At 42.8% G+C, this 72089-nt stretch overlaps 2 protein-coding genes, 2 non-coding genes and 1 pseudogene across 4 annotated transcripts; 3 read left to right on the plus strand and 2 right to left on the minus strand.

Annotated features, from left to right (window-relative positions):
- Positions 1-5092: 5092 nt before the first annotated feature.
- LOC123500937 (histone H2A) lies at positions 5093-10622 on the plus strand. The gene is made up of 2 exons (XM_045249491.1): positions 5093-5236; positions 10087-10622. The coding sequence occupies exon 2, from the start codon at positions 10187-10189 to the stop codon at positions 10556-10558; it is 372 nt and encodes a 123-aa protein (XP_045105426.1). The 5' UTR covers positions 5093-5236; positions 10087-10186; the 3' UTR covers positions 10559-10622.
- A 4564-nt stretch (positions 10623-15186) lies between these two features.
- On the plus strand, positions 15187-15305 carry LOC123500940. Its single transcript, XR_006673506.1, has one exon. It is a non-coding gene; the product is annotated as a 5S ribosomal RNA (ribosomal RNA).
- A 4725-nt stretch (positions 15306-20030) lies between these two features.
- LOC123500936 lies at positions 20031-21132 on the minus strand. Its single transcript, XM_045249490.1, has 2 exons — positions 20646-21132; positions 20031-20523 (listed from the first exon to the last, which is right to left on the minus strand). The coding sequence occupies exons 1-2, from the start codon at positions 21104-21106 to the stop codon at positions 20355-20357; spliced, it is 630 nt and encodes a 209-aa protein (XP_045105425.1). The 5' UTR covers positions 21107-21132; the 3' UTR covers positions 20031-20354.
- Positions 21133-36212: 15080 nt separating this feature from the next.
- Positions 36213-36611, minus strand: LOC123500938 (annotated as a pseudogene).
- A 1576-nt stretch (positions 36612-38187) lies between these two features.
- LOC123500941 lies at positions 38188-38306 on the plus strand. The gene has a single exon (XR_006673507.1). It is a non-coding gene; the product is annotated as a 5S ribosomal RNA (ribosomal RNA).
- The last annotated feature ends 33783 nt before the right edge of the window (positions 38307-72089 follow it).

A 72089-nucleotide genomic window follows, 5' to 3' on the forward strand; every position in this document is an offset into this window, starting at 1 on the left:
CTCCATAAACACAGCGAACGGAGTAGATCGCGGTGCCTCTGTTCGCCCACGAACCTCTCCTCAGACCACTTCAGGAGATTGGAGAAAAAAGAAATCTAAGAGGGAAGTGCAGCAGGACGCGAGGAGGGTGTCCAGCGAAGGACTGAGGACTCACCAGGCCACCAAGCAGACACAAAAGCGAGCCAAGGCAAAAGTGTGTGAGTACTGCTCACGGAAAGGACACACTTCTGCTACTTGCCACGCCAGAACTGACGATTTACGTCAGGAGCGTCTCCTACAGCGGCTTCTTACGGTGGAAAGATACACAGCCACACCCTTCCCACCTGCAGCGCCTCAGCCCGCCCACCCCCTCACTTCATTTCAGTCCTTGCCACAACCTCGCCCACTCCTTCCTCAGCCTGGTATCTGGAATCAGAACCAGGGCGGCAGTGGACCACTCCTCTTCACCAGTACCAGCAGTCGGCCGCGGACCCTAACCACCACCTCGGACTAGCAGGCCTCGCTCACTACCATCCCTCACCATGGTACAGCCAGCTTGCCCCCGCCGCCAACTAAAGGTCGTCTCTAGCAACGTCCGTGGTCTCCGGACTAACCTTGCAGACTTATACCACAACTGTGTGCAACGACACAATGCAGACGTTGTTGTGGTGACTGAGACATGGCTGAACAGTGAGGTGGAGCCCACGTATGGCAGGATGCAGGGCTTCACCCACTGGGTGAGGAGGGACCGACAGGAGCGAACAGGAGGTGGAGTGGCTGTCTGCTTCAAGGAAGGAATGCAGGCCCAGCTACTCGACATAGACACGCCTCCAATGATGGAGATGATGTACTTCCGAGTAATGCTGGCAGACCGCTCAGCCCTCCTGCTGTGTGCCCTGTATCGCCCCCCGCGACAAGGGCCTGACTCACTCTTGTACCTGACTGAGACCTTAGACAACCTGATGATGGCACACAGCTGCAGCCACGTGCTGATTGTGGGGGATCTCAATCACCACCTGGAAAGAGACGCCTACGAGAATCTCCTGAGGTGCAGGGTCTGACAGATCATGTCACCTTCCCCACACATGAACGAGGAGGGACATTAGACCCTGTCATCTCAGACTACCAGGAAGACAAGCTTCAGTGTCATCAGCTGGGGCTCGTGGGCAGCTCTGACCATCACGCTGTACTGACACAGCTGGAAGTGGGCGTGGCTCAGGACGAGGCCACCACCCGCACCATCTGGCTGTGGAACAAAGCAGACTGGGCTTCCCTGCGCCGCGACCTGACCCACACCCCATGGGCCACTTTGCTACAGGGAGGAGCAGAGAGTGAAGCACTTGCACTCACCTCTCACCTTCTCGCCCTCCAGAGACGCCACGTCCCACACAGGGAATACACCACCAGATCGACGGATCAGCCATGGTTTGGCTACCGTTGCCGTGTTGCTGCCGAGGCAAAGTATGCTGCCTGGCTCCGCTACAAGAGGAACCCGACTCGGCGCAACAAGGACCTGCACAGGGCTGCATGCAGGAGGATGGTGGTAACCAGCAAGTGGGCCTTAAAAAAGTGGGAGGAAAGCCTGCGCCGGAAACTGTGTGGCACTGGCGTAGGAAACAAAACTTGGTGGTCTCTTGTTAAGGACAAACAAGGAACTGGCCACCAAGAATCCATCCTCCCTCAGCAAGCAGGACGGTACTGTCGCCACCAGCAGTAAGGAGAGGGCACAGTTGCTGGCTTCCTTGTTTGCTGGAAAAATGAAGGTCGGGAATCCACAGCAGCCACCGCCTCAGCTGGTCCAGCAATGTGAGAAGACTGTCACCATGGTGGAGGTGACGCATCAGCAGGTGAAGCGATTATTGCGGGGCTGGACACACAGAAAGCCACCGGCCCTGATGACATCAGCCCGCACCTGCTGAAGCGATGCTCCCAGGAACTGGCTGCCCCTCTCACCCAAGTCTTCACAACTTGTGTACGGGAAAACGTCTGGCCTTCAGTGTGGAAGGAGGCTCGAGTAGTTCCTGTACACAAAAAGCTCCAGGACGGACCCAAAAACTACAGACCCATATCCCTGTTGTCAGTGGTGGGTAAAGTGTTTGAGAGGGTCGTGGCAGAGGTGGTGTGTAGCCATCTCAAGGACAATGCCCTCCTCTCAGACCAACAGTTTGGGTTCAGACCTGGAAGGTCAACCTCCGACCTAATGATGCTTCTCACCAGGCATTGGCAGGACGCCCTCGACGACGGCAAGGACACTATAGTGGTTGCTTTGGACATAGCAGGAGCTTTTGATAAAGTATGGCACAACGGATTACTAGAAAAGCTTCGTGCTAAAGGCATCCAGGGTGGCTTGCTACGACTCTTGGGAAATTACCTGCAGGACAGAAGCCTCAAGGTGGTTGTCAATGGGCAAACATCTGAGTCCCTGCCTGTGGAGGCATCAGTGCCACAGGGTTCAATTCTTGGCCCACTCCTGTGGAATATCTACGTGGATGATCTTCTCCAGCTACTGCCAGGAGTCATGGCCTATGCTGATGACTGCACCCTCTCCTATACCTATCCACGCCAGGACAGTGGGCGGGCTGCTGAGGCCATCAATCAGCAGCTACGAGTGATAGAGGAGTGGGGTGCTCGCTGGCAAGTGACATTCGCGCCGGAGAAGACACAAGCAATGGTTGTCTCTCGGTCCCCAGCCGCCATGGCAGCAATGGCAGGAAAGTTGTCTTTGGCGCTGCTGCTCTCCCACTCCAAGATGACGTCAAGATACTTGGAGTGATCGAGGGCTGAGGTTTGACAGGCATGTCAAAACCATTGCCAAGAAAGCCTCTCACAGGATCTCCGCTCTCAGAAGGATCGCCAGTTTCCTCGACAGGAAGGGAGACTGCTGCTGTACAAGGCACAGGTGCGGCCCCACCTTGAGTACGCAGCTCTCTCCTGGATGTCCTGTGCCGCCACACACAGAAGGAGACTGGACAGCATCCAACGCCGCGCCATACGGCTAGTAGATGCTGCAATACCACCTCACCCAGAGCCTGAGCGTCCCCTTGATTCACTGGAACACCGCAGAGACGTGGCGGCGATCGTAGTGTTCCATAAGGCACAGGTGCAAAGAGTGCCACATCTGGCAGGGCTGCGTCATCCTCTAAGAGTCACCGCACGGAGCACGAGAACGGTGCTCAATGGTGGTGACGCCGTAGAGAGGAGAGAGAGAGATTACATTCTCATATAAGGAAAGGATATAATGTAAATTTATCATAGATATATGTATGTACAGTACGTGGTTTATGAAGAATTGTTACGCGAAAAGTTTTTTTTTATTTTCAATATTCATTTAGTTAGGAAAAAGGAGTGGTGAGTGACCTGACACGGCGAAATCCCCTGAGACATCTTGGCTACAACAATGCTCTCTCTCTCTCTCTCTCTCTCTCTCTCTCTCTCTCTCTCTCTCTCTCTCTCTCTCTCTCTCTCTTTTCTCTCCTCTCGCCTGCCTCAATTTCTTTGAGTTACCCATGACATGTTGTTATGGTAGGAGGAGGGGGAGTTTTCTGTGGTTGTCGAACACTCTTACGTCATTCCCGTCCAATCGTAAGGCAAGGTTGGGCCCCGGCAAACCGTATTTAAAGAAGTGCCAGCCTAAGCGCTCAACTCGCCCAACTGTTCGTTCCGAGCGGCAGTAAAACTTACTTACTTACTCACCATGGCACGTACTAAGCAAACGGCCCGCAAGTCCACCGGTGGCAAGGCGCCCCGCAAGCAGCTTGCCACGAAGGCAGCTCGCAAATCTGCTCCTGCCACTGGAGGTGTCAAGAAGCCCCACCGTTACAGGCCAGGAACCGTGGCCCTCCGTGAGATCCGCCGTTATCAGAAGAGCACCGAACTGCTTATCAGGAAGCTGCCTTTCCAGCGCTTGGTGCGTGAAATTGCCCAGGATTTCAAGACTGACCTCCGCTTCCAGTCCTCCGCTGTCATGGCCCTCCAGGAAGCTTCCGAGGCTTATCTCGTGGGTTAGGCCCTCTTCAGGGCCAAAGGTGCTTTATCTAAAGAGAATAATATTACATAGACCATGAATGGGTTGGCTTTGATCCGTATGGTCGAGCGATTTCCCTGATTAGAAGACTTTTTTTTTTTTCTCTCTCTCTCTCTCTCTCTCTCTCTCTCTCTCTCTCTCTCTCTCTCTCTCTCTCTCTCTCTCTCTCTCTCTCTCTCTCTTTTTTTTTTTTTTTTTTTTTTCAACCTTCCTCTCTGTGTCTAGGATCCGATATTCCATGTGCATGTTTCTGATCAGTAGTATGTCGGTGGCCGATGGAGAATGACTGCTTTCCTCCAATCTGATTTGTAGATAGATTGATTGATTGATTCACTGCAATTCAGTCAAGAAAACAAAGAAAGAAAGAAAGAAAGAAAGAAAAAAAAAAAAAAAAAAAAAAAAAAAGGAGCGAAGATTCATGTTACAAGCTATAAGCTTTGTGTGATGAAAAACGTTATGTTACTGAAATAGGAGGCATCATCATTAATCAAGAAGAAGAAGAAGAGCATGAATGCACCCACCCTCCAAAGCCTGCCTGCCGTGATTAGTATCGTACGTACGCTTAATCATCACCATCATCATACTACTACTACTACTACTACGGGGTGCTGCTGTTGTGCAGTGGATGATGGATCTCTTTGCTCTGACCCGGTTGCGAGCCTCATTAATGACGAGCCAGCCATCTAGCTCATCCATATCCATCCATCCGGCTCTGGTGCACCAGCGGCGACCACCATCCACACTTGTCTATATTGTGTCTCCTTTTTTTTTGGATTCAGGTGTGGCTCCTATGGAGCCGGGTAGGGTTTGAATACTGTCTGAGACAGCAGTTGCTCTTTTTTCTTCTTTCCCCCCTTCTAGCTGACTGACAGTCAGTTTACTTGGAGGAGGTGTACTTGGTGACAGCCTTGGTGCCCTCAGAGACGGCGTGCTTTGCCAGTTCGCCGGGCAGAAGGAGACGGACGGCAGTCTGGATCTCCCGGCTGGCTGAGCCTTGCCAGCCTTCTTGGCAGCCTTTCCTGATGCTTTGGGAGGCATGGTAGTAACGGCGTCGTTCAACTTGCGAAGAGTTGTGTGTTGTGTTGCACCCGACTTGAAGAGTGCCATTTATGTAAGCAATCCTGCTCAGGATCGCGAGTCGCCGCGAGAGCCAGCCTCCCGGTTGGGCGTTACGTGTTACGCGCTGATCCGATCTTCCTTTTATATAGAGGAAACGAGCCCGCCGAAGAACAGATCACCTGCTCTCCAAAGAAGTAACCACACAACTGAAAACCAAAGGATTCACCCCTGTCACCCCACCCGAACTCAAGGCCAAACGCACTACTATCGTAACAAGGCTGGATAACCATATTTACCAAAACACACCAGAAGATATAAAGGATGAAATTGTGGAACAAAACCCCTGGCTTTCAGAAGATGATATCGAAGACGTATGTAAATTCCCGAACTCTAACACAATGAAAATCACTTTTCAACAAACAACAGCTGCCAAGAAAGCCCAAACCAACGGACTGCTCCTCTTTTCAATGTCTATCCCTCCAAGTCAAGTCCAACAAGAAACCTACATACACATAACCACATGTATGCGTTGCTATGCCTTAGAAGACCACCACACTAGCCAATGTCAGAAACCCAAGGATTACAAGATATGTTCAGAGTGCGGGGAACTCGGCCACACCTGGTTCACCTGCCTGAATGAGGACAAGAAATGCATAAACTGTGGCAATAATCATAGAACACTGGCAATGAGATGTCCTGAAAGGAAAAAAATTATTACAGAAAAAAGACAAACAAACACTAACACAAATTTGAGCACAGCTAAATCATACAGCAGCGCAGCCATAAGCGCTCCAGCCACAGTACCACTAAACATCAACATTGAAAAAGACACTCCATGCAAAATTCTCACCTGCCTATTACATGCACACCTCAGCAACATCGGGGAGCCTGGCTCATTTGAGACCGTACTTCAGGACATGCTCAAACACAACAACCTGCCATCAGTTAAAGTCCCTAAAACCCCAAACAGTAGAAAGATAATGGAAATGGCCCACCTAAATGAATCTGAAGAAAGAGAGGTAACTACAGAAGAAGAAGAAACAGTACACACATCACCAATACAGACACGTACACACACTACAGAATCCACTGAAGGGCACACAACACAGCAAAACACACAAGAAGCACAAAATAACATGGAATACGAGTCACACCCAATCAAAGGCACTGATATCGGACTTGCCATTATCACTTCAAAAGCAACAGGATGGCCTGAACAACCCCTAAACTTAAAAAGACTCAAACTAGGACTTGAAACACAAAAATACAAATGGGCTTACACTGACAACAGTTACGATGAAGACACAGTATACCAATACATAATTACAGACAAAATAGACCTCCAGAGTTGCTGGAAAGTAACTGAGGATGCTAACTTTAGAAAACTTCGATCAGGCCTCCACATAGACAAGACTCCACCACCACCCAAACTCAGAAGACACAGACAAAATAGCAACTAAAACACCATGAACACCATCAAAATACTTCAACATAATACACAACACTGGAGAACTAACAAAACCAATCTAATGATAACATACAAATCAATAGATCCTGACATCATCTTACTCAACAGTCACGGTACAAAAGAAGACGAAACACTTAAACTATATGGTTATACAACATATAAAGTAAACACAAGCAATGAAATCAATGATGGAAGCGCCATTTTAATAAAAAGCAATATCAAACACAAAATTAATGACGATTTCATAACAGACGTACTACAAGTAACAATAGATACAAATTTGGGCCCTGTCAACATTGCTACAACCTACCTACCCCCCAGACGGCCCTACATCCCATTCCCTGACTTTCACAAGTTATGCTCCAACCACACACCGACCTACATACTCGGTGATTTAAACGCAAAACACCCTGCGCTAGGTGATTCATACAGTAACACAGTAGGCAAAGGTCTCAAAACTATGTTAGACACCAACATAATAAAACACCTCGGACCCCACTTCGCTACATACACTACAGGCAGACATAACACTACACCAGACTTAGTACTTTGCAACAATAAAACATACCACAACCACATCATAGAAGAAGGCCCAACCACAACATCAGACCACATACCAATAACACTCACCATCACAGCTTCAGCAATAAAAACAAAACACAGCCAAAATATAACATGAAGGAAGCGAACTGGGACAACTTCAACAATAACATAGAAAATAACATTATGCAAGCACAACCCCCAGAGATGGCAACAACCACACAAATAGATCAATCTCTTAAAACATGGATCACAACCATCACTCAAGAAATGGAGAACAACATACCTAAAACATGCAGCAAAACTATAAATAAACCCATATTAAACAAAACCATAAAAAGCATACAGACCTACCTACACAACATCAAAACCACAGCAAACACACAAGGATGGACAACAGCAAGGTACCAAGCATACAAACACTTAAAACACGCACTTGCAAATGAATGCAAAAAACACAACAACATAAACTGGGAAAATAAAATAAACAAATTAGCAGACATATATAAAACACCACAACACTTCTGGAAAGAAGTAAGTAAACTAAAAGGCAACAAATCCAGAAACACAACACACATCATACACAACAACACAAAACTCTACACAGAGCAAGAAAAAGAACCTGTATTCAGAAACATCTGGGAAGACATCTTTCACATTAGCCAAACAGAAAACAGACAATTTGATCTACACAACGAAACAAGAGTCAATAATCACCTAAACATACACAGACACCTCCTCACCCCGCACACTCATGCAGATACACACAGACTCGAGCCACACAACCACATCACACGTCCCATCACTATGCAAGATGTTAAAAACATTATAAAAACCTTCAAGAACAACACCCCAGGCACAACTAAAATAAACAAAACCATTTTACAAAAACTTCCAGAAAATGCACTAAAAATATTAACACAAATCTATAACTATTCACTCTCCCTGGGTTACTTTCCCTCCACATTCAAACAAGCAAAAATCATCCTAATACCTAAACCTAACAAAACAGGCATCAACCCAATAGATTACAGACCGATATCACTGCTAGAAGTTCCTGGTAAGATATATGAAAAAATACTCAACCAAAGATTAAGAAATTATCTAGAAGACCACAGCAAGCTTCCTAATTCACAACATGGCTTCAGAAGGGTAGAGGCACTGACACCGCCCTTGCACTTACATCAGAAAAATAGCAGACGCGTTAGCAAGCAAACACCGAGTCAACATAGTTCTCAGAGACGTGTCGAAGGCCTTTGACAAAGTCTGGCACAATGGGATCAAATATAAAATAATTCAATTAGGCCTCCCAGATATTTTTACTAAAACCATCTGCACCTTCCTTGACAACAGAAAAGCTTACATTAACATCAACCATCACAACGGCCCATCATTTGACATAAGAAGTGGAGTGCCACAAGGCAGCTCACTTTCACCTACACTGTACACTATTTACACTGCAGACATACCAGCCCCGGCATACGGTTCTCTAAACATCATGTACGCAGATGACATCACACAAATAATAGTTCACCCCAGTAAATCACGCAAGATAATGGCCAAAAGAGTTGAGTCGGAAATTAAAAAGATAAATGAATTTGAAGTTAAATGGAAGATTAAAACCAACCAAACAAAATTTAAAATAATACCACTTGCAACCAGAATAAATGAGCCAATCAGTATCAACAACGAAATTATACCTTACTCTGCAGAAGGTAACATACTTGGACTCCACTTCAACACTAGAGGCATCATCCCACAGATAAAAAAACAATAAACTCAAGGCAATAGCAGCACTAACAACAATCAGAAGATTCTCCTCTCTGCCACAAAACATAAAACTACACCTTGTAAAAGCCTGCATCATCCCCATCCTACAGTACCCCTCATATCCCCTAAACACCCTAACTAAAAACTCTCTCCTAACACTACAGCAAGTACAGAACCAAGCACTACGCTTTGCATTTAATGAAAAGTATCCCTACACTTACAACACTGAACAACTACACCAACAAGCAAACATCAAACCAATAAACACATTCATACACAGCAGTGGTAATAATGTTTCAAAAAAGACTCACCACAGAGCTACGAGATACTACATACATAAGCTTAATAAACTCACACAGCACGAGAGAACACAGCTGGTTCAAGAAACCTATCACAGTACTAAACAGAAATGAACCAGCACCACTATACACCAGCAATTAACATGCAAACATCTACCTCACGTGCACCACCACGCTAACACAACACTTATCTCCACTTACCCTGTACGGGAACCCTCTTACCTGGAGACACCGGAAGTCTGTCCGACGTTCTATCGCGCCCTGAGTCGGGGGGAGGAGGGTATGTTCACTTGGGTGATGTTCTGCCACCAGAACTTACCTATAACCCTCCCTTCGTTGGGTGTTGCCACTGGCACGGCTTGCTCGCCACCAGCAGCGAGGGACGGAGGAAGGTCATGCCGCACCCTGAGTCGGGGACCACGGTGATCAGGGGCCACTCCCGGGCCCCCGAGGGGAATAGGGGATGAGACAGTGCTGTTCTCACTCCGCGGCGCGACAGGAAATCCGGTCTTAGTCTCCAGTCCAACCTGAAACAAAGAATGCTGTGAAACCAAGGCAAACATGAAAAAATAAATAACGGCTATGATGACATGTTGACCCTAAGTAACTAACTTAATTATTTAACATTTCCTCTTCTAGTACCCTTCCTTTCACACCACTATCCTGCACTGCACTTAAGCTACTAAAAAAAAAAAAAAAAAAAAAAAAAAAAAATCTATATAACAATTTCAACAACTATAACAAATATAACAAGTACGTGATCAGCGGCTTACCGAGCAATGCGAGCGACAACAATAATAAATAGTGATAAACAGCAAGGCGGATAGCCCGCCACCTGTTACTCTAATACTTTCTCTCATTTTTCCCCCTGTTACATCTTGTTCTAGCTAGCTCTTCTCCTTTCATCCCCTGTCTATCCCCCCGTTCCGTTCCGTTCCGAAGAACAGATAACGCACAACACAGCGACTCGCTCCCGCAGCTGACGGAGTGTTACTTGCTAATAATACCACTACTACTTGTTAATCCCACCTACTACCACTACTCGCCATGTCCGGACGCGGCAAAGGAGGAAAGGTGAAGGGAAAGTCAAAGTCCCGTTCCAGCCGTGCTGGACTCCAGTTCCCGGTCGGCAGGATTCATCGCCTCCTGAGGAAGGGCAACTACGCCGAGCGAGTGGGGGCTGGCGCCCCCGTGTACCTTGCAGCGGTCATGGAGTACCTGGCCGCCGAAGTCCTCGAGCTTGCCGGCAACGCCGCCCGCGACAACAAGAAGACTCGCATCATCCCACGTCACCTGCAGCTGGCCATCCGGAACGACGAGGAACTTAACAAGCTCCTCTCCGGGGTCACCATTGCACAGGGTGGCGTGCTGCCAAACATTCAGGCTGTGCTCCTTCCCAAGAAGACCGAGAAGAAGTAAATCCCTCTCCTCCTCAATATCATCACCAACAAGTATATATATCCGGCTCCTCTTCGGAGCCACACATTGACACATCTAGAGAATTGAATAGACTATAGTGTTAACAATGATATTAATAATAATGATGGTATATATTTTTTTTGATAATGAATGATAGAAATGCTAATGGTAGATTTTTTTTCTCTTTATATTTTTGTTCCGGCCTGCAGCGCTGCAAAAAAAAAAAAAAAAAAAAAAAAAAACACCTTGCGCTGAGCAAATTATGGGATTAGAGCCCGTGTGTCAATGAGGACCTTGCTTCCCGCACACGCCCCTCTGTCTTGCTCTCTTGCTTCCCTCCTGGCTGGTAGGTAACTAGCGGGACAGGGATCAATTAACGCGGTCGGTCACTATGACCTGTGATCTCACTCGGCAGTCATCCAAGAGATGCGGATTAAACGTTGTCAAGTATTGCTGTGTTTGCAAAAAAAAAAAAAAAAAAAAACAAACAAACAATGCGAAATATGTTCAAAGATAAACAAGAAGCTTACTCCAACTTGCCTTTTCTTTTTCTTTTTTTCTTTTCTTTTTCATTTTCTTTTTCTTTTAGAGCATCACAATGTATATAATACAACACCGTTCAATTACCAAGTGTTAAGTACCTACCTGACATAAGGTGCGTATTGGTGCGTGCAAGTGTCCCCCCTCTCTTGCTTCCCTCCTGGTTGGTAGGTGGTAGGTAGGGACAGGGAGGGAGTGAGTGGCCCATGGATTAACGCTTTCACTTTGACCTGTGATCTCACTCGGCGGTCATCCCCGAGAGGGGAGGGCGCGCGGATCAAACGATGTCAAGTATTGCTGTGTTTGTTTGCAAAAACAATGCAAAATATATTTAAAGATAAACAGAAACTCTCCAACTTTTTTTTTTTTTTTTTTTTTTTTGTTCTTTAAGGTGCGTATTGGTACGTACAAGTGTGACAGCGCTGCAGGCCGGAAAATTCCCGGCAGGAAAAAAAAAAAAAAAAAAAAACCTAAAAGATCTCCATACAAGTAAGCGGTCAGACCATAGTGGATAAGGTGGTGGACGTGGGATCGGGCAGACAGACAGACGTTCACGCGTCGGCTCGAAAGAATCACACCACACACCGTTTTGAAGGTATGTCAGTCGGCGAGGGGGATTTAATGAAAGGTACCTACCTACCTACATGTCACCGCGGTACCCAGGTTCTATCTAGGTGGCTACACCAAAGATGATGATGATGATGATGATGATGCGCTTCGGTGTTGATATGGACCCTCCCTCCTTGTATGGGTACCACTATAAAGAAATAAAATTGCCTGCGCCACTAATGGGCGGAAGCTTAACAAACAAACAAACAAACAGCACCTGTAGCAGCGGTTGGTGTCTGACCTCACATCACTTAGTTGATAATTCTTTCTCTTTCATCTGATTTACCTTTGAGTGATAAAACAAAGAGGAAAACAAATAGAAAGAAGGGAAAAGAAAAAAAAAGAAAGAAAAAAAAAAAAAAAAAAAACACACACACAAATTGTAATAATGACGTAAAGAGTAGGGACAACACTTTTACTTGGAACAACCATACTCCTAGTAGTGTTAGTCTATAACTTTTTCCTTCTCTTCATTTGTGTGGACCTATAAAAGGTCCGGGATATGTTGACTCTTTTCTTATGGTGTTTTGCAGTTGCTGTTGTTGACACCAAATTCGAGACACCAGATTTAACCGCCAAATCCGTAGAGGGTACGTCCCTGACGCTTGAGGGCGTAGACGACGTCCATGGCAGTGACGGTCTTGCGCTTGGCGTGCTCGGTGTAGGTGACGGCATCCCTGATGACGTTCTCGAGGAACACCTTTAGCACCCACGAGTCTCCTCGTAGATGAGACCGGAGATGCGCTTGACGCCGCCTCGGCGAGCCAACCGACGGATAGCGGGCTTGGTGATGCCCTGGATGTTGTCACGCAAAACCTTACGGTGACGCTTGGCTCCTCCTTTCCAAGTCCCTTGCCTCCTTGCCGCGGCCAGTCATGGTGACAGATGATGAGGCGCTGCTGCGTAGTAGTAGTAGTAGTAGTGATACGACGTCTCGCTCACGAGTGTGACTCACATTTTTATTCATTGATTGTGGGCATAAAATACCCACACGGGCTATGGTGGCCCGTTCTGTTCTTAGCGGCGCTGGTGCCGCTTCTTCATTGCGTTCTGACTGTGGTCGTTGTCGGAAGAGTCGCTGGTCTTGTTGGAGCTCTTCAGCATGTCGGCAATGAGTTTCTCGCAGCTTGGGAAGTAGTTCTTGGTGGGCGGTGCATCGTCCTGGCTGAACCAATCGTCAAACTGGCACTGGCTCATGTCCTTGGTGTGTTTGGCAGCGTCTGGGATGGTCTTCTTTTTTCCCTTTATTTGCCAGCCTTCTTCTTTAGGTGAGGGGGAAGCAGTGGTGTGGCCAGGCAGGTCCGTGGTGTGACTGTGTTGGCTTGTATCTGTGCCCACTACGTACACGACCTCATTCTCCTCCTCTTCCTCCTCCTCCACACGGTCTTCGTGATGCGGATCTTCTTTCGGTGTTTCCTTGGGCGGCTGGCGTTTTTTCCACGTCTGGGTGCGGTGTCGTGTGATGGCGATGGCTTTTTCCGGGATGCTTATGGCAGGTAGCCCGTTGTGCTTCAGCAGAAGCGGTATCAAGGTCTGCAGGCGGAGGGTGTCGTTGCCTGCGAGTACCTGCGCCGTACAGATGCAGGCTTTGATCTTGAGATCCGCTTCTGCTGTTTTCACGGCCCTGGGAGACGATTTAGGGCGGGGAGGAGGGCGTTCCAGTTTGCCTTCCCGAGTCACCTCTCTGGCCTCAGGTCCCTTCTTTCCCTTGAAGGTGGCGAAGGTGGCGTGGTCTCCTTCTCGGGGTAACACTTTCCTGAAGGGTTTCTTCAGCCCAGTGTAGTGTACAAAGAAGTCTTTGTTGGCTACGGAATCACGGATGAAGCCGTAGCCAGACTTTCTGTTGTACCACTTAAAGGTACCCTGGTGCTGTTGCGCTGCCATCGCGGATGTGTTGTCTCTCTCGCTCGCCTGAGAGGAATGTGACTCACATTTTTATTTTTATTCATTGATTGTGGGCATAAAATACCCACACGGGCTATGGTGGCCCGTTCTGCTGTTTTTCTCTTCTTAGCGGCGCTGGTGCCGCTTCTTCTTCGTTCTGCTGGCGTTGTGAAGAGTTGTTGTCAGTCTTGAAGTCTTCTATCATGTCGGCAATGATCTTCTCGTAGTCTGGGGAGCAATCCTTGGTCGGTGGTGCCTCGTCTCTGCTGCTGGTGTCCCACTGCCACAGGCTCATGCCCTTGGTGGTTGTAGCAGCGTCTGGGGTGGTCTTTTTATTCCTTTTTTTTGGCCTTCTTTAGGAGAAGAAGATTTAGTGGTGTGGTGAGGCGGGTCTGTGGTGTGGCTGCGTAGGCTTGTGTCGCTGCCAACTACGTCCACGACCTCATTTTCTTCCTCTTCCTCCTCCATGCCCGTTCTTTCCTCCACATGATCTTCGTGGCGAGGTTCTTCTTTGGGCGGCTGGCGTTTTCCCTGTGTCTTCTTGGGGTGATGGCGAGTGGTGGTGAAGGCTTCCTCAGGGATGCTTATGGCAGGCAGCCCGTTGTGCTTCAGCAGAAGCGGTATCAAGGTCTGCAGGCGGCGGGTGTTGTTGCCTGCGAGCTTGTGCCGTACAGATGCAGGCTTTGATCTTGAGATCCGCTTCTGCTGTTTCCAGCCCTGGGAGACGATTTAGGGCGGGAGGAGGGCGTTCTTGTTTCCTTCCTGGCGACCTCTCTGGCCTCTGGTCCCTTCTTCCCTTGAAGGTGGTGAAGGTGGCGTGGTCTCCTTCTCGGGGTAACACTTTCCTGAAGGGTCTCTTCAGTCCAGAGTAGTGTACAAAGAAGTCTTTGTTGGCTACGGAATCACGGATGAAGCCGTAGCCAGACTTTCTGTTGTACCACTTAAAGGTACCCTGGTGCTGTTGCGCTGCCATCGCGGATGTGTTGTCTCTCTCGCTCGCCTGAGAGGAATGTGTGTGTGTCACATTTTTAGGATCGCGGTAATATATATGTAACTGGTGCCTTCCCGGTTGTAGTAGGGTAACAATATTTCCTGTTTTTCCCACTTGATCCAACATCGCTGGGTCATACGAACACGGTCTCCGTCTCGTCGTTGACCCTCGGACCACGCATCCGAGACGTACAACCGAGAGGCAAGCAAGAAAACGGCGTAAAACTAAATAATATCGAGTCGGAGGAGGTGCCAGATTTTCCAGCCAGCGGCATGCATGCAGCGAGCAACAAGCCAACCAGCCAGCCAGCCACAGAGGGAGGCAGACTGAGTCTGTGTCAGAATAATAATAATAATAATAATAAGAAGAAGAAGAAGAAGAAGAAGAATGAGAGAGAGAGAGAGAGACAGACAGACAGACAGACAGACAGACAGACAGACAGACAGACAGACAGACAGAGAGAGAGAGAGAGAGAGAGATTAATCCAATAGGGAAACGATATTAAACCAAGAAACACCTAGAAAGGACTTGATTCACAGGGTATACGGAGTATAGTAGGGCAAGCCAGGAAGAATTTAAATCGGCCTAAAATCTCACATCGAGTGCCAACGACCACACCACGTTGAACACACCGCTTCTCGTCCGATCAGCGAAGTTAAGCAACGTTGGGTCCGGTTAGTACTTGGATGGGTGACCGCCTGGGAACACCAGATGTTGTTGGCATTCCATTATTTTTTATTTATCTATTTATTTATTTATTATTTAATTATTATTATTATTATTAATAATAATAATAATAATAATAATAATAATAATAATAATAATAATAATAATAATAATAATAATAAGAAGAAGAAGAAGAAGGTTTGATTTGTCTATTCTTATATTGTTTTACCTGCTTATTTTATTCTTTGTTAATTCATCCATTTATTCTTGTACTACCTCGTGCCTGAATTACCAGACAAAACTGTGTATTCTAAACACACATGAGTAGGAGAGGACTCGAACTGACAATTTTTTTTTCTCTCCTATAGAGAAATTGCATCGAACCGCTAGCCTAGCTTGGTGCCGGGGGAAGGGGATAAGAATGACCACCTGCACGGACGTGTGCTGTGCTCTGTCGAGCTTGGACATTAACCATTGAAGTCTGAAGAAGAAAAAAAAAAAAAAAAAACTAGAAAGTCACTGCAGCGGCTGTGGGAGGAGGAAAGACGCAAGCCGTCAGACTAACCGTGACACACGACACGCTAATAAATACGCACACTATAGTCTGACCATTTTTATGAAGATCACTTAGGCGTTGGCGTTTTGGGATTTTCCTGCCTGCGGCGCTGTCACACGTGTACCAATACGCGCCCCAAGTCAGGTACTTAATACTTTTTAACTGAATGGTGTTGTAGTACATATACATTGTGATGCTCTAAAGAGGCAAGTTAGAGGAATTTGTGTTTATTTTAAATAAATTTTGCATTGGTTTTGCAAACGCAACAACAATGCTTGACAACGTTTCCTCCGAGCGTTGTCACATCCTTCTGGGTGACCGAGTGAGGTCACAGGTCAAAGTGACCGTGTTAATCCATGGTGTGTGTGGGGAGCAAGGTTCTCATTGACACATAGGCTCTAATCCCTTAATTTGCCCAGCAACGCCGCAGGCCGGGAAATTCCCAAAAATGGCAACGTCTAAGTGATCTTCAGACTATAATAATCTGATTAACAATTTGTCTTGGCGATGTTGCAGTGGGTATTTGGTGAATGAAATGATCGATTGCTATCTTTACATCATCCATCCATCCTAATTTGACCTTAGAATCTAAAATGGTTGCTTTGCTGATGTCAGGTATGTTTGAGAAATCATATTCTTTGTATGTAAAATATAATGTTTTTTTCTTGTGGATCGTAGTTGCTAAAGTGTGTCTGTGTATATATTAGGATTTTTATGCTATATGTTGGTGGCCCTTGCATTTGAAATAATTATATTGTGAAATTGTCAACTTTTTTTTTTTTTCGGTAGGGGCTAATGTATGCAATGTTTCTGCTAATTTATGGAAATTTTATGCAAATTTATGCAAATTAGCCAAATCAAATTGGGGGCGGGTCGAGCCCGCCCCGCTCGATAATGGGGGGGGGGGACGCGCGCGAAAATCACTCCATTTTCTAATTTTGCGATTTATGCACATACCCGGTAAAATCATGTAAACGGAAAAAAAAAAAAAAAAAAAAAAAAAAAAAAAATCGTCTAGAATTGTCGGTGGGATCCTTCTGTCCTCTCTCTCTCTCTCTCTCTCTCTCTCTCTCTCTCTCTCTCTGTGTGTGTGTGTGTGTGTGTGTGTGTAATTCACTGTTTGATCTGCTGCAGTCTCTGACGAGACAGCCAGACGTTACCCTACGGAACGAGCTCAGAACTCATTATTTCCGATCTTCGGATAGGTCTGAGACCAGGCACACACCACACACCGGGACAACAAGGTCACAACTCCTCGATTTACATCCCGTACCTACTCACTGCTAGGTGAACAGGGGCTACACGTGAAAGGAGACACACCCAAATATCTCCACCCGGCCGGGGAATCGAACCCCGGTCCTCTGGCTTGTGAAGCCAGCGCTCTAACCACTGAGCTACCGGGCCGTGTGTGTGTTTCACTGTTTGATCTGCTGCAGTCTCTGACGAGACAGCCAGACGTTACCCTACGGAACGAGCTCAGAGCTCATTATTTCCGATCTTCGGATAGGCCTGAGACCAGGCACACACCACACACCGGGACAACAAGGTCACAACTCCTCGATTTACATCCCGTACCTACTCACTGCTAGGTGAACAGGGGCTACACGTGAAAGGAGACACACCCAAATATCTCCACCCGGCCAGTGTGTGTGTGTGTGTGTGTGTGTGTGTGTGTGTGTGTGTGTGTGTGTGTGTGTGTGTGTGTGTGTGTGTGTGTGTGTGTGTAAGAGAGAGAGAGAGAGAGAGAGAGAGAGAGAGAGAGAGAGAGAGAGAGAGAGAGAGAGAGAGAGAGAGAGAGAGAGAGATTACATTCTCATATAAGGAAAGGATATAATGTAAATTTATCATAGATATATGTATGTACAGTACGTGGTTTATGAAGAATTGTTACGCGAAAAGTTTTTTTTTTTATTTTCAATATTCATTTAGTTAGGAAAAAGGAGTGGTGAGTGACCTGACACGGCGAAATCCCCTGAGACATCTTGGCTACAACAATCTCTCTCTCTCTCTCTCTCTCTCTCTCTCTCTCTCTCTCTCTCTCTCTCTCTCTGTGTGTGTGTGTGTGTGTGTGTGTGTGTGTGTGTGTGTGTGTGTGTGTGTGTGTGTGTGTGTGTGCGTGCGTGCGTTTTTTTTTTTTTTTTTTTTTTTTTGTTGTGTTTTTCTTTTCTCTCTTTCCTTCCTCTTTTCTCTCCCTCTCGCCTGCCTCAATTTCTTTGAGTTACCCATGACATGTTGTTATGGTTAGGAGGAGGGGAGTTTTCTGTGGTTGTCGAACACTCTTACGTCATTCCCGTCCAATCGTAAGGCAAGGTTGGGCCCCGGCAAACCGTATTTAAAGAAGTGCCAGCCTAAGCGCTCAACTCGCCCAACTGTTCGTTCCGAGCGGCAGTAACTTACTTACTCACCATGGCACGTACTAAGCAAACGGCCCGCAAGTCCACCGGTGGCAAGGCGCCCCGCAAGCAGCTTGCCACGAAGGCAGCTCGCAAATCTGCTCCTGCCACTGGAGGTGTCAAGAAGCCCCACCGTTACAGGCCAGGAACCGTGGCCCTCCGTGAGATCCGCCGTTATCAGAAGAGCACCGAACTGCTTATCAGGAAGCTGCCTTTCCAGCGCTTGGTGCGTGAAATTGCCCAGGATTTCAAGACTGACCTCCGCTTCCAGTCCTCCGCTGTCATGGCCCTCCAGGAAGCTTCCGAGGCTTATCTCGTGGGTCTCTTTGAAGACACTAACCTGTGCGCCATCCACGCCAAGCGTGTCACTATCATGCCCAAGGACATCCAGCTGGCTCGTCGAATCCGTGGCGAGCGTGCCTAATAAGTGTGTCATCCAAGGCAAGCAAGCAACAACAAACAATATCTAGGCCCTCTTCAGGGCCAAAGGTGCTTTATCTAAAGAGAATAATATTACATAGACCATGAATGGGTTGGCTTTGATCCGTATGGTCGAGCGATTTCCCTGATTAAAAAGACTTTTTTTTTTTTTTCTCTCTCTCTCTCTCTCTCTCTCTCTCTCTCTCTCTCTCTCTCTCTCTCTCTCTCTCTCTCTCTCTCTCTCTCTCTCTCTCTCTCTTTTTTTTTTTTTTTTTTTTTTTTTTTTTTCTTCAACCTTCCTCTCTGTGTCTAGGATCCGATATTCCATGTGCATGTTTCTGATCAGTAGTATGTCGGTGGCCGATGGAGAATGACTGCTTTCCCCTCCAATCTGATTTGTAGATATATTGATTGATTGATTCACTGCAATTCAGTCAAGAAAACAAAGAAAGAAAGAAAGAAAGAAAAAAAAAAAAAAAAAAAAAAAAGGAGCGAAGATTCATGTTACAAGCTATAATAACTGTGTGCTTCCTGAGCTTTGTGTGATGAAAAACGTTATGTTACTGAAATAGGAGGCATCATCACTAATCAAGAAGAAGAAGAAGAGCATGAATGCACCCACCCTCCAAAGCCTGCCTGCCGTGATTAGTATCGTACGTACGCTTAATCATCACCATCATCATACTACTACTACGGGCTGCTGCTGTTGTGCAGTGGATGATGGATCTCTTTGCTCTGACCCGGTTGCGAGCCTCATTAATGACGAGCCAGCCATCTAGCTCATCCATATCCATCCATCCGGCTCTGGTGCACCAGCGGCGACCACCATCCACACTTGTCTATATTGTGTCTCCTTTTTTTTTGGATTCAGGTGTGGCTCCTATGGAGCCGGGTAGGGTTTGAATACTGTCTGAGACAGCAGTTGCTCTTTTTTCTTCTTTCCCCCCTTCTAGCTGACTGACAGTCAGTTTACTTGGAGGAGGTGTACTTGGTGACAGCCTTGGTGCCCTCAGAGACGGCGTGCTTTGCCAGTTCGCCGGGCAGAAGGAGACGGACGGCAGTCTGGATCTCCCGGCTGGTGATGGTGGAGCGCTTGTTGTAGTGTGCCAGGCGGGATGCCTCGGCAGCGATGCGCTCGAAAATGTCGTTCACGAAAGAGTTCATGATTGACATAGCCTTGGAGGACACGCCAGTGTCGGGGTGGACCTGCTTGAGCACCTTGTAGATGTAGATGGAGTAGCTTTCCTTCCTCCTCCGCTTCTTCTTCTTGTCCCCTTTGGCTATGGCCTTCTGAGCCTTGCCAGCCTTCTTGGCAGCCTTTCCTGATGCTTTGGGAGGCATGGTAGTAACGGCGTCGTTCAACTTGCGAAGAGTTGTGTTGTGTTGCACCCAGTGTCACACAAGGAATGTCTTTATCTGTTAGTGGTCGCAATCGGTAAACCCTGCAGCCATGCGGCTGGCAAGGTATGGTCACAGTCGGCGGCCGATGGCGAAGACGTGGTTCGTAGGGCAGCCGTGGGTGACGTCGGCACGACGTCCGTCCCGGCACTATCCCTCATCTGTGCGTCCCTGGATCTCAGCCCCACTGCCGGGAGTTTTGCAAGCATCCCGGAGGTCAGGTACCCCTTGCTGGAACGTAGGCCAGTGTCCCAGCAACTCAGGGCGTAGGGCGTGAGGGGGGAGCTACACCGAAGGAACCGGCACTGGGGCTGCCGTCGGTGTCATCTGGAGATGTCATCAGTCCTGGCAGGTCCCCGAGGTGCCTTGTCTTCGCTGATCCGCTGCACCGTCATCTCCCTGGTCTTCGTCTCTCGTCTCTCGATAGGTTGCAGGCCCTCTCCCAGTCAGCATCGCATTTCGCAGTTCGCAGGTCGAATGGTGGCAGGAAGAAGCCGGGATGAAGTTTCTGTTTGGGATGTAATATTTACAAGTACAAAATCAAAGTAATGGGAGTGAAGCGTGAATTGACACAGGTGATGTAATTTAGATATGGAGGTGGACTAATGTAAACGGAATTTTAACTTTCACCTGTATCTTGGCTCTGGTTGTCCTTCTTGCAACTGTAGGAGACTTCTCGGGAACCAAGCGTGCTGCCTGTCTGGAGTCTCCTCGTGCAGGGCCTGTAGTTCACGGTACTGGTCCCAACCCTCGTCCTCCATTCGTTCCCAAACCTTGGTGGCCATCTCATGGAGTCTGACGTTGAGGGCTGGGAGGGACGCGGCCTCGTGAAGCGATGCCGAGGTGGTGAAGTCGTCCCATCTGGTACCGAAGGCGAACCTCAGGGCGCTGTTCTGCACTTTCTGCAATCTGCTGATAGCTGTTCTGGAGAGTGCATGCAGAGGAACAGGAGGATAAGAGAGAATAGGTAGAACTAGAGCTTTTACTAGATGGAGTTTAAGACCAGTGGCCAAGTCCCTAAAGCGGTACAACCTGGCGAGGGCTGACTTTGCTCTTGCTACCCTTTGGGACACGTGAGAGGTGTATCCCATAGAGGCCACAGACAGTCCCAGGAGTGAGCCCCCTGGGACTGAACTCAATGTCATCCCCATCCACAAACAGTGGTGCGGGGGTGTTTTTGTAGCAAGGGGAATCACAGTGAACTTGGCCATGTTGGTCCTGATCCTCCACTCCTTCTCGAAGGCGTTGACGCGGGTGATCTCTCTGCTGGTACGGGCGTTCGTCATTCTACTGGAGCGGCCTGGATGGTGAACAACCTGTGAAACATCATCGGCATACAGTATGTTAATACCAGCGCCTGCGAGAGGGCAGTCGCTGGTGTAGATGTTATAGAGAGTGGGTGACAGCACACTTCCTGTGGGACTCCTGTGGCCAGGGGAAAGGTGGGCCGATGTGGCCCCACTCTCACCCTGGCTGTCCTATCCTCGAGGAAATCACAAAGCAGGCGCTCAACCGGGCCAGGCAGACCCAGGCGAAGTATCTTGTACTTCAATCCTAGATGCCAGACCCGGTCAAACGCCTTACTTACGTCCTCAGAACCAAGTTACAGCGGAAGCTGTTGGCCTGGTGCAGGGCCATAGTCTCCGTGGCCAGTGCAATGGCGTGCACGGTGCCCCTCCCACTTCTGAAGCCATACTGCGCCGGATGAAGGTAGTTACCCATCTCCAGATAGATGCGTAGCCGCGAGGTGACAATCCTTTCCAGCAACTTCCCCGGTACCTCAAGCAGGAGATGGGCCGGTAGTTCTCCGGTCTTGTGGGAGGCTTGCCGGCCTTCGGAATCATCCTCATCTCGGCCTGCTTGAACCCGTCGGGGAAGTAACCAGCGGACAGTGCAGCATTGAAGATATCCCGCAGTCTGGAAAAGGCAGAATCTGAAAGATGAGAGTATACTACTGTTAATCTTACTCGCCCCAGGACACGTCGGCCTGCCGCGTTTGATAGCTGAGGCCAGTTCCTGAGTCGAGATAAGACAGTCTAAGGAGGAAGTACCAGTAAGACGGGCAGGGTCGGCGTTTTCATAGGGGTAGGTTCTTTGCACGGAGGCTGCCATGTAATCCAGCACCTGGTCGTTGTCATCAAAGTCGTCGTCATAGTCTTCTCTGTAGATGCGGTCCCATATGGACGTGAATAGTTGTTCTTTGTCGGCGTTCGTAAACTTCTTGTCTCCAGCGTGGTCTAATAGGTAGCTGTCTTGTCCTGAAGTCTTCCCGGAGAGACGCTTTAGCTCCCGCCAAAACTTCCTCGGGTCTCGGTAGTTGGCAGCTAGGCCAGCCAACTTCCTTCCCAGTGCTCTCTAGCCTCAGTCTGTCGTACGTCCTGCAGTGCAACCTTTAGCTGGTTGTACCGCCTGAAATCGTCACGGTTCCATCCTCTCAGCATTGCTCTGTCTCGCAGTGCTCGAAACTGAATTCTGAGCAGCTGCGTAGCCCGAGAAGGGAAGGAAGGGGCCCCCGGGGGAAAACCCCCCCCCCCCGTTGGGCCCCCCCCCCCAAAAAAGGTTTGTCCCCAATTTGGGGTGGGGCGGGGGGCCAAGGGGCCGGGGGGCCCAAGAGGGTTTTGGAGGGGGGGCGTTGGGGGCCTTCCCTAAACCCCAAAACCCCTTAAGGATTAATTTGGGGAACCGGGGGGGGGTGGGAGGTTTTTGGGGGGGGGGCCGGGTTTGGGGGGCCCCCCCCGGGAATTTTGGGGGGGCGGGGAAAAAAACCCCCAACCCATTGGGGTTTTTTAAAAATTTTTGGGAGGTTTTTTCCCCTTGGCCCAAAAGGGCCGGAAGGGGCCCCGGGGGGGGCCCCCTTCCCGGCCCCCGGGGCGGGGACCCGGGGGGAACCTTGGGCCCCCCGGGTTGGCCACTTTTTGGAAGGGTTTAAGCCCTTTTGGGCCCTTTGGCCAAAAGGGCCCCAAATTCCTTTTAGGGGGTTTTTTCCCCCCGGGCCCGGGGGCCCCCGGGGAATGGCCCCGGGCCCCGGGCCCTTGGGGTTGGAAATTGGCCCTTGGGGGCCCCCCCCCCCCCGGGGTGGGGGCCGGGGAAAAAACCCCCCTTTCCCCCGGGGTGGGTTTTGGGGGGGTTTTTTGGGGGTGGAAAATTTTCCCCTTTCCCCACCCCTTTGGGCCGGGGGGGAAACCCGGGGTTTCCCCCGGGGGGGGGAAAAAAAAACCCCCTTCCCCCCCGGGGAAACAAAAAAAACCCCGGGGTTTCAAAAAAAAAAACCCCCTTTTACCCCCCCGGGGCCCCGGGGGGTTTTTTTCCCGGTTTTAACCCCCAAAAGGGGGGGAAAACCCCAAAAAAAACCCCCCACCAAAAAAAACCCCCAAAAAAAAAACCAACAAAAAAACCCCAACCAAACCCCTTTCCCCCCCAACCCCCCCCCGGCGGTAACCCCAGGGTTTGGTGGGAAAAAAACCCCCAAAAAAATTTCGGGTCAACAGGCCCCAAAACAGAACAGAACAGAATCAGAAAAGGAAAGATGGGGAGGGGGAAGTGGGGACAGAAGAAGAATAGATGGGTGATAAGAAGGGAGCTTCAGTAAGAGGGTAAAGTCACTGGGGCTTGACCCAGGCGCAAGATGGACTTTTGTGGTTACTGAGCGCTACGTCTATTATAGAAGTTCTTTATAGAAGAGATGGACGCGGCAAGGGAGGCCGGCACCAGACCAGGGGGAGCCAAGCAGAGCGCATTACTACCGAGCACGCAAGAGCAGAGGACCGCCAATGCCATGGACGAGGGCGACGCACCCACACGGAAGTGGCGGCCAAATCTTTTCGTCTTCAGTGCAAACAACAAACACCGTGAAGCAGGAAGAGTGAAGTACGTGATAGTAGGAGGGGAAAGGATGACACATAGAGAGGATGGGGTGAGAAGTACTTCCGTATAGCGGAGGGACCTACAGTTTTACGTGGGTTCCGAACCACGGATAGTAGTAGAATTGGTGATTTGGGGTTGTAGGATATGTTTTAACTTTATTAGCGAGGTTGGTGAGGGGGGTTATGAATATTTTATTTGTGATTAAATGCATGTGATGAGTGGATATTGGTGTTTGGTGGTGTCCGCCGGGAGTGGTCCGGTCCTGGAGTATCACCCTGTTCTGGGGATATCAACCTGCTATGGATATAAGTAAAGGATTAAAAATGTCAATTGGATGGAGATGGTTTGTTTTGTGAGGGTGGATGACGTGACGGCGAGATGACCGAACAGTTCCGCGTCCTCTGTGGAGGTGATGAAAATGTTCCCGCGTTTTGTGCGTTCACAGTACCTTCCATCAGTACTGGCCCCTCCATAACAGACGCGGGGGGGTGCCGCTGCCGGAACGTCATGTAGACGGCCGGGGGGCCCCATTGCCGCGCCGTCAGAGGGAGGGGTGCGGTTGTTCTCGTCATTCGCCCAGCATTGGCCGCTCCCAACTACCTCTGTGGAGGTGATGAAAATGTTCCCGCATTTTGTGCGTTCACAGTACCTTCCATCAGTACTGGCCGCTCCGCAGTAACAGACACAGGGGGTGCCACTACCGGAACGTCATGCAGACGGCCGGGGCCCCATGCCGTGCCGTCACTGGGAGGAGCGGTAATGCTGTCCCCGACCCTTGGAGGTGGTCCGGTGCCCCTTAAAGCCTAGGCTGCGAGACGGAAAAATAATGCATAAAACAAAAAGATGAATACAAAGCCATAAGACAAAAATATGAAAACACCACTAGGCGTTGGCACGCGGGCCCACTCCGTAGGAAGGGGCATGTGATGGGGTGTGGGTGATGCCACTCTGACACCTGGAGTGGTACTGTTAGTAGTAAAGATAAGTGAGAGGAGAGTGTGAAAGGAAGTGAAAGGAGGATGGATGGAGAGAAAATAAAATAAGGTTTGTTAGTGAAGAAGTGATAGGGAGGATGGATAGGAGTAGGAGTTAGTTAATAAGAGGGAGTGAAAGAAAGGTGAGATGAGAGATGATGAAAGAGGGGAAGAGGAGTCCGTTATCTGTAGATAGGATCAGGAGGTTCATCTGTGGGGTCAAGGAGGGTGGTGTGGGGTAGACGTCTGTGTGGTCGTGGAAGGTTTTTCAGGAAGTTGTATGTGTCTGTGTGTCTGTCTGGAAACGTGTTTAGTTGTTTGTTTATTCTGTTGTAGAGTGTGATGTTTAGTGGTAGGATGTTGGACTCCTCATGAAGAGATGAAGAGGTCCGGAAGTCGAACCACTTCGTTCCAAGTGCGAAACGAACTGCTCGGTTCTGGACCTTTTGTAGTTTTTGAAGATTGGAAGGGGCTGAGAGAGACAAGGCAAGAGGGCAGTATGTTATTAGAGGAAGAATAAAAGCTTTATAAAGGTGAAGTTTCAGCTTAGAAGTACTGTCGCGAAAACGTTCCAAGTTGCTCAGGGCCCCTGAGGCAGTGGCGACTTTTTTACTTATATGGGTATGAAATCTAAGGTGATTGTCGATGGTGAGGCCAAGGACAATGTTGACTTTGCTTATTGGGATGGGTACAGGGTTTGGAAAGTTTTATAAAGTGAAATTTGGCGGGGCTGTTTGGATTTGGTGTTAAAGTAGGTAACCTTAGATTTTTCTGGATGGGAGTGAATGCGCCATTCTAGCTCCCATAAGCTTGTGGTTGTTAACTCTTCTTGAATTTTGTCAGTAAGGCGATCTAACGTTCTGGCGCGCGCCAATTGTGTTACATCGTCTGCATATTGAATTGTTAAGGAATCATTGTGGGTGGGACGGGGTAGGTCGGCGGTATACATGTTGTAGAGGGTGGAGAGAGGACGGAGCCTTGTGGGACTCCGGCCTGGGGGGAGAAATAAGCGGAGAAGACGCCCTGGTGTCTGATTCTAGTTTCTCGCTCGTCCAAGAAACTGCACAGGATTTTTGGGTTAGGGGGTAGATCAAAGTTATTGCAAATTTTGTATTTTAATCCTGTGAGCCAGACTGTATCGAAAGCTTTTTTCACGTCTTTTGTCACTAGTGCAGATTTATAATAGGGCGAGTTTCCATCTAAATACGTGATAATACTGTTAAGGGCGTCTTCGGTTGAAGCATTACTACGAAAGCCGAATTGCTGGGGACCCAGCAATTCGTTGCTTTCGAGGTATGATCTTAACCTTTGATTAATTAACCGCTCGAAAGATTTACCGAGTATTTCCAGCAAGCTTATGGGGCGATAATTTTCAGGAGATGTAAATTTTGCCGGGCTTCGGGATGAGTGTTATGTTAGAAATTTTGAATGGTTTTGGGAAGTACCCGGAGGAAAGGGAGGCGTTGAAAATTTTTGTGAGACTGGTTATAATTTCTGGGGGAAGATTTTTTACCATTGGCCAGGTTATACCTGTTGGCCCGGGTGCCCGTTTTGGGGTGTGCCTGAGCATCTTGGAGACATCCTCCTCCTCAAAGGGTGTTGTGAGATAGTGGTTTGGATCTAAGCGTGTTAGCTGTGGTGTGTTGTGAGGCAGCGTATTTTCTAAGTGTTGTTGTACGTGTGTTGTGATGTTGTTGATGTGTTCGACACTGGGCCCGTAGGCAGGGAGAGGGTGAGGATGGAAGATGTTTTGCCAGTGTGTTTTGAATGTGTCGGCTACCTGGGCTGGGTCAGAGATGCGCACGCCGTCCACTAGGAGATACTCGAATCTCTCCGCTGGCATCCCTCAGCCTGTGCACCATGTGCCAGAACTGAATGGGGTTTTGGCAGCGGGCTCCGTCCAAACGGGAGACCATAGTTCTCCAGTGGGCGCTGTGGTCATCTAGCAAGCTGTTTATGATGTGTCTGCGGAGGATGTGTGTGTCTCTGTGGTTTTGAAAAAAGCGTGTTTTGTAACAGATTTGTAGTCTCTGTGTTCTGATAGAGGGTCTGAAGTCAATGTGGATTTTGTGGTGTTTTTTTGGGATGTGTCTGTCGGCTGATGTTATGATGTCGTTGTGAAGTCGCTCAAGGGCCCTGTCTATCTGTGTGTGTGGTAGGCCCTCGAGATGTGGTGTTTGATGTATGTCTGCAAGTGTTTCCTTGAAATGTTCCCAGTTAGTGGATCGGTAATCAGGGATGGGGTGGGAAGGAATAGAGATGGGGTTGGAGGATATTTTAAGGATGAGGGAACGTGGTCTGAGCCACAGGGTGGTCCGTGGGAGATGTGGTGATGGAAGGGTAAGGACTGGCGGTTGGAGAGGATGAGGTCGGGTCTGCCAGATCCATGATTGGTGAAGCAGGTAGGAAAATCTGGGCCAAGGAACCGGAGGCGTTTGAGTTGTGTGAGCATGAGGAGTTCTTGTCCGTGTCTGTTGTTGCTGTTGTGACGAAAGGCTGTGTGTGTGGCGTTGAGGTCAGCTAAAACGTAGACTGGTATGTTTGTGTTGTTGAAAAGGTTAGTTAAACTGTTCAGAGGAAGTCCAGTGTTTGGTCTTGCATATGTTGTGGCAACTAGGAATTGCCCGTGCTGAGTGTGAATTTTGGTTGCAAGGAAGTGTTCTGATGGCCAGTCGGTTATGTGTACGTGTTTTATGTTGTTTTTAACCATGACGGCTACGCCGTCATAAGGCGTTCCTATCGTGTATCGTGTATTGTAGCCGTAATGTTTGAGGGGTTTAGGAGGAAGACCAGTGTGGTTGAGGAGAACAATGTCTGGATCGGTAGATAGGATGGCTTCTGAGATAAGGTGTCTGTTATTCCAGAAGACGCGACAGTTTAATTGCATAATTGTTATCATATTTCTTTATATGTTTTTCCTTCCTCTTAACGCGGTACGTGTAGAGGAGGGAGGGTTGGGGTGGAACAAGGAGGTGTCGCTTTGTATCAAGGGTTGTTTTTTTTGTGGTGTTGGTGTTGTTAGTGGTGGTGTTGTTAGTGGCGGTGGCGTTGTTGTTGGTGGTGGTGTTTGTGGAGTTGCTGTTAGTGTCGGTGTTTGGAGCAGGTTCCGGTGGAGAGGGCTTCTGGGGCTGCGGTTCCCCAGATGTCTCTTCGGCAATAAGGAGGGCCGGTGGTGAGCTCGGACTGGTGTCACCAGAGGAGGAAGAATCCTGTGGTAGGAATGATGTGGTTGGAGGAGTTTTTTCCATTTGTTCTGTGTATTTTTGTTGGTAATGTTGTTTGTTGTTTTCTATGTACTGTTGTGGGAAAGATATTGTGGGGCAGCCGTTATGTTTTAAGAGAGAGTTCATTAGGTCTGTTTGTTTTTGTAGGTCCCCAAGAGAGAGGTGAATAGAGTATTTAATGATTGTTTCTGCTAGTAAGAGTTTTTCCGTGTTGGGTTGTGTTTGTGTAGGTGCTGTAGTGGCTGGTGCGGCAGAGGTGGTTGGTGTGGTAATTTGGGCGTAAGATACTGTGTTTGTGGCTGGTGTAGAGGAGTTTTGTTGTTTTTGCTGTTCCCGTTTAATCTGGCATTTAAATGAAACGGCTGTGTGATCACCGTCGCAGTTAATACATTTTAGTGTAGGTGCTTGGCAGTTCTTATAATCGTGGCCCTTAGCTGCGCACTTAGAGCACGATTGTTCCTGTTCCTTGCACTGGTTTGTCCGGTGAGTGTATTGGTAGCATTTGTAGCATTGTGTAACAGGTAGGTATTCCTCTATGTTTATGTTGTAGTGTGGGATGATCTGGGAGAAGGCTTTGATACCCTTGTTTTTTGTGTTTTCTGCTTCTTGTTTGTTGTTGAGTCTGAGTTTGATCATGTGTGCCTTGGGGATTATTTTTATGTCTGCGATTTTTATGTTGTTTTGTCTTCGATTTCATCTCTTAGAGTTTCGACACTCATTTGGAGGATGTAATCGTCGACACGGCGGGCAAGGATGGTTTTGGCAGATATTTGGTCTTGAGACTCAACGAGCTCAAAACCAAGGGCTTGAAGTTTTCCGGTGGCAGCGCTGGTGGTGTGTTTGTCCCGGTCTGCTTCGCTGGCAACACCTACGATGATATAGGGTCCAGACTTGAAGCATTTCGTATGAGGTACCTGTGTTTGAGAGAAGAAGACATTACTAAGTTCGGCAGGAAGGTTGTTAGTCTTTATACGATACCGTATGGTGCGATCCGGGGGGGCGTTCGTTCCTCATCCTTCGGTCATGGGTGAGGAATCTGTTGGTGAAAAAAGGGGATGGATTATCCTAGGGAGACCTATAACAGTCTAAGACTGTTACCTATCGCCCTAATGTCCTGTATCCCAAGGGGGATCCTGAGCTCTTTGAAGTGTCCCTAACTGTCTAACCCGAAGGGAGGGCTGGCACGCTACCAAGGAATCTCTAGGCCGCTCTGGCCAACCTAGAAACCCCTGGCTGGCTAGGAGTGCGGAAAGCGGGCTTGCCTAAGGCCCGATCCTGGCTCCGGTCGCCGGTGCGAAAAGAGGAAAGGTATGAGGGGAAGAGGGACAGTGGTGGCAAAATTGTCTCCTGGGTAGGGCGAGTTACCACAGCCTTCCAGCGTTACCCTTAGGTGAGGCTCTCTCCACCGGGTACGTAGGGAAGGAAGTGGCTCCTCTAGGAGTCTGCCGTCTATATTCTTTTTTTTGTATAGTGAGGACTAAGCCTCTGTGTTTTGTTGTGCTGGAGCGGAGGTGATGATGTCGCGGCTGCTGTGGGTCCAATGGTGTGTAGAGTAGTGTGTTGTGTTATAATGTAGATTACCCTTAATTATAAAGTGGTTGTGGTGCTTGTTGTTCCAGTAGGTTTGCTGTTTTCCTGAACCATGCATGATCTTGGGTGTTATTCTGGTTGTCTGTTATTATGTCTGTGTATATAGTGTCTTGTAACTTGTCCTGTAGTGTGAGTTTTGTTTTGTTGGCTTGCTCGTATAGTGTAATGTTGATTGGTTTGAGGTTGCTTAATTGGTGTAATTGTATTGTGTTCTTGGTGTATGGGTATCTTTCATTATATGCAAATCGTAGGGCTTTGTTTTGGAGTCTTTGTAGTTTCCTGATTGATTGTTTAGTCAGTGATGCTAGTGGGTAGGCCGGGTAGGTAAGAGTTGGGATGACGCAAGCCTTTATGAGGTGTAATTTAATGTTGGTGTTAAGATGGTGAAATCTTTTTAATGTGTACAGTGCATGTTTAGCCTTTGCTACATTGTTTGTAATTTGCTGTGTATATCCTCTGTTGGTGATTGTTAAGCCTAAGATGTTTGCTTTTTTTGAGTATGGGATTATTTGGTTGCTTACATTTATTGGTTCTGTTTTTGTAATAGAGATGGGGAGGATTGTAAATTTGTTTATGTTTGTCTTTATTTTCCATTGGTGTTCAAACTCATTGATTTTCAAGATTTCTCTACCCACTTTTCGTGCCAGATACTTTCTGTTATTTCCCGGTTGACATATTATTTGGGTTATATCATCTGCGTATGCGATGTTAGTGCATTGTGGATCTGATATTGGGGTGTCTGACGTATATATGGTGAAGAGGGTTGGCGATAGGTTGCTTCCTTGTGGCACTCCGCTCTTTAGGGTTATTGGTGGGCCTGTGTGTGTGTTTATAGTTATGCTTGCAGTTCTGTTATGCAAAAAGTTACTTAAAAGTTTAATATATATGGGGTGTAAATTTAGTTTGGTTAGTTTGTAGCTGAGCCCTTCTTGCCATACTTTATCAAACGCTTTTGAGATGTCACGAGTGACAATGGTGGTGACTTTATTAGTTGTGAGTGCATTGCTTAATGATTCTGTAAGTGTTGCTATGGCTGTATTTGTTGATCTGTATTGTCGGAAGCCGTGTTGTGAAGCTGGTATAAGGTTGTGTGTTTCCAGGTGTGATATTAGCCTTTGGTTTATAATTTTTCGTATATCTTTCCATGTACCTCCAGTAATGAGATTGGTCTGTAGTTTTGTGGATCCGTTGGTTGTTTGTTAGCCTTCGGTATTAGTTTTAGGTTTGCATGTTTAAAATTGTCTGGAAAGTAGCCCATGGACATGGAAATGTTGAGTAGTTTCGCTAGTATTTCTATAGATGTTATTGAAAGTTTTTGTAGTATTGTTTTGTTAATTTTTGTTTTACCTGGTGTGTTGTTTTAAGACTTTTTATCTTAAATGAAACAGATTCAGAGGTTATTTTATATAAAAGCGGGTGATTGTCATCTAATCTGTTTGGATCTCCATGTGGAAATGGTCTGAGAAGTTGTTTATTATTAGTAATGAATTGGGTTACCATGTTATCTGTGGTTTGGTCAAAGTTTGTATTTTCTTCTGGTGTTATTTGGAAAGTTTTGCTCCATATGTCCCTGAAGATTTCTTCTTGTTTGTCTGTGTTGTGTATTTTCTCATTGTTGTGTATAATGTAATTGTTTGGAGGGTTTGGGTTCCTTTCAGCCTTTTGATCTGGGACCAAAATTTTTAGCGTCTTTGTGTATGTTGTTCAGTGATTTTATTTTATTTTCCCATTGTTTGTTTTGTATTTTTTGACATTCTTTTATGATTGCTTGCTGGATCCTTTTTAGGGTTGCATATTTTAGTCTTGTCCAAAATGTGTTGTTGCTTTTGTCTGTTATGTTTTTAGCACAATATGTGAGATATTTTATTGTGTTATTTGTAAGTGGTTTGTGTTGTGTGGCTGATTTTTTAAGTGGTATGTGTTTCTTCATTGCATTTGTTATAGTGTTTGTCCATTGCTGTATAGATGTTTGTAGTTGTTGTATGGTCATGTATGGGTTTGTGTCTATATTTGTTTGGTGTTCTTCAATTTCCGTGGTGAATTTTTCCCAGTTTGCTAATTTGTAGTTCGGCATTGGAATAATTGGTGTTTTAATTGCTTGTGTGGTAATTGTTATCAACATTGGGATGTGATCAGATGATGTTGTAGGCCCTGGTTTGATTTCCATGTTATGGTATGTGTTACTGTTAGTGAGGACAATGTCTGGAGATGATGTGTGGTTGCTGCTGAAAAATGTATTGAAATGAGGACCTTGAAAATAAATTTTACCATAGTCTATTAGTTTCTTTAATGCTTTCCCTACATTGTTACAGTCGTTATTGTTGAGTATTGTATGTCTGGCATTGAGATCACCTATTATGTATGTAGGTGTGTTCTGAGATGATAATCGATGGAAGTCAGGGAAGGGAAGGTATGGTCTGCGTGGTGGCAAATAGGTAGTGGCTATGTTTATTGGTCCGGTTCTTGTGTTTACACGTACTTGCAGTATATCTGTGTAGAAGTCGTCAGTAATTTGGTGTTTTATGTTGTTTTTAATTAGCATTGCTGAGCCGTCATGGAGTGTATTTTCACTGTTTATTTTATATGTGTTATAACCAGTTATTTTTATTGTTTCTGTGTCCTTTACCCCTGTGCTATTCAGCAGTATGATGTCTGGATTGTGTTGCAGGTAGGTATTTGTTAGTAGGAATTTGTTTGTCTTCCAGGTGTGCACGTTGTGTTGTAAAATTGTTATTGTGTCCATATTTTGTTTTGTTTAAGTGAGAGAGTGTCTATGCCTGTGTTTGGGTGGTTTGGTGTTTGGTGGTGGGGTAAGTTCTTGAAGGAGCCCATTACGTGTTTTGTTAAATTGTGTGTCGTCAGAGATATGCCAGCAGTTTGTAAAATCAATATCGTTATTTAATATGTAAAATAATATTTCTTCATCTGTATATGTTGGATTTGTGTATCTGTATTTGTAAAGACCTTCATCAATTCCTCTCTTTAAGTCAATTAGATTAATTGTTTTATGTTTAGGCCAACCATTGTTTTTTTTGTAATGAGTTGTAGTCCTATATCTTGACCAGAAATTTGTTCTAAGAGTGGCATGCTGAGATCATGAGAAATGTTGCTTTCCGTTGTGAGTGAAATATGTTGCTTGTGTTTGTGTCATAAGAGACTTGTGAAAGTAGTGTTTGAGGTGAGCTTATCGAGGTTATATGTTGTGTGTTTTGTGTTTGCTGTTGCAACAAGCGCAGCTGATTTTGCTGTTGCTGCTGTTTGGGTTGTTGTTGTTGCTGTTGAAATTGCTGCTGCTGCTGTTGTTCCTGTTGTTGTGTTTCATGTAAGGGTGTTAGTATTTTATGTTGTATAATTGGTGGTTTGTTAACACTGAGGATTAGTTTTGAGGGTGGATCATTCGGAAGGTTTACTTTGGGAAGGTTATTGAGTGATAGTGCTTTATTAAATTCATCATTGTATGTGCCAGGTGTAGCAGAATTCACCATATGTGCGTGTAGCATGCAGGACATTATTGTTGTTGCAACCTGTGGGTCAATTATGGGGTTAGAGCTTAATGCGTGCTTGTTTGCTGTTGTTTGTGCGTATGTTTTGGTTGTGTTGTTTTGTTGTGATCTTTTGTTTTCTACTGCCTTTTTCCTTTGGGGACATTTGTTTGCCAGTGTTCTGTGTTTATCATTACAATTGATGCATTTTTTATTTGTGTTTGTGCATTCGCGATATGTGTGCCCTTGTTCTGCACATTCTGAACATATTTTAAATTCCTTAGTTTTTGGGCATTGGTTGGTTGGATGATCCTCAATACTGTAGCATCGCATACATGTCATTATTGGTGTGAATTCATCTTGTTTTATATTGTGTGGTGGAATCCTAAGGTGGAAAGCCAGTATTCCATTTTCTGTTGCTTTCTTTGACACTGCAGTTTCTGTAAAGGTGATCTTTATGATTCTTGATTTTGGTATTTTATATATGTTGTCTATGTAGGTGATCCAGGTGTTATTGGCAAGAATTTCTTCAATTATATCTTTATCTTGATGGCTGTAGATGTATTCGTCAACATTGAAGAGCAGTATTGTTCTTTTGGCTCTGAGTTCCGGGGGAATGATTGGAGTGAATTGGGCTGCATTGAGTTTTTCGGTGACCTTCTTGGAAAAGATGGTGTCAATGTCCTCATCATCCTTGGTTAGAACCACGAAGCCATCAGTTGTTGTAATTATTCTTGTTGCGTATATGAGTTCTTCAGATAGGGTCTTCAACAGTTTTATTTTGGAGTCTCCGTCTGGTCTGGGGTGTTTTATTTTTACCCTTGGCATCTTCGTTTTACAAAATTAATACATTTACCTACAAGGGGCAGTCGCCCGACACACGACCCAGCTAAGTATATAGAAGTATATAGAAGTAGCCTGCCTATGCACAACGGTTTGATAACCCAGCTGCTAATAGCCGTCGTAGTTACCCTATTGCGCGCCCTGATCCTAATAAAAGTGTTTGCCCGACCGGGCCTGGTGGCTTAAGGCACCCCTTCTAAGGGGCCCCCTCGTGCATATAGCCTAAGGGTTCACCTTGACCACCAGGTGGACGCTAAGGGCGAAAAAAAGAAATAAAGTAGGAGTAAAAGATGCCTGGGTGGGACTCACCCGGAGGGAGTCCCCAGTACACAGGGCTTTTCCAGGATCCACCAAGCGGGGATCCTCGTAAATAAGGCTGGAGTTGACTTGCCACTCGCTAATGATCACAGCCTTGCCAGTCGGCACAGTCGCGAGGGTACCGGTGCTTCCTAGCTCGGCGGTGAGAGTTGCCTGCCTGCGAGTTCAATCCTTGAGTTCGTCTCTCCGAATGCAGAATCTGTCGACTGCACCCGACTTGCAGAGTGCCATTTATGTAAGCAATCCTGCTCAGGATCGCGAGTCGCCGCGAGAGCCAGCCTCCCGGTTGGGCGTTACGTGTTACGCGCTGATCCGATCTTCCTTTTATATAGAGGAAACTACTATAGTGTTAACAATGATATTAATAATAATGATGGTATATATTTTTTTGATAATGAATGATAGAAATGCTAATGGTAGAATTTTTTTTCTCTTTATTTTTTTGTTCCGGCCTGCAGCGCTGCAAAAAAAAAAAAAAAAAAAACACCTTGCGCTGAGCAAATTATGGGATTAGAGCCCGTGTGTCAATGAGGACCTTGCTTCCCGCACACGCCCCTCTGTCTTGCTCTCTTGCTTCCCTCCTGGCTGGTAGGTAGCTAGCGGGACAGGGATCAATTAACGCGGTCGGTCACTTTGACCTGTGATCTCACTCGGCAGTCATCCAAGAGATGCGGATTAAACGTTGTCAAGTATTGCTGTGTTTGCAAAACAAACAAACAAACAATGCGAAATATGTTCAAAGATAAACAAGAAGCTTACTCCAACTTGCCTTTTCTTTTTTTTTTTTTTCTTTTCATTTTCTTTTCTTTTAGAGCATCACAATGTATATAATACAACACCGTTCAATTACCAAGTGTTAAGTACCTACCTGACATAAGGTGCGTATTGGTGCGTGCAAGTGTCCCCCCTCTCTTGCTTCCCTCCTGGCTGGTAGGTGGTAGGTAGGGACAGGGAGGGAGTGAGTGGCCCATGGATTAACGCTTTCACTTTGACCTGTGATCTCACTCGGCGGTCATCCCCGAGAGGGGAGGGCGCGCGGATCAAACGATGTCAAGTATTGCTGTGTTTGTTTGCAAAAACAATGCAAAATATATTTAAAGATAAACAGAAACTCTCCAACTTTTTTTTTTTTTTTTTTTTTGTTCTTTAAGGTGCGTATTGGTACGTACAAGTGTGACAGCGCTGCAGGCCGGAAAATTCCCGGCAGGAACAAAAAAAAAAAAAAAAAAAAAACCTAAAAGATCTCCATACAAGTAAGCGGTCAGACCATAGTGGATAAGGTGGTGGACGTGGGATCGGGCAGACAGACAGACGTTCACGCGTCGGCTCGAAAGAATCACACCACACACCGTTTTGAAGGTATGTCAGTCGGCGAGGGGGATTTAATGAAAGGTACCTACCTACCTACATGTCACCGCGGTACCCAGGTTCTATCTAGGTGGCTACACCAAAGATGATGATGATGATGATGATGATGATGATGCGCTTCGGTGTTGATATGGACCCTCCCTCCTTGTATGGGTACCACTATAAAGAAATAAAATTGCCTGCGCCACTAATGGGCGGAAGCTTAACAAACAAACAAACAAACAGCACCTGTAGCAGCGGTTGGTGTCTGACCTCACATCACTTAGTTGATAATTCTTTCTCTTTCATTTGATTTACCTTTGAGTGATAAAACAAAGATAAAACAAATAGAAAGAAGGAAAAGAAAAAAAAAAAAAAAAAAAAAAAAAAAAAAAAAACACACACACAAATTGTAATAATGACGTAAAGAGTAGGGACAACACTTTTACTTGGAACAACCATAGTCCTAGTAGTGTTAGTCTATAACTTTTTCCTTCTCTTCATTTGTGTGGACCTATAAAAGGTCCGGGATATGTTGACTCTTTTCTTATGGTGTTTTGCAGTTGCTGTTGTTGACACCAAATTCGAGACACCAGATTTAACCGCCAAATCCGTAGAGGGTACGTCCCTGACGCTTGAGGGCGTAGACGACGTCCATGGCAGTGACGGTCTTGCGCTTGGCGTGCTCGGTGTAGGTGACGGCATCCCTGATGACGTTCTCGAGGAACACCTTTAGCACCCACGAGTCTCCTCGTAGATGAGACCGGAGATGCGCTTGACGCCGCCTCGGCGAGCCAACCGACGGATAGCGGGCTTGGTGATGCCCTGGATGTTGTCACGCAAAACCTTACGGTGACGCTTGGCTCCTCCCTTTCCAAGTCCCTTGCCTCCCTTGCCGCGGCCAGTCATGGTGACAGATGATGAGGCGCTGCTGCGTAGTAGTAGTAGTAGTAGTAGTGATACGACGTCTCGCTCACGAGTGTGACTCACATTTTTATTTTTTTTATTCATTGATTGTGGGCATAAAATACCCACACGGGCTATGGTGGCCCGTTCTGTTCTTAGCGGCGCTGGTGCCGCTTCTTCATTGCTTTCTGACTGTGGTCGTTGTCGGAAGAGTCGCTGGTCTTGGTGGAGCTCTTCAGCATGTCGGCAATGAGTTTTTCGCAGCTTGGGAAGTAGTTCTTGGTGGGCGGTGCTTCGTCGTGTGAGATGTCCCAGTCCCACAGGCTTGTGTTCTTGGTGGTTGTGGCAGCGTCGGGGGTGGCCTTCTTTTTGCCTTTTGTTTGCCAGCCTTCTACAGGTGTAGGGGAAGCAGTGGCCTGGTTGAGCAGGTCCGTGGTGTGGCTGTGCAGGCTTGTATCTGTCCCTACAACGTCCACGACCTCGTCCTCTGCCTCTTCTTCCTCGTTGCCCGTTTCCTCTTCCACGCGGTCTTCGTGGTGAGGTTCTTCTTTGGGCAGCTGACGTGATTTCTTCGTTTTCTGGGTGCGGTGGCGTGTTCTGGTGAAGGCTTCCTCTGGGATGGTGATGGCAGGCAGCCCGTTGTGCTTCAGCAGAAGCGGTATCAAGGTCTGCAAGCGGCGGGTGTTGTTGCCTGCGAGCACTTGCGCAGTACAAATGCAGGCTTTGATCTTAAGATCCGCTTCTGCTGGTTTTCCAGCCCCTGGAGATGACTTAGGGCGGGTAGGAGGGCGCTCTAGTCTCCCTTCCCGAGTGACCTCTCTGGCCTCTGGTCCCTTCTTCCCCTTGAAGGTGGTGAAGGTGGCGTTGTCTCCTTCTCGGGGGAGCACCTTGCGGAAGGATCTCATGAGGCCAGAATAGTGGACAAAGAAGTCTTGGTTGACTTCGGAATCACGGATGAAACCGAAGCCAGACTTCCTATTGTACCACTTGAAGGTACCTCGGTGTTGCTGAGCTGCCATCGCGTACGTCTTGTCGCTCTCGCTTGCCTGAGAGGAATGTCGTCGTCGTCACATTTTTAGGATCGCGGTAATATATATGTAACTGGTGCCTTCCCGGTTGTAGTAGGGTAACAATATTTCCTGTTTTTCCCACTTGATCCAACATCGCTGGGTCATACGAACACGGTCTCCGTCTCGTCGTTGACCCTCGGACCACGCATCCGAGACGTACAACCGAGAGGCAAGCAAGAAAACGGCGTAAAACTAAATAATATCGAGTCGGAGGAGGTGCCAGATTTTCCAGCCAGCGGCATGCATGCAGCGAGCAACAAGCCAACCAGCCAGCCAGCCACAGAGGGAGGCAGACTGAGTCTGTGTCAGAATAAATAATAATAATAATAATAAGAAGAAGAAGAAGAAGAAGAAGAAGAGAGACAGAGACAGACAGACAGACAGACAGACAGACAGACAGACAGACAGACAGACAGAGAGAGAGAGAGATTAATCCAATAGGGAAACGATATTAAACCAAGAAACACCTAGAAAGGACTTGATTCACAGGGTATACGGAGTATAGTAGGGCAAGCCAGGAAGAATTTAAATGGGCCTAAAATCTCACATCGAGTGCCAACGACCACACCACGTTGAACACACCGCTTCTCGTCCGATCAGCGAAGTTAAGCAACGTTGGGTCCGGTTAGTACTTGGATGGGTGACCGCCTGGGAACACCAGATGTTGTTGGCATTCCATTATTTTTTTTATATTATTTATTTATTTATAATTATTATTATTATTATTATTATTATTATAATAATAATAATAATAATAATAATAATAATAATAATAATAATAATAAGAAGAAGAAGAAGAAGAAGGTTTGATTTGTCTATTCTTATATTGTTTTACCTGCTTATTTTATTCTTTGTTAATTCATCCATTTATTCTTGTACTACCTCGTGCCTGGATTACCAGACAAAACTGTGTATTCTAAACACACATGAATAGGAGAGGACTCGAACTGACAATTTTTTTCTCTCCTATAGAGAAATTGCATCGAACCGCTAGCCTAGCTTGGTGCCGGGGGAAGGGGATAAGAATGACCACCTGCACGGACGTGTGCTGTGCTCTGTCGAGCTTGGATATTAACCATTGAAGTCTGAAGAAAAAAAAAAAAAAAAAAACTAGAAAGTCACTGCAGCGGCTGTGGGAGGAGGAAAGACGCAAGCCGTCAGACTAACCGTGACACACGACACGCTAATAAATACGCACACTATAGTCTGACCATTTTATGAAGATCACTTAGGCGTTGGCGTTTTTGGGGATTTTCCTGCCTGCGGCGCTGTCACACGTGTACCAATACGCGCCCCAAGTCAGGTACTTAATACTTTTAACTGAATGGTGTTGTAGTACATATACATTGTGATGCTCTAAAGAGGCAAGTTAGAGGAATTTGTGTTTATTTTAAATAAATTTTGCATTGGTTTTGCAAACGCAACAACAATGCTTGACAACGTTTCCTCCGAGCGTTGTCACATCCTTCTGGGTGACCGAGTGAGGTCACAGGTCAAAGTGACCGTGTTAATCCATGGTGTGTGTGGGGAGCAAGGTTCTCATTGACACATAGGCTCTAATCCCTTAATTTGCCCAGCAACGCCGCAGGCCGGGAAATTCCCAAAAATGGCAACGTCTAAGTGATCTTCAGACTATAATAATCTGATTAACAATTTGTCTTGGCGATGTTGCAGTGGGTATTTGGTGAATGAAATGATCGATTGCTATCTTTACATCATCCATCCATCCTAATTTGACCTTAGAATCTAAAATGGTTGCTTTGCTGATGTCAGGTATGTTTGAGAAATCATATTCTTTGTATGTAAAATATAATGTTTTTTCTTGTGGATCGTAGTTGCTAAAGTGTGTCTGTGTATATATTAGGATTTTTATGCTATATGTTGGTGGCCCTTGCATTTGAAATAATTATATTGTGAAATTGTCAACTTTTTTTTTTTTCGGTAGGGGCTAATGTATGCAATGTTTCTGCTAATTTATTCTAATTTATGGAAATTTGATGCAAATTAGCCAAATCAAATTTGGGGCGTCGGGGGGCGAGAGCTCCCGCTCGATAATGGGGGACGCGCGAAAATCACTCCATTTTCTAATTTTGCGATTTATGCACATATCCGGTAAAATCATGTAAACGAGACAGCCAGACGTTACCCTACGGAACGAGCTCAGAACTCATTATTTCCGAATAAGAAAAAAAAAAAAAAAATCGTCTAGAATTGTCGGTGGGATCCTTCTGTCCCTCTCTCTCTCTCTCTCTCTCTCTCTCTCTCTCTCTCTCTCTCTCTCTCTCTCTCTGTGTGTGTGTGTGTGTGTGTGTGTGTGTGTGTGTGTGTGTGTGTGTGTGTGTGTGTGTGTGTGTGTGTAAGAGAGAGAGAGAGAGAGAGAGAGAGAGAGAGAGAGAGAGAGAGAGAGAGAGAGAGAGAGAGAGATTACATTCTCATATAAGGAAAGGATATAATGTAAATTTATCATAGATATATGTATGTACAGTACGTGGTTTATGAAGAATTGTTACGCGAAAAGTTTTTTTTTTTATTTTCAATATTCATTTAGTTAGGAAAAAGGAGTGGTGAGTGACCTGACACGGCGAAATCCCTGAGACATCTTGCAACAATCTCTCTCTCTCTCTCTCTCTCTCTCTCTCTCTCTCTCTCTCTCTCTCTCTCTCTCTCTCTCTCTCTCTCTCTCTCTCTCTCTCTCTCTCTCTCTCTCTCTCTCTGTCTGTGTGTGTGTGTGTGTGTGTGTGTGTGTGTGTGTGTGTGTGTGTGTGTGCGTTTTTTTTTTTTTTTTTATTTTATTTTTTGTTGTGTTTTCTTTCTCTCTTTCCTTCCTCCTTTCTCTCCTCTCGCCTGCCTCAATTTCTTTGAGTTACCCATGACATGTTGTTATGGTTAGGAGGGGGAGTTTTCTGTGGTTGTCGAACACTCTTACGTCATTCCCGTCCAATCGTAAGGCAAGGTTGGGCCCCGGCAAACCGTATTTAAAGAAGTGCCAGCCTAAGCGCTCAACTGTGCAACGGATCAACGAAGACAGGGCACCCCGGGGATCTGCCAGGATTGATGACATTTCCAGATGACACCGACGGCAGCCCCAGTGCCGGTTCCTTTGGTGTGTTTCCCACCTCACGCCCTGAGTTGTTGGAACATTGGCCTACGTTCCAGCAAGGGGTACATGGATGCTTGCAAAACTCCCGGCAGTGGGGCTAAGCTACAGGAACGCACAGATGAGGGTTCGTGCTGGGATTGACATCGCGCCAACGTCACCCACGGCCGCCCTACGAACCACGTCTTCGCCACAGACTACGACCATACCCTGGCCACTAACACTACCAAAAGGACACTCTTCGTGTGCTAACGAGTGCGAAAACACCCTGTGACATGTTAATTACATTAAATTACACAGTGCATTTATACTAAGAAACATTTTTGTGTACATATAAGTGTATGTTATATATAAATCCTTTTTAACAGTAACACATCCACAGCAGTACGGGTGGTTTTCCTCCGGGAGCTCCGGTTTTCACCCAGAAGACATCTGTGCTACTGTGGAAAAGGTGTAACTACCCATATGTATATAGCAGTAACTCTTCTTGTAAACTTTAGAAACATATGTATGTAAAACGACTAATGTAATCCTCCCTCCTCTCGCTCTCTCACAGCAGTATGGGTGGTTTTCCTCCGGGAACTCCGGTTTTCACCCTTAAACCAGCCAGCACATACTGCCCTGTGACATTTCACTCCTTTACAGCAGCAGGTCGGACCGCCCGGCAACTTTTTCCCTCCTACTGTATTTCTATATTTCCTAGTCTTTTTCTCTTGAATAAAAACATAATAAATTGGATACACACGATCTTCCTTTTCTGAAACCAAACTGCCTTTCACTCAGAATGTTTTCACTTTCTAGATACTCATTCCACTTAGCTTTAATTACTTCTTCACATACCTTGCACAATATACTAGTCAACGATACTGGTCTGTAATTTAACGGTTCCATTCTACTACCATTCTTATATATAGGCACAATGTCAGCTCTTTTCCACTCTTTCGGGACTATTCCTGTTCGTATGGAGGTTTCCACAATATCAAATACGGGGTTCAACAATTCATCCTTACATTCTTTTAACAACCTTCCAGATATGCCATCAGGCCCCATTGATTTGTTAATATCCAAATTGCTTATAATTTTCCTTACCTCTTCTTTAGTAACCATGATGTCCTGCATTTGCTTTATTTCCGTAGGCCCTTCTATAAAATGCTCCTCCTTTGTAAACACTTTGCAAAAGTTGTCATTCAAAATTTCAGCTATATCTCTAGCATCCTCATATACTTCTTCCCCGTTTTTTACCTTTTCTATTGCCTCCCTTTTATTTAGTTTTCCATTTATGAATTTGTAAAACATCTTAGGGTCACTATCACAGTTTTCCACCACTCTCTGTTCATATTCCTTCTGTGCTGTTTTCTTTACTTCAACATATCTATTCCTTGCTGTTTTGTAAACTTCTTTTCATAATACATCACTGTTTTTCTTAAGTTTCTGCCATGCCTTTTCTTTGTTCTTTTTTGCTTCTTCACAATTTCTATTAAACCACTGTTTATTATTTAAAGTTCTCTTTCTGTGATATGGCACAAACCTCTTCACAGCAGAGTTATATAAATCCATAAATTTATTGTATTTCAATTGCATATCCCTTTCCTGGTATACCACGGACCAGTCAATTTCATTAAAGAACTCCCTCATATGCTTATAATTTGCCCTAATATAATTTAATTTTTCCTCCCTGTGTTCCACAATCTTATCCGTGCTTATTTCCGTATCCAGCTCAAAGCTTAGGACATCATGGTCGCTTCTTCCCAAGGGACATTCATGCTCAATTTCTTCTTTTAGGGAGATGCCCCTGGTAAATACCAAATCCAACCTTGCTGCAACATCTTGTCCCCTGCACCTTGTTGGTGATCTCACCCACTGTGTCATCAAGTTATTTGTTGCTACGTTTAACAATTCCTCTGCCCACTCACCACCGTTCACCACTTCGTAGTCCTCCCACACTATTTCCTTACAATTAAAGTCCCCGACTATCATCACTCTCTCCTTTCTGATGAGTTCTTGCTTCATTCTGTCTAGAGTATTTCTCATCACCATTTGATACTGTTCATATTCCCAAGCACTGGTTCTGGGTGGTATGTATACTATTATAATATTAATGTCTCTCTTACCATCTGTTATAAGCATACTTATCACTTCCTCATTTCCCTTACTATAGTTCACGTCCTTCACTATCAGATCTTCCTTAGTAAGAACCATTATACCACCACCTCCTTTATTTTTTCTATCATTTCTCCATACTTTGTAGTGTTTTACATCAAACCAATCTAGCTTTATTTCGGGCCTTAACTTTGTTTCCACCACACACATTATGTCCGGTTCATTGTTTCTTAGGTAATCCATACATTCTAGCCTCTTAGACAGAAATCCATCTATATTCGTGTAAGTCACTTGAATTCCATTCCTAGTCTCTTTCTTCCATGTTTCAATCTATTCTGTCTGTTTTATCCACCACTTCTTCAGCCTCCCATTTCTCATCCTCCAAAAAAAACTTGGTTTTTTCATCCTTGGTTCTTTCTTCATTCCTCTCTCTCACCTCAGTTACAAGCTCTTTCATTTTCATCCGTTCGTCCTGTGATATATTTCTTCTTATGTAAATTGTTTTGGTTTCCTCAGAGTCCTTAAGTTTCCAAGCCCTCCTCAGCAAGGCCTCAGCTGCCACCTGAGACTTTAATTTCAATTTCAATGGTCTACTTTTGCCTTCCTCAAAAGCTCCTAGTCTAACACTTTCTTCTACCTCAGCATATAGGCACTCTTCCTCTTCTGAGATCTTATTCAGTAAAGACTTAATCCTGTCATTTTCCTTATCTCTCCTATCTTACCAGTTTCTGTTTGTTTCCTCCCTCAATCCTGTTATGATCACGCATTTTTTCTTTTCACCAATATCTCTCACCACATACTCATTTTCCTTTAATGCCTTTACCATTTCACTCTGTAATCACTTTATTTTCTTCTTCCTGCTTTTTCACTATCTCCCTAAAGGACTTTTGTACTTCGTGGTGTTCTTGTTTCACTTCTTTCATCCTGGCATCAATTAGGTTAAGGCATTCCTCCTTCCCCAGGTTACCTTCATCTCGTCACTTTGTTTCTTTAGCTGTTGGTTTTCTTTCTCCATTTCCACTTTTTCCCTCAACAGCTCTTTGTTCTCTCTCATTAACAAATAGATTTCTTTTTTGAAGGTATCGTTCTCCGCTATGACTCTATCCAGTTTTTCTTCTATGGAACTAATGTTTAGAAAATTACTTTCTAATGCCTATATTCTTGCATCCATGTCAAATTTTTCAAGCCCTCTTGGAGTGGTCATGAACCCTTCAAAGGCCTGGGCTGGAGTGGACGCCATAGTAGTTATCGCCAGCTGTTCTTGGCCAAAACAAACACCACCGACAATCTCCGCTCAGGGACCACTCTCCATATCCCGCTTGAAAATGGTCCACGTTTTGCACTTTGCGACAGTAGAACATTAATAGGACATTAACACAGAGATACCCGGGCCATGTAAACACCATAGGTAGTTTCTCATCTTCCCTGTCCACAGCCGGAGACGAGCCGTCCTCAGACCTCCTCTCTCGGCGGTGGCGGTGATGTGTTTACCTAGTATTTACCTAGTTGTAGTTTTACAGGGCCTGGGCTTTATGCTCGTGTGGCCCCGTCTCCATATCTACACTTATCTAATCTTACTTTTAAAGTGTGCACACTCGTTGCAGACACTACTTCTTCATCTAAACTGTTCCACGTCTCAATACATCTCTGCGGGAAACTATATTTTTTAATATCTCTCAGACATCTTCCCTTTCTCAGCTTTTTACTATGCGATCTTGTGCTTCGGGTGTCATATTCTTCTCTCAGGATCAGTTTCTCATTATCCACTTGGTCCATTCTGTTGATCAATTTATAGACTTGTATCAGGTCTCCTCTCTCCCTTCTTTGTTCCAAGGTTGGTAGATCCATAGCCTTTAGTCTCTCCTCATATGTCATCCCTTCAAGTTCTGGGACCATTCTTGTAGCCATTTTTTGTAGCCTCTCCAATTTCCTTATGTGTTTCTTTTTTATGAGGGGTCCACACTACTCCTGCATATTCCAATCTGGGTCTTATTATAGTATTTATCAATTTCTTCATCATTTCTTTGTCCATAGATAGAAGGTATGTGCTGAGGGACCCTGTGCGATTGACATACAAAAGTTTGAATAATTATTTCTAGTCCTAATTGTTTGGGTGTCTGTTTTCCTATGGAAGTGTTCTGCAAGATATGTTGGTCCTCTGTTGTTATGAATATTGTGTGCATGGCTTAATTTTAATTCTTTTACCCTATTCTTAACACTAAGCTTGTCCTATTTGAGATCTGTGGTCTAAACCTAAAATGAATCTGATAATCCAGTTTTGACAAATTTTAAGTTGTTTTTTAGATTTTGTATCAAGGTCTTTTGCTTGTCTGTACATAAATTTTAACTTTGCATTTATCCTCTTGATTATCTGTATACAGTTTAGCTCCCCTGAGACACACTGATCCAAATGAACTAAGTATTTTACTGATTTTATTCCATTTATTTTTTGGCCCAAACATGTTATATTAAAATCATCTACATTTTTTAGTTTTTTTTTTTTATCCAACTAACATAATTTTGGATTTTCCTAAATGTAAAGACAGCTTGTTATTTATCATCCAGGTGTTACATGATTCAAGTTATTTTCCTAGTCTATTTTTAATAACATCTACATCCTTGTGTGGAACAATCAAAATGCTGTCATCTGCATATAGCAACAGTTTACATGAGACACTGATTTTCATGTCATTTACATAACACAAGAACAGTAGTGGACCTGTGGTACTCCACAGGATATATTTCTGGTTTCCGAGCAATGTTCGTCGATCTTCACAATTTGGTTTCTTCCACTTAGATATGAGTAAAACCATTCCACTGAACTCTACACCCATTGTTCTTAATTTTTCACACAATATATGATGGTCAACAGTATCAAATGCTTTTTGCAGATCTAGGAGAGCTAGGCCTGTATACTTCCCTTTTGACATATGTATTAGTTTTTAGTAGGTCTAGCAAATGAGTCAGACATGTATCTGTGGAATGAATGTCTCTAAATCCAGATTGAAATTCGTAAATGATATTGTTTGCTTTTAGGTAATTAGATAACTGATCATAGACAGTTCTTTCTAGTAGTTTAGATATTATATTAAAGATACTGACTGGTCTGTAGTTACTTACTTCTTGTCTGTTATTCTTTTTGTATAGTGGTTTTACTCTAGCTTTAAATCCTTGTGGTACTTCATTTGTGTAAATTGACTTATTGATATGTGAGTTATTGGACCTTTTAGTATTGGTGCACCATCTTTTATAAACCTTGCTGGTATGCAGTCTAATTATTTATTTCTAGTTTCCTTATTAAATTGAATACATATTCTTCAGTTATCCTGGTAAGTTCGAACATATTTTCTATGAGTCCTTTGGATCTGTAGTATTTTTGAAATTATAAGAGTCAGTGGTAAAAATCCTATCCGCATATGGCAACTTACTAACCAGACTTGATGCTACGGTTGTAAAGAATTTGTTAAAGTATGATGCTATTTTCTTTCCATCAAAACACAGTTCATCCTCAATTTTAAGCACCGTTTTCAAATTTTCCTTTGATTTTCCAGAATAACCTACATTTTTTAGCTGTTTCCATAATTTGTTATTGTTATAGTTTTCTTGTATTTTATCGGAGATATATTCAGATTTTATCTTTCTTATGTTTTGTTGTAGTTTGTTTCTTAATTTGCAGAATTTGTCATATTTATCTTTGTTGTTCTTATCCTTTTTATATTCACCTAAAAGTATATCTCTTTCCTTTATCATGTCTAGTACTTACAGAGTTATCCATGGTTCGGTTCTTTGTTTGATTCCAATTTCTTTTACCGGAGCTACCTTGTCAGTTACTTTGATTAAAATGTTTTTAAAAATTGTTCCATGCTTCATCGACTGTTTCTGCCTCATAAACACAATTCCAGTTTTGGCTCCCTAATTCCTCATTGAATATCTGTGCATCATATGTTTTCATTGATCTGATCTTGATACTATTATGACCATTTATACCTGCCTTCACTGTCTTTCTAGTGCAGTATACTATATAGAGATCACTAATTCCTATTGGCAGTAGGAATTAGTAATCACTATTTAGTATACTGCACTAGAAAGACAGTGAAGGCAGGCATAAATGGTCATAATAGTATCAAGATCAGATCAATGAAATCATATGATGCACATTAAGAAGACATTAAGAAAAAGCTTCCAGCAAACTAAGTCAAAGCATTGTATACAAATGTTGATGGAATGCTGTCTTTGATGGTGGAAATTAATGAGTTGCTACATACAATTAAACCGGATGTTATGAAACAAAGTGGAAAAGTGAATGGGGGATTCCTAATGAGCATATATGAAGTGTGGATGAGAAATAGAAGAATTAAAGAAGCTGGAGGAGTTAGTTATGATTTTGACTAAGAAGGGAGTTAGAGTGGAGGAGGTCATTAAAAGTGAAGGAAATTCTGAGATTTTACAGGTAACGGTATGTCTCATCAGGTATCAACAGTAAAAATGTGAATTATGCGGGAGGGTAATTAATTACGGGGAACGGATGATGGTATCAATGTTTTGTTTCAGAATTGGTTAAGAAAAACTTTGATGTGGTTATTGCAGGTGACTTTAATTGTCGAAACAACGACGCCCAGTGGGGGTGAAAACTCCTGGAGCAATAACCTTTGACATTGGTCAACACAAAACTTGTTGACTTAATATTAGGGTTGATTGTGATACTGTAGATTTAGAGGAAGTTTTAGTAGTGAAAAAGTAATTAGGTGATGATAGTGAATAGGTCTGAGGATGAAAGCAATGCAGTAATGAGAATTGGAGAGAATGAGATGAATCAGGCACGAGAATATAAGTACTTGGGGATGTGGTTGAGTCCAAGTGGGTGTGAAAAGACAAAGAATGAAAAGTTAGGTTTAGTTAATCAGTGGGTAGGATGACTGGGGAGTGCAGCAAGAATGAGAGCAAGCAAATATGATGTGATGAGAGAGGTGTGGAAGAGTGTGGCGGTGCCCAGCATAATGTATGGTATGGATGTGATTGCATGGAGTGAAAGTGAAATTGACAAGCTAGAAGTAGGACAAAATTAAATAGGTAGAATGGCACTGTATACACCAAGGTATACAGCAGTAGAAGCTTTGAAAGGTGATATGGGATGGAGCACCTTTAGGGAAAGACTAGTTAAAGCCACACTTAGATACAAGGTCAGGCTGGAAAGAATGGATGATGAAAGAATAGTGAGGAAGGTGTACCTGTGGAATGGCTAGGAGGAATCAAAATGAGCGTGAATGGATCATGACAAGAGGAGGCAGTGTAGGAACTGAATGGGATACAAGGAAATGGAAGAGTGAGATAGACAGAGAGGTGAAGTGGGCGAGACTGAATATATGGAATGAGATGGAACAAAAGAGTACCTACTCTGGAATGGTACAAGGAAAAGGAAGCCCCAATGTATGAGAGATGGTATGATGGAAGCCTGGTTGGTGATCTCTTCCGAGCGAGGGCACAGTGTATGGATGTGAATGCAAGGAACTACAGGTAGTCTGAGTCCCGCAGCAAGGTGTGCCAGATGCGTGATATGGGGGAGGACGAGACGGTGGAGCATGTCATGCTGGAGTGTGAGAAGTATGAGAGAGACAGACATGAGATGATGCAAGTGATTTTGAGTAATAAGGGCATATTAGAGATGAACGAGTGGAGAAGACAGGAAGGGAATGGATAGTGCTGCTGCTGGGACTGTGTAAAGGGATGAGTGAAAGGATGATTGAGGCTGTGAAGGAGTATCTGGAGAGAATGTGGCAAGTGAGGTGTAAAGATCATTAACAAAGAGAATACTACTTTTTTTTTTTTTTTTTTCTCCTTTTCTTTCTGCTTGTGTCTTGTCTTCTACATAAGCTGCTGATCCAAAGGCCTGGGGACGCATGCATCAAACTTTCTAAGTATCAAAAAGTTTCTAAGTCCTTGTGAAAATTCCTATCTCCTTGTGAATTTTCATAACAAAATAGAAGGTATTCATCAACAGTCCTAACTGTTATGAAAATTCCTATCGTGGCGGTGAGTTGTGAGTGGGCAGAGGATGTCCTAAGTAGATATGAAAAACCGCAAGAGGAAGAATGGCCGACCAACAACAACACGAAGCTCGCCACCTGAGGACTTTCCACCCAAGAATGGACCCCTTCCATGTTTACGATCATGCTGAATTTGTGAGAAGTTACAGGTTAGATCGTGCTGGACTTCAATATGTGACAGACTTGGTACGAGAGGAGATTAGAAACACTACAGAAAGAAGCATGCCTGTGCCTTCAGAAACGAAAGTGGCAATAACACTCCAGTATTTAACCACTGGAAAAATGCAGCAGTGCAGTGCAGTGCTGATAACTTTGGCTTGTCACAGTCAACCATAAGTAGAGCCATCACAGCAACCTTCAGTGCTTTAGTGACTCCTGCCAACATAAGGAGATTCCTGAGATTCTGAAGGGCAGCAGCAGAGGAATTGCAGAGGAAGAAAGTGGAATTCAGCACTATAGCAGGATTTCCAGGTGTTGTGGAGGTTATAGACTGTACCCATGTGAGGATAGTTACTACACAGTAAATGAAGGGACATTTGTGAACAGGAAGAATTTTCACAGCATCAATATGCAAGTTGTTTTTTATGCAAATTACAAACTTTTTGATATAGTTGTAAAGTCAACCCATGACTCCCGAATCTTAAATCACAGTGGCTTGTGTCGTCTATTTGAAGACCATATAATACCAGATGGGTGTTATTTACTGGGAGACAGTGGATACCCCTCCAAACGGTGGCTGCTGGTTCCATACAGTTACAGAGAATGCCGGCATGATTACCAAGAAGCATATAAACAGTTAAGATATAAATGAAAGTTATGAAGTAAATTTGAAATACTGTGCCTGTTCATTAATGAAACTCAGAAATATAGTATTACAACATGTCAGTTTGCAATACTGCTAAGAAGACATGTGCATTAGATAAATTTAGTTATTCATTGTTAGTTTTGGTTATATTTAGTTATGTACTGCTAGCTGTGGGTTGATGCAGCTGATTATGGTTACATTTTGATAGATAAGTCATGCATTGTTAGTTTTGATTAGATTTCACTAATGCATTTGTGGTTAGATACAGCTGTTAATAGAGATTTGATTGTGGTTAGAACTACCTGTTTATACTTTGTTGTGATTTAGCTGTGGTCAGAATAACCTGTAGAGAGTAATTATTTTCATCTGTTTATAATTAGTCTTGGTTAAATTCAGCTGCTTATAGTTTGTTGAGGTTAGAAGTACATTTTTTATATTTATTTTCACCTGTTCATAATTTGTTCTGAATAAATTCAGGTGTTTAAAGTTACTTGAAGTAAGAATGACTTTTTTTTTTATATTAAGTTTCACCTGTTTATAATTTATTGTGATTAAATTCAGCTTTTTATAGTTTGCTGAGGGTAGAATAGCCTGTTTATAATTATTTTTGTTTTTGTTTGTTTATATTGAGTTTTGTTTATACTCAGCTGTTTGGAGTTAGGTGACATTTCAATTACTTGTTTCTAATTAGTTGTGGTTAGGTCTACTTGTTTGTTTTTTTGTTGAGGTTAAATGCAGTTACTTTTACATATTTGTAATGCATGCCTATTCATAGTGGATATTATGTTCAATTAATTTATGGAACTTGCACACCTTTGACATTATGGTTACATTTCAGAGCACACAAACAAACATGATGCATTGTGGAGCGTGGCATTGGACTACACAAGTGAAGGTTCCATGTTCTTCATGGAGAAGTTCGCTTGAACACATCAAAGACCTGCCAAGTGATCACTGCATGTGGAATTCTTCATAACATATATTCTCTTTGAAGAGGAGGAAGATTTAGGCAATGAGAACGAAGATGGTGATGTGCTCCATCCTCATGATGAGTTACAACCCGGCCAAGGGTTACCTGTCACTGCTGGAGTTTGTTACCGGGATAATTTTGCTCGTCTTCACTTTACGTAAGTGTATACATGAGTTAAAATGTCATGTAAATTGTTATAGCAAGCCAAATTTTGGTGGTATTCATGATCTATGGATAAGCCATAAGTACATGCAATGTATGAAATATAATTAGAATTGCTAAACACTACAAACACACCCAAACGCTTCACCAGTCACTCCTGTTGTCCACACTGTATTGTGGCAAACATAAGTAAGTGGACATGAATTAAGTATACTGTCCACCACAAAGTTATTGATATTTCAGAATAATAGATATCTTATGTGTTCTTTATGTTTTTTTACTTTTTTTGTATAACATTAATGAATTAAAAGTCAGCTTATGAAAATTATATCAGAACTACATCCATTTCTGAAGCAGTACACCAAAATTTAAGAGTTAATATTGACAACCTCATTTGAAGCAGCCAAGCACATTACCTATCAGCCCTCAATGATGAAAGGGCATGGTCATATTTATCATGTTCATTTATTTTTCCATATATTTTTTCTCAGACATGAGATCTAAGTAGTCACTGCCGAGCCCTTTCTTCTGCCCTGGCTGGTGTGGAAATGTCCCTGAGACCATCAAGTAATTCCTCCCTTACCATTACGCCTGCTCACCTTCCTGCTGGTGGCCTCCCTCCTACCATAACTTACTGTTGTCCTGTGTCACCTGTGTCTGGCTGAGGAAGACCTGCAAGCTGCTGGCATACCTGTCATACTCCTGCAGGACTATCCTAGGGCTCATAAGTAGCAACACATCTTTGCAGGGGAAAAGTTTCAATATATGTATTTTTCATATATGTCAATAAGCTAATAAAGTACAAATGATGCTTAATTAACTCTATTTTTTATTCCTTATATCTGCTGAACAATATGAATACTAAATGAAAAGGAAGCTTTACTACTTATATGCTGCTATTTCAACTAATATTGCCATGTATTCATGTTCTTGCTCTGCAAGTTTTTTTTGGCTGCTGTTATTACTTGCAGATTTTTAGCTGCAGCTGCCTTTAAGCTGGCGAGCCCTGCTGAAGCCTGTGGACTCACCAACACAGGTTGCTGCAGGTCGGCAGCCTGCTGAACTGCTGCTGGTGGCTGCAGATCCCCAGCCTGTTGGGGCACCATCACTGGTTGAGCAGTGACGACAGACAGCTCTTCTTCCGCAGTGGGCCCTACAGTTATTACAACTGGACTGTTGTTCTGCAGGGGTGGTGGATCTCTTTCCTGACTGTAATGATAACCAAAATCATGCACTCACAATGAGAAAGTGGTTAGAAAGTTCATAAATTTCCCTAGCATTCTAGTTCCTTTAAAATTCTAGGTTGCTGCAGCTATATTCTTACAGCTCCATATAGTCCAGTCAAATTGTGGTCAAACCCGGAAATAATTGCAAAAGAAATGCTTCCACTTGCATAATGTTCAGAACCATCCTCTAAACACCAGAAAAAATTACACCCAAATATACCTATGGGAAATGCCTCAAAATGCATGTGTTTTCCGCCATTAAGGGAAAACGCATTTTTTGCCTTAACTTCCTTATTATTAATCCAATCCAAATTATTTATGTACCAAAACCTATGTTTTCAAGGTCAAGGAACCTAATTATGTCATTAGTTTGTCCTTCAGATGACCTATTAGATAGGAATTATAATAGACCATCATGTAACAAAATTGCATTTTGCAAGGTTACAAACACTAATTTGCAACATCCACAATTATTATTCTATGTTTCTACATCTAAGTCTTTATTGTGTTCCTATACCACGCATTCTTCTCTTTTCAGATGTGACACTTGCCAGAATGGAAAAGGAAAGCTGCATTATCTGCAAAGAACCATTTACTGGTGGGCAGCCATTCAATGTTCTCAGTCAGAAGGGATGCGATAGACTCCATCAAGCCAGCAAGGAACGTGGGGATGACATTCAGTGTGTTCCTGGACAACATGTTCATTCATCCTGTCGATTGGATTACACAAGTACACGACGAATAGCTCAGGGGAAGAAAAAAGCTGAACTCGCTGCCACCAAAACAGATACTTGTGTTTTACGATCAGATGTTCCACAATTTGACTTCAAGAAACATTGCTTATTCTGTGGACAAATTGCAAAGTTTAATGGGAAAAAAAAGAGGGCAGGATGTTTTCCCAGTGCGCACCTTTGATTTTCAAACTACAGTTGCTAAAATATGTGATGACAGGAAAGATGGATGGTCAGAAACAGTGTCTGGAAGGCTGGCATTTGTGCAAGATTTACCTGCAGCAGATGCTATCTATCATCAAGCATGTAATGTCAACTTTAGAACTGGAAAGCAAATTCCCCAGAAACATAGTAATGAAAGCACTCTAAGGAAGCGACTGAAGCCCGGCAGACCAGAGGATTCACTGAAACACGGTGCACTTCTTAAAGCAGCTCAATTTCTCGAGGAAAATGATGATGAACAAGTAACCCTGGGGGATCTTGATGATAAAATGAAAGAATTTCTGAGCAATACAGGAAATACAGCCATATACAAACAAGCAAACAAAAGCAAAACTCAAAGACATTTTTGGTGACTCCCTTATATTTACTGAAATCAATGGCAAACCAAATGTAGTTACATTCCGTAAAACTGCAGAGTCTATACTTTTTGAATTTTACAAAGAACCTACTAAGGACAACTCAGATGACGAAAATCTGCGATTTGTAGAAACAGCAGCTAATTTGGTAAAGAATGAGATAAGAGCAACTAACGTATCTAGTAAATTTTATCCAAATCGAGATCAGATGTCAACAACACATGAAGGGATCAACTTTCTGCCTCCCTTACTTATGACATTCCTGAAAGTACTGTTTGTTGGGAAGGACATAGATGTTAAACTGGCTTCAATAGGACAAGCCATTATGCAAGCTACTCGGCCAAAGATCTTACTAGCACCACTTCAATTAGGCCTTGGAATACAGATGCATCATCAATTTGGATCACGATTTTTGATAGACTCACTTCACAAACATGGGTTTGCATGTTCATATTCTGAGGTGCAAAAATATGAGCGAAGTGCTGCAGTAAGCCATGGGATAGACCTTCCGAAACAGAATTCTGAACAGCTAATGCAGCATGTTGCAGACAATGTGGACCACAATATTTGCACAGATAATATCCACTGCAACATGAAAAACTACTTTTCTTGTGACTAAAAAATTAATAACTTCATTAAATAACTATGTGATTTATATAAATGAATATTTACTTAGAATAAGTTAAATCAGGAACTATGTGATTTACATAAATGAATATTTACTTAGAATTAGTTAAATCAGGTTTAAAGTTAAATCAGATCTTGTAAAAAGTGTATCAGTACAGTAGTGTAAGAAAACCTTTGCTGCATATTTTTCGTAATGATGTTATATTTTATGTATTTCTTATAAAAGGAATTGTTTAATTTCAAATATACCAGTTTAACTAGGTTCCTTGACCTTGAAAACATAGGTTTTGGTACAAAAATAATTTGGATTGGATTAATAATAAGGAAGTTAAGGCAAAATGGCAAAATGGCGGAAACACATGCATTTTGAGGCATTTCCCATAGGTATATTTGGGTGTAATTTTTTTCTGGTGTTTAGAGGATGGTTCTGAACATTATGCAAGTGGAAGCATTTCTTTTGCAATTATTTCCGGGTTTCACCACTTTGTGACCTAATATGACTGGACTAATATCAGAATGCATTTTCCACATATACATAGTTGGTAAAGATAGTCTAACATTATGATTAGTATCATTCTACTTACGTTGGCTCATCTAGATGGGTGTCTATTCCGCCATCAATCCCCGAACCACAGGAATTGTGTGTTCCGATGGTCTGGGCAATGAGGAGAGCCACCTCAGATAAATCATTAGTTGCAGGGTCACCACCTGGAATGACAAGATAGAATGTCATGTTCTCATATTTCAAGATATCGTTACAAAAAAAGGTATTCAACTGGACTAGGACCATATCCTCAAAACATCAAGCATTTATAGCATTGCAGCAGTAGCTACGTCATCTCAAAGACAATATATGAAGGCTAAATTTGTGAGGCTAATATTAGTATAAATATTTTTCTTTGACAAAAACATTGGCAGTGGTATTGCTTCCGTGTGACTGCCATATCCATTGTTGCAAAGCGTTTAATAGTTTGTGGTGGTTGTGTTTAAGGTTAAATTCAGTTGGATTGTGGTAAGATTTACATTTTTATACTCAGTCATTGTAAAATTCAGTTTTTAAGTTATCAGATTATTTTTTTTAGTAACCTGTGATTAGACTACTGTTTATAGTTAGGTGTTCTTAGCTTCAGCAGCTTTTGGTTGGTTGTTGTTAGACTCAGTTGTTTAAAGATACATGTTGTTACATTCAGCGGCTTCATGTTAGTTTATAGTTAATTTATGCTTTGAAATATGAATTTTATGATATCTTATTCTAACTAGGTTAGTTTAGGTGAAGTATTGTCAGGTTAGTTTAGTTTAGGGTAACCTAACTTGACCTAGCCTAATCAAATTTAACCTTAGTTTCTATAACCTTATTAGAGTAACAAATTCTTCATTAATTATGAAATAAAGTTAGATTACTTAAGGATAGGATAGGTTAGGTTAGGTCAGGTTAGGTTTATGATATATTATTCTAATTAGGTTACATAAGGTCTAGTAAGGTTAGATTTTTTAGTTTAGAGTAACCCAACTTGACCTAGCCTAACCTTACTTTCCTTAATGTAGACTAATTAGATAGCAAAATATTCAATAATTGTGAATATAAGAATATATTATTCATCTGCCTACCCAGGAAAGTAATGAAGAGGAGAAATCCACTACAGTAAAGGTTTACAAGCTAGGTACCAGTGTCCCTGTCTGGGTCAATGAAAATGAACTCATACCTGTGGCAGTCACTTCAGTCTTCCACTTGTGGAATTTCTCCTTCCCACCACTTCGAAGGCTATACCACTTTTTCTCTCTTCTCTCTTCTGGGAAGGCAGCGTTGATCTCAGCAGTAATATATTCCCATGTCTTTTTCTTCTCACTTGCTCTTGAAACACTTTATTATATTTGTCTGTAATACACTTATAAGTTTATGGTACAATAAATTTGGAAGACAAATAGCCCCTTTTTTAACCACAAGCCTTTTGGGCACACTTAATATCTACTAGCTTACTTAACTAAGCTAAAACTAAAAACCTAACTGAAGATAATGCAAAAAAATAGTATTTGAAAAACAAAGGACTTGGGGATAACTGACATTAAGAGAGCAGGAAGGAAAGGCAAGAAACAATAAATAAATGAATAATAATTTTACATGAAAAATGGAATCTGAATTGTAAATAAAGAAATATATGTTTTTGTGAATAATCAAACAGACAAAAATGCTAGGGGATATAAACTGTTTTGATTACAACAAGAAAATAAAGGATATAGACTATTTTGATTACAATACTGTAAATAATAAAATATATATATATTACGTAAAAAGGCTGAAAGACAGTTAATTCAGAAAATTATGAAAAAAAATAAAGGATATAGACTATTTTTATTACAATACTAATTAATAAAAATAAATATGTATTACTTAAAAAAAATACTGAACGACAGCTATTTATAGAATTATGAAGGTTGAATTACAAAATGTGTCAGTACAGAGACAATAAATATTTTTTTAGTTTTCTCTTAAAGATGTTCATGTTTATTGAGTTTTTTACATATGTTGGAGTGCTATTCCATATGTTGGGACCTTTGAACATTAGAGAGTGTTGGTAGAAAGTTAAACTGTGATGAGGAATCTGTAGAGAATGTCTGTAGCGTGTGGAGTGGTTATGGGTTTGAGTCAGAGTACTGTTACTGCTGGAATTTATCTGTTTGAACATATAAGATGCAATAGAGAAGTTTGATAGATCAGAGAATTTAAGGATTTTCATGGATTTGAAGAGTGGAGGTGTGTGTTGGAGGAAGTCACTATTTGTCATGATTCGAATTATTTTTTTATGGAGAATATTTAGATTATGTAGATGACATGGGTAAGTAGTGGACCATATTGGATTACAGTAGGTCAAGTGTGGGAATATGTGGGCATAATACATAATTTTCATAATTTCTACTGGTACAAAGTTTTTCATTTTCAGTAATAGAGCAATTGACCGTGATAACTTAAGGCAAAGATTTGATATGTGATATTTAAAAGTAAGATTATCGTCAAATGTGACTCCAAGAAATTTCATCTTAGAAACCTGAGTGATATCTTAATCTAGTATGGTAAGTCTGGGTAAGGGTTGGTATTTGGTGGTGGTGTTAGTGAATAACATATAGAAAGTTTTAGCCGCGTTGATTGTCGGGATTTGCAAGACACCATTCAGAAAAAGCAGTTAATTCTAGGTTGGCTCTGTAGATTAGGTCAGTGGGATTATCACCAACCATGTACAAGGTGGAGTCATCGGCAAACTGTACTGTATTTAAAGCAGTTGAGGCATTGCTGATATCGTTGATATATAATAGAAAAAGAATAGGGCCTAAAATGCTACCTTGTGGCACACCAAGATGTATAGGTTTGATGGCAGATTTAGAGTTACTGTAGGATGTAAATTGAGATCGGCCAGTTAAATGTGATTTGAACCAATTTTGCACACAGCCACGAATACCGTAGTGATGTAATTAGTCTACTAGAATGTTTGGGTCAACTGTGTCAAATGCTTTGCTGAAATCAATGAAAATGGAAATGATAGACTTAAGGTTATTTAAAGCATTGTGGAGATCAGTGGTAAACACATTTAATTGGTCGGTAATTTAAAATATTAGTTTTACTTCCAGATTTATGGATAGGGGTGATTTTTGCCAACTTGAATCTATGAGGGAAAACTGCATCTCTGATTGAAACATTGAAAAGTTTAGTGAGTGGTTCTGCTAAAAGGTTTTTGTTCTCCTTGATTATTTTTACAGGTATTTCATCAATAGGACATTTAAAAAAAATTTTTAGGCTGATATAGCTTTTACTATGTCATTTTCTGTCACTTTTGGAATATTAATTGAATTGAGGAAATTTTCTTTTGAGATAAGAAACGTGTGAGTTTTGAGGTCTAGGAAGTTGGGAGCTAAGTTCAGGTGCAATGTGGGAAAAATAAGTGTTAAATGCATTTGAGATTTCATGAGGAGTGTGTAGGAATGTGTCATTATAGTGAAGTGTGTGTGAGACTGAATGTTTAACATGTTTAATGTTTTTTAATTCAATAATTAGTTCCCAGGATTTTTCAGTGTTAAATCTAAAATTTGCAAACTTCTGTAGGTAATATTCTGATTTTTTTTGTTTTATTAAGTTATTTAGATAATTTATATTACGTTTGTAGTGGTCCAGTGTAATTGATCCTAGTTTATATAGTTTGTACAGCTGATACTTATGTTTTATTGAATTTATTAACGCCTGTGTTAACCAAGGCTTACTTAGTCTTTTGGATGTGATAGTTTTGGTTATTTTGGGGAAGCAGGAGTAGTATATTTCATATAACTTATCCAGGAATGTGTCGCAGTTTGTATTTATGTCACTGTTAGTGAGGTAGAGATTCCAGTCTGTATTCGTCAGGGTCTGTGTGAATTTAAATTGATTTGCTCTATTTTGTAGCCTAAAATCAACTTTGTGAAGAATATTGCAAACTTTATCAGGGACTGGAATATTGATAAAGGGTGGAAGGTTTTACACTTTTTACAATTCAAATTCCAATAGTGATTAAAAGTTGTGTATCCATGAGAAAATAATTACTGTGAAATTTCACATTTCTAAAACAATATCTTCTGCCTCCCAATATGAGTTAAAATATCGTAAAATAGGTAGGTAAAAATAGGGTATTTTAATGATTTTTTAATTAGTATAAGACAGGCATATATCACATTGCAATAGTGTTTAATATATTCTAAATAGTTGCCTTAATACTGAGAAAAAAATGGTTTCTCCTAGATATTATCTTCTGCCTCCCCAATGAGTTGAAAAATCGTTATAAGAGCGAAAAATATGGCATTTTCGGGATTTATTTTAGTTTGAGCCAGGTATATAATCATGTAGCAATAGTTTCAAATATTGTCTAAATTACTGCCTAAAGACACACACACACGCACAAAATAATAATTGGTTCTCTTAATTAATTTCTTCTGCTTCCCTAAAATACCCATTACTTTATCAAAAATCCTATTCATAAAATAAATGCTATTAAAAAAAACTTTATTTGCAAAAGTATCAAAAATGACTGTAGCCTATGCAATATTGCAGTGATGTAGCCTACTTGTGTAGCCCTAAATCTCCCATTAGGCAACTGCACTTTATGCTCTGGTCTCCCTTTCAGCTAGTCTTCATTCATCAGTCGTTGAGGTTGCACCACAGAAGCTTGCTCCCTACTTCTAGACTGGGGGGATACTCAAGAAAGGATGCCCTCTCACGAAACCAGACTTGCAAGTATATGGCCCATATTTGGGACACCACAGGATTTAAATGTGAACTGTCTTCCAACATATTGTGACGTTATGAGATGCTACCAATATGAACGGCAAAATCTGAAGATTTCTAAGAAGGAGCCAAAATTTTCTGAGATAAGTGCCTGTGTTATTTCAAAACTGAAATCTGTATGGCAGAGAGCCTCTATTCCATATGTGTCTGATGAGCGTATTACGCAAATGTTGAAAACCTATCACACTAAATACAAAACATTACAAAATCCAGAAAAGGAACGGAAGAAAGTCAAGAGTTACCAAAAGAAAGTACAAGCTTTTCAAACTGATGCTCAGGCCAGACTCTTTGACATTGCTGCATGCAAGTGCAAGGAATTCAAGAATTGTAAGTGCAGCAAGGAAAGGAGAGTGCATCCAATGGAGCAAGAGTTTCTATTGGATCAAAGAACTAAGAGAAAAATGGCTATTGGATCTTTGGATGCTACCACAACTAAGAAGAATGTTAAACGGTTGAGTAGAAAATAAACCGTACCTGTACCTGGCCCAAGTATTAGAAATGATTACTGTGAAAATGAATTGGATTACAGTACAAGTTCTACAAGTGAAGACAGTGAAGAGGACTTTACTCCACAAGGAATAAGCAAGAAAAGCAGTCTGGAATAGGATGCGATGGAACTGCAGTCAATACAGGAAAAAAGGGTGGAGTGGTAGCCTTGATGGAGAGAGAACTGAAACGGCCACTGCAGTGGGTCATTTGCATGCTTCATATGAATGAACTACCTTTACGGCACTTGATTATTGAATTAGATGGACCAACAACTGGGCCTAGAGGATTCACAGGACCAATTGGAAAGCTGCTTTTAGACTGTGAAACGTATCCTGTCGTAAAATTCAAAACTGTTGAGGCAGTAAGCTTACAGACTGATTCTGCTGCTCTGAGTACAGACCAGAGATACTTGTTGGATATTTACAGTGCTGTGTCTAGAGGCTACTGCAGTGACTCATTGGCCCAACGAAGTCCAGGAAAATTAGCTCATTCAAGGTGGTTAACAACAGCAAACAGAATCCTCAGACTATATGTTGCAACAGAACAACCATCAGACACTCTAGAAAAGATCACACATTTCATTATGAGAGTCTACGCACCAATGTGGTTTAAGATCAAGAACCAATCTTTCTCAAATTCGCCGCAAAACATCTGAATGAGACCATATCTTGTGCCAAGTCTCTTCCCCGAGATGTATTTGAGATTGTCAAACCAGTGCTTCAAAGAAATGCATATTGTGCTCACCCTGAGAACATTTTGATAAGCATGATCTTTGATGACCAGAAACACATCAGGGAGTTGGGCTGGCGGAGGATACTGAATGCAAGAACACGCTCACAAGACAGAAGCTCCTTCGAAATTCCTCGATTGAACTTCGATGCTGAAGTTTACCATCATGATAAACTGGTTTGACAGCAATGTGCAAGTAACAGAGCCACCTCTCACTAAAGATTTTCCAATCGATGACATCAACAGCATGGTGAAAAGTGGCATATTTCCTGATGTCATAATTCCTGAAGCAGAAATTCCTTGTCACACCCAGGCTGTGGAACGTCATATAATCAGTACTATTTCTTGGTATTGCATTCTTGTATGAGGAAAGGTCATGATCATTACAGATATCATCTAACTCAAGAGATAAATACATGGAATTTATTATTTCTATGCCAATGTTATCAGATTCCTGGTTGTTTTGTACGTCATTAAAAAGAGTATTGAGGAGATTCTCACTAGGATAGTTCATTATATGGAAGGGAGAATTAAAGGAAGGCTAGTAGGAAAGGGGACAAGTATGAGTAGCAGAGAGAAAGGAGAGGGTGTTTGGGATTTGGAAAAGGGAGTATAAGGGAGGAGAAAGGAGGGATATGGTAGGTAAAAAGAATAAATAGATAAAAAAGGAAAAAATAAATAAATAAATACAAGGCTTACATGTTATGTCATAGGAAGTGTGTAAAATAAATTGCAAATTGTTTAGAGAATTTGGTGATCAAAAAGATTAATTAAATATAACTAGGTATACTCTACACTTATTGAATCTCTTATTTTCTATAGTTTTTTTGTTCTTTCCCACCAACTGGAGAAGAAGGAGGACGGCATTCCTCCTCCAATTTACTTTCCTCTTCTTTTTGGGGTTTCGCCTTCCATTATTTACAGAAACTAACCAGGGTAGCACGTCATGTACAGGTGCCAGGTGGACCACTGGACTGTGGACTGTGGACTGTGGAGTGTGGATTGTCGACCACTGGAAACTCCCGCCGAAATCTCGTGACGTAGCAGTGACATAGAATGTACTTAAGAAAAGTATTAAGATTTTTCACTTCACACCAAGGAATTTTTACAGCTTGTTTGTGCATATGACTTTAGGATTTTTCCTAGCTGTCAAGAAAGTGTGTAGGATAGCAAAATATTGGGAAAATTTTGCAAACGCAATGATGAATACGGAGCGATCCTGAGCCAGCTGTAGCCAGGTGTGGGAGGAGGAGAGGGTGGCAAGAATGTGGAATGAGTGCAGGGTGACTCTGCTGCATAAGGGCGGACACAAGAGTAAGAATGAGTTGAAAAATTACAGGCTGATCGCGTTAGTCAATACAGTAGGCAATGTGTTCAGTGCGGTGTTGAATGCCAGATTGTGTAAGTGGATTGAAAGAGCTGGAGTATTAGGTGAGGAGCAGAATGGTTTCTGTGCAGACAGGAGAACTGAGGATAACATGTTTGTGGTGAATGAAATGATTGAGAAAAAAAATAGGGATGGAGGTAAATGGTATTTGGGTTTCCTGGATATAGAGAAAACTTATGATAGGGTCAACATAGTGCGTAGCATGTATGTTGATACCAGATCTAAGTACAGTTTAGGAGATATAGAAACAGACTGGGTGAGGAGTGAGAGAGGAGTTAGGCAAGAATGTATTTTGTCACCAACCCTTTTCAGCCTGTACACAGAGGAGTTAGCAGCAAGAATGAGAAGGATGAATGCAGGAGTGAGTGTGGGGAATGATAAGATAGGTGTGCTTCTTTATGCAGATGATGTAGTGGTTATGAGTGAGTCAGCAGAGGAGCTGCAAAGTCTGCTGGATGTGGTTGATGGGTATGGAAGAGATTTTGGAGTTAGGTTTAGTAGTGAGAACAGTAAGGTGATGATTGTGAATAGGTCGGAGGATGAATGTAATGCAGCATGGAGGCTGGGAGAGAATGAGTTGAAGCAGGCACAAGAATACAAGTACTTAGGGATGTGGATGAGTCCGAATGGGTGTGAAAAGTCAAAGAATGAAAAAATGAGCTTGGTGAACCAGTGGGTGGGCCGTTTAGGAAGCACGGCAAGGATGAGAGCAAGTAAGTATGACGTGCTGAGAGAAGTGTGGAAGAGTGTGGCTGTCCCCAGTATAATGTATGGTATGGATGTGATTGCATGGAACGAGAGTGAAATTGACAAGTTAGAAGTGGGGCAGTGTAGAGTAGCTAGGCTGGCACTGAATGGTCCGAGGTACAGGGCAGTAGAAGCCTTAAGAGGGGATATGGGATGGAGCTCTTTTAGGGAAAGACTTATAAAAGCAACACTTAGGTACAAGATTAGGCTTGAGAGAATGGATGATGCAAGAATAGCAAGGAAGGTGTATCTGTGGAGTGAAAGTGGAAGCAAATGGAGGAAAAGGTGTATGAGAATGACAGAGGAATGGTCTACAGGTTGGGTGGGCAGTGAGAATGGCTGGGGTGAATCAGAATGAGCTGGAATGGGTCGTGACAAGAGGAGGCAGAGTGGGAACAGAATGGGATGTGAGGAAGTGGAAGAGTGAGATACACAGAGATGTGAAGAGTATGGGACTGAATGAGTGGAGGAATGGGATGGAACGAAAGACTACTCTGGAATGGTACAAGGTGAAAGAGGCCCCGATGTATGAATGGTGGTATGATGGAAGCCTGGGTGGCGATCTTCTCTTCAAAGCTAGGGCACAGTGTATGGATGTGAATGCAAGGAGTTACAGGTGGTCTGAGTCCCCAGCAAAGTGTGCCAGATGTGTGACTCGGAAGAGGACGAGACAGTGGAGCATGTGATGCTGGAGTGTGTGAAGTATGCCAGAGACAGGCATGAGATGATGCAAGTGGTGTTGACTGAGTTAGGGTATAATAGGAACGAAAGAGTGGAACAGACGGGGAGGGACTAGATGGTGGTGCTGCTGGGACTAAGTAGAGAAACGAATGAAAGGATGATTTACTATAGTTAAACAAGACATGATCCCCATGTATGGGGATCACAGATTGTAGAGGATTTCGCTGCAGGACTTAGCCCTGTTAATGGGCCAAATATTTAGAATTAGTATATAATGTATTGTGTACTTGTAAGTGTATCTTTAAGTACTGATGACGAAGTCGCTGTGCGACTGATACAGGATATCCTAGATGGGGCCTGGTGGCCCTTTGTTATCCTATTATTTATGTTATGTTATGTTATGTTATGTTATTGAGGCGGTGAAGGAGTTTCTGGAGAGAATGTGGCGTGCCAGATGTACAGACGGTTAGAACAAAGGACCCTGTTTCCTTATTTCTTCTTCTTTTTTTTTTTCCTTTTTTTTCTGTGTGCTTTTTTTTGTCGTCTACAGGAGGTGCCGATCCAAAGGCCCGGCTCAGGAGTGATCCCGAATCGCCTATAGTATCAAGATCAAGATCAAGATGAAGATAGACCGCGCCGCGGTGTAGTGCAAACACTGGAAGAAGAACGACTGGCTTTGTGGCGGCGCGGGCGTGGCCGTGGGCGTAGGCGTGGGCGTCACGGGAAGGAACGGCAAGCAACATATAGAAGAATAACTTTGTGGTGAGTGAGTGAGTGTTCAGTGTTGTTGTGTATCAAAGCCAGGGCCGCCACCGCCACCGCCGCTTTGGAGGTGCTTTTTTGGGTGTTGTGGTGGTGTGGCATAAGTTGGTTTAAGGGGTGGTGTTTTATTTAGAGGGTGTGGCATGTAGGTAGGTAGGTAGAAACATTTTGCTTTGTGTTACATTGGAAGTCAATGAAATACAGTGCCACAAGATACATACCAGTAGCTCAATTAAAGGTGTGTCAGTGGTAGTGGTGGTGACTATCACTTCAAAGAATCTGGACAATTGTTGGTGTTGTAGCAAACATGAAAGAGGTGCATTAATGTCATTGTTTGATAATTACTATAAATGTCAGCGCTAAACAATGCTAGTAGTGACATGGTGGTGAAAATTAATTAGGTTAGCTCCAGTAAATTTGCTTAAGAAAAATAAAATAATGTTTTTCCCCAGTTTTCTTGAAGGAATACTAATCTAACCTAACCTTGCCTTACCTAACCTAACCTAACCTAACCCAACCCAACCCAACCCAACCCAACCCAACCTAACCCAACCCAACCCAACCCAACCCAACCCAACCCAACCTAGCCCAGCCCTGCCCTGCCCATGGAGCGCCAAGATGGCCAGGGACACTAATCCAAACTAACCTAACATAAAATATAACATAACATAACATAAATAATAGGATAACAAAGGGCCACCAGGGCCCATCTAGGTTATCCTGTGTCAGTCGCACAGTGACCTCGTCATCAGTACTTAAAGATACACTTACAAGTACACAATACATTATATACCTACTAATTCTAAATATTTGGCCCATTAACAGGGCTAAGTCCTGCAGCGAAATCCTCTACAATTTGTGGTCCCCATACATGGGGATCATGTCTTGTTTAACTATAGTAAATTTAGCCCTGCCCTGCCCATGGAGCGCCAAGATGGCCAGGGACACTAATCCAAACTAACCTAACATAAAATATAACATAACATAACATAAATAATAGGATAACAAAGGGCCACCAGGGCCCATCTAGGTTATCCTGTGTCAGTCGCACAGTGACCTCGTCATCAGTACTTAAAGATACACTTACAAGTACACAATACATTATATACTAATTCTAAATATTTGGCCCATCAACAGGGCTAAGTCCTGCAGCGAAATCCTCTACAATTTGTGGTCCCCATACATGGGGATCATGTCTTGTTTAACTATAGTAAATTTTTTATAAAAACTATCATGCAGTGCTATACATAATTATAAATCTAATAAATTTAAGTGCTTATCTAATCTGTTTTTAAACATTGTCAAACTAGTGCTATTTACAACCCTCTCTGGCAATGCATTCCAGAAGTCTACCACCCTATGACTAAAGAAATATTTTCTTATATCTAACCTGCAGCCTTGCTTTCTAATCTTCCTGCCATGATTTCTAGTCCTATTTCCCTCCTCTAAGGTAAAGAAAGATCTCACATCTATGTAGTTTGTATCTGAGAACATTTTAAATAACTCTATCATATCCCCTCTTATACATCTCCTTTCAAATGAAAACATGTTTAATTCCTTTAATCTATCTCTATACTCCAGGCGCTTTAATGCTGGTATCATCCTAGTTGCTCTTCTCTGAACTGCTTCTAACATGTTGATATCCTGCCTATAGTGGCCTGTATGCAATACTCTAAATGGGGCCTAACATAGGAATTATATAAGCTATGCACCACTTCCTTACTTTTATAACTAACATTTCTATTTATAAAACCCAGGATCCTATTTGCCCTATTTCTTGCTTCTAAACATTGCTTTGAAAATTTCATAGTCCTGTCTATCACTACTCCTAAATCCTTTCCTTCCTCTACTGCCTCTAGCCAACATCCCTCCATCTCATAGTTAAAGTTTGTGTTGTCTTTACCTAAATGCATAACCTGACACTTTTTAGAATTAAACTCCATCTGCCACCTGTCTGCCCATGCTATCAGCCTGTCCAGGTCTCATTGTATTCTGTAATTGTCCTTTTCACCCTGTACTGCACATGCTATCTTAGTATCATCTGCAAACTTTGATACTTTGCTACTAATTCCTATATCTAAATCGTTAATGTACACCAAGAAAAGAAGAGGTCCTAGCACTGATCCTTGGGGTACCCCACTAACCACTTCCTTCCACTCAGACATTGCCCCATTTAATACTACTCTCTGTTTCCTATCAGAAAGCCATTCACTAATCCAATCAACTAACCTACCCCTATCCCATGTAGTCTCAATTTGTACACTAGCCTCCTATGCAGTACCTTATCAAACGCCTTGCTAAAATCTAGATATATAACATCTATGCTATTTCCATCATCTAACTCCTTGGTAATATATTCTAAGATATTGAGCAAATTTGTAAGACAGGACCTCCTTGATCTAAAGCCATGTTGGGTATCTCTAATTAATCTATTCTCATTTAAATGCTCCCAAATACTACCCTTAATGATTTTCTCTAGTATCTTACATACTATACTAGTTAAACTGATCGGTCTATAATTATTCGCATCATCCTTCCTACCTTTTTTAAATATTGGAGTAACATTAGCTAACTTCCAGTCCTGAGGTATCTCAGCAAACCTAAGTGATCTTTCAAAGATTAACTTAAGTGCTTCAGAAATACTGTCTACACTCTCCCTAAGTACTCTGGCATGTAGCTCATCAGGACCACTAGCTTTCCTATCGTCTAGTTTAAGAATAAATTTCCTAATAATTTCCGGTTTTATATCAATATTTTCTAAAGCTCTTAAACTACTCGTCGCACTGTTTGTAACAGGATTTCCTATTCTTTCCCTAGTAAATATTGAAGAAAATTGTTCATTCAATAATTCTACTATGTCTTCATTTTGATCCACTACTACACCATCTTTTCTGAGTGGTCCAATCCTATCCTTATTTCTTTTATCACTGACCTTGTAATAACTATATAATTTTTTGGGATCTTTACTCCCAGCTCTAGGTAGTTTTATCTCTGCCTGCCTTTTACTTTTTTTATAACCTTACTCAAATCATCTCTGACCTGTCTGTACCTAATCAAATCTACATCTTCCCACTTTTCTGCAACTCTCTGTATGCCCTCTTCTTCTCTCTGATCTGGCTACCTATCTCATGAGTCCACCATAATGGCTTCCTGTTTCTCTGCCTTATATCTTTGTAAGGGATACACTGCATCACTATACCCTTTACTACAACCTTAAAAATATCCTACATCTCCTGTGCAGTTTTATTTCCAAAACTATCTTCCCAGTTAACCTCTCCTAATAACTGACGTAACCTACCATAATTGCCTTTCTAATAGTTTGGGACTCTAGTCTTATTCACTATAATATCCCTACTGGCATTAATGATAAATCTAATTATATGATGGTCACTGTTTGCTAAAGTCTCTCCTACCTCAACTTCCTTTAAACAATGCTCAATATGTTTTTTTAGTACTATGTCTAAAACCTTCCTCCCCTAGTAGGTTTATCTACCATCTGCACTAAATAGTTATCCTGAAAACTTTCCATAAACTTATTTTCACTAGCATCTCCTACCATCCTCTCCCAGTTTACTGACTTAAGATTAAAATATCCTAAGATAATTGTCTGACTAGTACACCCCTATTTATCTCATCTACCATAAGGTTGTCTACCTCTGCTGACTGGTTAGGTGGTCTATAAAAGCTCCTACTCTAATAACCTTACTTTTGTTTACTCTAACATCCAGCCATAAGGACTCTACTCTGTTATCTACCTTAATACCATTAACCTGACTGGAAATGAAGGATTTTTTACATAAATAACTACTCCTCCACCTCTCCTACCAATTCTCTGGTGTAAATACATAATGTATCCATCTACTTCATATTCTTTCCTATTTTCCTAAACTTTTCCTCATTTACCCATGCCTCTGTGACACATACAACATCTAAGTCCTCCTCAACTATATAACTAGATAACTCGTCCTTCTTGTTCCTAAGACTCCTGGCATTTACATAAAAACATTTAAGTCCAGCTACCTTCCTAGATGCTGTCTCCTTATTTGGAATCCTAATCTTATTCTCTCCTATTTGCACCTGGAAATCTTTCCTAATCTTTTCACTATCTCTGTTTATCCTATCTAATTTATGTCTAACCTGGTATTATTATTACCATGTTAATACTGTATACTTACAAGATGTGCGAGATAAGGATCTGGACAAGGTGGATTGGATGTGTCGTCCATGTAGGAAAAAAGTGTTACGTGTCTACCAGGAGCATGATAAGCTAGTTGATGAGTTAGGTAAACAGGCAGAAAGGCTAAACAGAGAGAATGAAATGCTAAAACAAAGGAATCGAGACTTGGAATGTAAACTAGAACAGGGTTGTCATAACACTGATCTTGATGACTGCATAACCAAAATTGTTGCTAGTACAGAAAATCTGAACCAGAAGCTGTCTGAAGTGAAAGATGAGATCATCAACACTGTTGTTAACATGCATGCTAGTGTGTGGGGAGAGGACTCAAGAGAAAATGATATTGGTACTACTCCTGCACCAGTGGCTGGAACTAAGAGAAATGTGCTACTTGATATGAAAGATGAGATAATAAGTACCATGGTTAACCTACATGCTAATCACATTGTTAAGGAGAATGTAAGTGATGCTAGGTCCTATGCTACTGTCACAAAGGAGAAAAATCTGTTGGTTGTAAAGTCTACTGATAAGGATAATAATGTAGCTAGCAGGAAAGCTGAACTTGCTAAGGTTCTGAAGGATGTGCCAGTAGTGGATACCAAGTTTACAAGTGGTGGTAATGCTGTCATGAATTTTGCTAGCGAGTCTGAGTGCCAGACGGCGGCGAACAAGATCAGCAATGGATTAAAGAATTTGGAAATGAATTTCACTAAGAAGCTTCATCCTAAGATAATGATCTGTAATGTTTCTAAAGAGGAGAGTAAGGAAGATATTGTTGAATTTTTGGTTGCTAAAAATGTTTATCTTCAAAGTGTAGACAATGTGCATGATAAAATTAAGCTTGTATTTGATAAGCCTGCCAATGGTAACACTGTACATTACATATTGAGATGTACACCTGATGTTAGAGGGCTGATATATAAACATGGTGATGTTGTGTGTCTAAAGTGGGCTAGATATACTGTGTGTGACAGGTATCACGTATTTAACTGCTACTACTGTCAAAAATATGGACACTCAGAGAGCAACTGCAAATTTAAGAGTAATGGAGATGTTGCCAGTTGTGCTAAATGTTCTGATAATCACCTTACCAAAGATTGTACAGTAAATACTAGTGAGAGTTCTAGAGTGTATTAACTGTATGAGACACTCCAGGGATGATGTGAACCATGACAAGTTCAGAAGAGCAGACAGCATGAAAACAGCGGTAGAAGACAGATAAAGATGCAACATTGCGGCGGTGACTTAAAGAATCAAGACAGTCAGTTAGAGGAGAAGAGTTGATAAGACGAAAAGCTTTAGATTCCACCTTGTTTAGTAAAGCTGTGTGTGGATCCCCCCCAGACATGAGAGCCATACTCCATACACGGGCGGATAAGGCCCCTGTACAGAGCAAGCAGCTGGGAGGGAGAGAAAAATGGACGAAGACGCCACAGGACACCTAACTTCTTGGAAGCTGATTTAGCAAGAGTAGAGATGTGAAATTTCCAGTTTAGATTTTTAGTGAAGGATAGACCGAGTGTGTTTAATGTAGAGGAGAGGGGAAGTTGAGTGTTATTGAAGAAGAGAGGATAGTTGTCTGGAAGGTTATGTCGAGTAGATAGTTGTAGAAATTGAGTAAACAGTAGGCAATGTAAATCACTTGATGCAGAAATGGTGAGAGTAAGAAACATATCTGATCATGGATACTAGGAGACAAGACATTCTTAAATGTGGTTTTGTAAATATTCAATCTGTTGGTAATAAGACTATTGAGTTAAGAAAATTAATTGTAGAGAAATCTTTTGACGTTCTTGCTGTTGCTGAAACATGGTTGAATGTTAACGACAAGGCCAAAATACATGAAATGACATCAAGCACTCACACCTTTCTACGTGTTCCCAGAGCAAACAGGAGAGGTGGAGGGGTTGGTATATTTATAAGTAATGAATTTCCACAGATAAAATTACATGCTTCTCACACATTTAATACGTTTGAATCATTGACAGCTAGTTTTCTGGTTAACGGCAACCATAAACATATTTGTGTTGTATACAGACCTCCACAGACAAGTAGTGTTGCTTTTATTGAGGAATTCACTACCTACCTCGAACATTTTTATGATACAAATGATAATATCTATATTTGTGGAGATTTCAATCTTAGAATTGATGACGTACATGATCAACACTCTAAAAATTTCATGGACATGATGTCGGCTCAGCAATTCTTAAATAAAGTTGATGAACCCACCTCTCTTTCAGGACATATACTGGACTTAGTATTTTGTGACAGTGTGTTGGCAAGAATTCATCACCTTGTGGTTGAGCCAGACTTTGCCACTTCTCCTTGTCATAAACTTATTACATTCATGATTGAGGTGCAGAGAAACAGGAAGACCAGGAAAACTATTACTTACAGAAATAAAACTAATCTTGACTCTTCATTTTTTATTGACACCGTAATGGCTAAGATTTCTAGTGAAATTAATGATAATTGTTTTCATGCACCTGACACTGTGCGGAAAATTGACAACTGCCTGAGTTGTCTTGTTCCTTTTATATACCAACACCCTTAGAAGTGAGTATGAAAATATGTGTCCAGTTGTTCAAAAAGTCATTGTTGAGAAAGATAATGCTCCGTGGTTTAAAACTGAGATTTCAAACGCCATTAAAGTCAGACAACATTAGGAGAAAACTTGGCGTCGTGTTCGCACAGAACAATCCCACAGAGAGTATGTTTGTGCTAAGAATATTGTAAATAAACTAATAAGAAAACGTAAATGTATATATTACATGCGAAAGATTACTGAGGCAGGAACTGATGCTAGGACACTGTACTCTGTTCTTAACACCCTAACTGGTAAGAGTAATGTCAAGAAGCTTCCTGATGGGCTCTCAGATATAGACCTGGCAAACAATTTCATGAGGCATTTTGATAGAAAAATTGGAAATATTGTTAGTAGCCTGGAAGAGGAGGAACTGGCTCACCATGTCACATGTATGCCCAACATACTCTATGTTGGTCTGGCCTCTTTCAGTGAGGTCAGTATAGATACTCTACAAACATTCTTAAAAAAATGTTAAAAAGACTTATTGTGTTCGAGATCCATTTCCTATGTCAGATGTAGCCAATGGGGAAGACTTTTTACAGCTCACAAGTATTCTCTTAAAATTGTCAACTTGAGCATACGTGAGTGTGTTTTCCAGAAAGTGAGAAACTTGCTATTGTTAAACCTACTTTAAAGAGTAAACTTGCCCGGCAGTGCCTTTCTTCATATCGACCAGTTTCAAACCTATCATTCCTATCAAAGATTATTGAAAGTGTGATTCATGTTCAGCTAATGGATTAATTACCTACTATTCATGTATTGCCTGACAGTCAGTCTGTGTATAGGAAGTTACACTCAAATGAAACAGCATTGTGTAGTGTCACTAATGATCTTTTGTGTATGATGGATGAGGGAAAGTGTGGTGTTTTAATATTGTTAGGTATGAGTGCTGCCTTTGATATTGTAGTGCATGATGTACTGTTAGAAGATCTGCAGATCATAGGTGTTAGAGAACGTGCACTGCAGTACCTAAGGAGCTACCTTGTAAATAGGAGTTATTGTGTCCAAGTGGGGAGCTCCTTTTCTGAGCACTGTCAGCTCAACAGAGGTGTTCCCCAAGGCAGTGTGCTGGGACCGGTATTATTTAGTGTTTATACTATAGAATTGTCTTTCATTTTGGAGGAATTTGATATAAACTTCGCTCTCTATGCTGATGATACTCAGTTTTACTTAACAGTTAACAATATTTTAGATACAGAAAATACATTGACAAGAGTTATGGCTCTTATTAAGGGATGGATGAATAAAAAAC

This window comes from Portunus trituberculatus, unplaced genomic scaffold (genome assembly GCF_017591435.1).
Source record: "Portunus trituberculatus isolate SZX2019 unplaced genomic scaffold, ASM1759143v1 PGA_scaffold_516__1_contigs__length_110253, whole genome shotgun sequence".
NCBI classification, from domain to species: domain Eukaryota; kingdom Metazoa; phylum Arthropoda; class Malacostraca; order Decapoda; family Portunidae; genus Portunus; species Portunus trituberculatus.

Excerpts from the sequence above, each read along its gene's own strand:
- LOC123500937 (XM_045249491.1), top strand. The coding sequence starts at position 10,187 with ATGTCCGGACGCGGCAAAGGAGGAAAGGTGAAGGGAAAGTCAAAGTCC.
- LOC123500936 (XM_045249490.1), bottom strand. The coding sequence starts at position 21,106 with ATGGGATACACCTCTCACGTGTCCCAAAGGGTAGCAAGAGCAAAGTCA. Across the intron at positions 20,524-20,645 it reads CAACCAGAGCCAAGATACAG|AAACTTCATCCCGGCTTCTT; the intron begins GTGAAAGTTAAA and ends CATCCCAAACAG.